General features: G+C 37.2%; 1 protein-coding gene across 2 annotated transcripts; it reads left to right on the top strand.

Annotated features, from left to right (window-relative positions):
• Positions 1-4,676: 4,676 nt before the first annotated feature.
• Positions 4,677-39,666, top strand: LOC144960837 (uncharacterized). 2 transcript variants are annotated; one of them, XM_078894210.1, is made up of 12 exons: positions 4,677-4,751; positions 20,214-20,463; positions 22,029-22,530; positions 22,825-22,956; positions 24,244-24,345; positions 25,786-26,674; positions 29,099-29,210; positions 30,386-30,472; positions 31,623-31,765; positions 34,029-34,155; positions 35,550-35,645; positions 36,156-39,666. In XM_078894210.1, the coding sequence occupies exons 2-12, from the start codon at positions 20,230-20,232 to the stop codon at positions 36,216-36,218; spliced, it is 2,487 nt and encodes an 828-aa protein (XP_078750336.1). In that variant the 5' UTR covers positions 4,677-4,751; positions 20,214-20,229; the 3' UTR covers positions 36,219-39,666. The 2 variants fall into 2 exon arrangements, with proteins under 2 accessions (XP_078750336.1, XP_078750335.1); XM_078894209.1 differs by lacking the exon at positions 4,677-4,751 and adding an exon at positions 10,951-11,052.
• Positions 39,667-65,402: the final 25,736 nt, after the last annotated feature.

The raw sequence follows: 65,402 nt of genomic DNA, 5'->3' as shown, positions 1-65,402 counted from the left end.
TTTAAGCGCTTAGAGTCTGGTGTCTCGGAGTTATAGCGCTATATAAGTTTTCAGCATTATTATTATTATTATTATAATAATAATAATATAATCTTTATTGTCCAAATAAAAGGCAATTCATGTGAGGTAAACAATGCTCAAACAGTTTGGTTCATGGTATGAACATCAACACATTTACAAATACAGACACAGACATACACAAACATACACGCAAGCACATTGTTTCTACACGTGTATACAAAAGAAAGTTTTACGCCGCTTGCAACACATTTAGGTCATATCAGCGCCAGTAAAAAGGAAGAAAATAGGATAGTAAAAAGTTCTAGAATTACAATAATTAAAGCAGACAAGAACAAGCAAGACAAAGGGGTATTGGTTCAAATAGGAAATAGATGTAGATTCCAATAGGACACTATCAAAGTAATTAGTTTAAGATTACTTGTATCATCCAGACACAAGCATGGTCCCAACTAAGAGGTAAATGATGAACAACATGTAAACAAAACAATACAGTTTATAACAGAGAGATGATTTACAAGACAAAAAATATCATCTCCCAAAACTAACTATACATTTGACTGTTTCCCTCTCAGCCAAGGTATCCGGTCAGGACCAGGACAAAACAAGGTTATGTCATTCCAAGACAAAGACAGAAAGCAAGTTGGAAACCAGATATAGGGGGATAGAAGGCACAGTAAGTACCTCCCTGCCCATCATGGGAGGTCAGGAACCCCACCCAGTGCGACTATGTGGTCTAGTGGTATGACACTCGCGTTCGGAAGGTCCTGGGTTCAAGCCTTGCTCGGCGTATAGTTGAGTCCTTGGAAAAGACTCTTTACTCACACTCTCTCACCGTACTCACGTGTAAAATGATTACCAGGCCGTTAACAGCATGTCTCTGTCGGAAAAAAAATGTATTTATCGCCTAACAGGCGTCATGTCTCGTTCTGTATGTTACGCTGTTGCTGTTGGTTAGGAATCCTTTGTTAAGCGCTTTGAGCACATTTAGTGGATTTTGCGCTATATACAAATGCTCAACAACAAGCTCAACTTTTGTAAAGACCTTTGTCTAGCGGATATTGCGTTACAGATAGTATGCGCTTGGCTAAGAAGCTCATAACATTGCCATCCGGAAGTATAACGGACCAACACACGAAACTGTGTGTATCCATGAACGTTTATAGTCGGGTTAATACAGTTCTGTGAGCATTACTCATAAACGCGGATGGCAAAAAACATCAACAAAGACCTGAGTGACGTCATCTTCGAACTATCTATACAATTTTTATTTTTTTATAGAGATGGATAAATTCCGAATGACCTGCTGCATGCAGGAACTAAATACACGAAGCACTTTTTAAAGCCCATTAAGCATGGTAAAAGTGTGGAACTGTTTTCATTGATTGTCATATTATTATTTATTGTTTAACTCACTCAACCCTAACACCGACTATATGTGACCTTCCGTCTCAAAACGGTATTATGTAGGGGATGATTCAGACCCCAAAAAGTGAATTTAGAGTTAGAATGATGAGAAATTGGAGCTTAGAAGTTTTTGCAATGCAAGAAATAGTCTTTATACTCCACCATAACGTACAGAAATTAAACCCAAGTTGGATATTTGTGGCTATGAATTCAATTTCCCTTACTGAGTGAATCCCGACATGATACCGCTTTGATACGGTGGGTCACATATCCGTAGTTTACCCGGGTTACTTTTATAACCCATGCCTATTGGATTCAATAGTCTGATGTCACGCCGCCCGGCAACGGCGGCCATCTTGGTTCTAAACAAAGAAAATCATTACTTTATATTCTTCATGCTGGCTAGAATTTTTCATATGCTTTGTGATCAGAATGTGTAAAAGTCAAAACATGATCATATTTACGTTTTTTTTTCCTCTGGATACGCTTTTATGCTCACCGGAGAAATATTTCATACGGGCGTCCGCCATTGTTCCGATAGTTTAGAGCCAGTGTTACTAAGTTACCATGCGTCATTAGGGGGGAAGTGACGTTACGACTGTTGAAGAGTATTAATTACATTTTTATGAGACAAATTATAGGCGTATCTAGTATATGTATTTAGTTTTTACATGTTAATAGTAGTTGAATAAAACTATCTATTTACATGTTCATTTTTAATACGTTTTTTTCCAATTTTGAAAAGTAGCAAAAGACATCTTGGGTTGATGGAGTTAATACCCAATTTTTTATTTGGTAATTGTGGTGTTGTTGTTGTTGTTGTTGTTGTTGTTGTTGATGATGATGTTGATGATGATGATGATGATGATGATGATGATGATGATGATGATGATGATGATGATGATAACGACGCTGCTGCCTTTGCTGATGTTGTTGATGATGATGATATTGATGATGATGATGATGATGATGATGATGATGATGATGATGATGATGTTGATGATGCTGATGCTGATGATGCTGATGCTGATGATGATGATGATGATGATGATGATGATGATGATGATGATGATGATGATGATGATGATGATGACGATGATGATGATGATGACGACGACAACAGTCCAGCCGCTGATGGAGATCGTTACGGACGTGAAAAACTTTCCAAAAGAGACCTCATCTGTACGTTTGAGTAAAATACTCACAACATCCGCCAACCAATTATTATAACATACCAACACACTAAACTATGTGTAACCTTGAACGTTTATTGTCTGAACTATTGATGCTTTGCGTTTATTTATTTATTTATTTTTTTTAACCCAGCAATATCTATAGATAGTTTGAAGCTGACGTCACTCAGGCCTTTGTTATTGTTTTTTTCCATCCGCGTTTATGAGTACTTCTCACTAAACTGTATTGACCAGACTATAAACGATCCTGGTTACACACACTTTTGTGTGTTGGTCCGTTATACTTCCGGATGGCAATGTTATGAGTTTCTTTGCCAAGCGCATACTATCTATACTTGAATATCGATCGATTTAAATGACCCTCATCTTGGCAACATTTCTCAAACCTGAGAAGTCACAGATTTGAGAGGTTTTGAAAAGATGAGGGACATTTAAATCGATCGATATTTGAAGGACAAGTTTTCTGGCCAAATGTTAGAATATGTGTCTCTCCAGAGAACGGTAGTATAGATAGAATGAAGTTGACGTCACTCACTTCTTTGTTATTGGTTTTTGCCATCCATGTTTGTGACTAATACTCAATAAAATGAATTAACCAGACTATATACGTTCAAGGTTGCACACAGTTATGTGTGTTGGTCCGTTATACTTCCGGATGGCAATGTTGTGAGTTTCTTTGCCAAGCGCATACTATCTCTAGATAGTATGCGCTTGGCTAAGAAACTCATAACATTGCCATCCGGAAGTATGACTTTCCTAAACACAATAATGTGTGTAACCATGAACGTTTATAGTCTGGTTAATGCAGATTAGTGAGAACTACTCATAAACGCGGATGACAAAAAACGATAACAAAGACCAGAGTGACGTCATCTTCATTCTATCTATAGATAGTATGCAGATGGCGTCACTCAGGCCTTTGTTATTGTTTTTGCCATCCGCGTTTGTGAGTTGTTCTCACTGAACTGTATTAACCTGACTATAAACGTTCATGGTTACACAGAGTTTGTGTGTTGGTCCTTTATACTTCCGGATAGCAATGTTGTGAACTCCTTGGCCAAGCGCATTCTATCTATAGATCTCGCTGTAAACAACTCATAACATCTGCCACCCGGATATAACGTGCCAACACACAAAACTATGAGTTACCTTTAACGTTTAGAGTGATTAATAGATACAGTAGAACGATGTTGACGTCACGCAAGTCTTTGTTTTTGTTTTTATGCCATCCTTGTTTATGAGTAATTCTCACTAAACGTTTAATGTTACACACATAAAGCTTTGTGTGTTGGTTCGTTATATTATTTCCGGATGGCAATGTTGTTAGTTTCTTAGCCAAGCGCATAGCTTGTATACAATTTAGTGAGAACTTCTTATAAAAATGGCTGGTTAAAAACAATAACAAAGAGCCGAGTGACGTCAACACCGTTCCTTCCGAAAACCGATGACCCGTAGCGAAGATAGGCAGTATCACTCTTCTCTTATTCATTGCGTGTGATTATCGAAAGCGACATTGATCAATCGATAACTCCGCCTACCGGCCGTCAGACTCGAAAAAATAGGCCCCGTGTAAAAAACAAAAGACAACAATTCACAGGATTTCCCCACAATTTACTAAATTTCAGTATTTATTTTCTGTCCACAGAGTGAATATCTACCATCTAAATAATACAGCCGTTACCGTTAGGCATAGTTGCGCCGTAGGAAAATTATAACTACGCATTTCACCACACTCGCAGCTTGTGGAATGCGATTGAGGGGGATGAAGCGACATGTCGTCGTGCGTTTCTGAGGGAGGAAAAGAGAGGTTACATGTTGACCTTGAGGTACTGTTTAAACTATAATGGAAGCGGATATTAAATGTGTTGACTGGTGAAGGATGTCATTTAATGAAGGAAAAGATCTCATCAGAAAAATAAGAGAAACAAATGAGATTGAATAACATATTATTGACAATTTGAACTTATTTATATAAGTCTCAGCAGTGTCACTGTGACACCAGCCGTCAAAGTTCCTAAGCAGAACCCCAATTATTTACTTTTTATTGGGAGCAACAGACATGCGCACATTTATAATCCGGGTCTTCTACCATACGCGCGAAATGGAGTCGGAGTAAACACACGAAATCATCAGGTGAGTTGTTACAATGTTTACATTCGTAATTTTACCGTGACCAACCACCAATTTTAAGTGCTCTGATGTGCTTTTCCTCACTAAATTGATTCTGGTTAAATTTCTTCTTGTATTTCAATGGGTAACCGATTATTGTGTCGAAGTATGCAAGCCCGTTAGTTTTTGGCTCTCTGCCATCGTTTTCAATTTCAATGAACTGAAATGGCATCCGCTCGCCAATCGTAAAACAAGACTTTTAGAAGACTTTTTTCAACAATGCAGCCTCACACATGCGTTTATACTAATTGAACACATTGTTTCAGTGTATTCGGTAACATTTCTAATGACAACACCTTACATCTCCATTTTTATTTGTATTTCTATTGATGCAAAACATTTCGTTTCTGTGGTTTCGTTGAGATGATCACACGAGCCTGTGGTTGTTGCTGTGACGTCACCCATTGTGACCTAAATTTCCCCCTCTGCCGAGTGCTTATTTTCGGTGACTACGTAACAGAATTGAAAATCGCCACTTTTCCAAGAAATCAATTTTGACTTTGAATTTAAGCATTACTTTGCTTAAGTTGAATTGCCTATCACTACTTTGTAGTATTTAGATAGCAATATCATCGCAATTTGCTGAAAAATCGGACGCTGGCGCCTGACCATAGAGAATAATCTCGCGACTTGGGGTTTCCACTTCTCCGCTTCCCACCCTCTTCCTGCTGACATGACAGTGTAGACGTGGATACGCCCACTTTTAGTTGTGTTTGACCTTCGCTCGTGTCGCGGTGAACCCAAAATATAAACATGGCACGTCCGCTCTTTTGCACCCCCCCCCCCCCCCCCCCTTTTCTATTTCCAGAGCGGCATTACATCATACTTAACTTTAACTTCGATGCCACGGCTTCGATTACTTCTGTTTAGTTTAGTATTTTATTAGTAAATTCAAATTCCTCAGCCTCAAACTCTTCTTGATTCTTAACTCTTACTCTTACCTTCAGTCTTCAGCAATCCTTCCCCCATATAATATTATATTTTATTTCGAGTTTTCAATCCCATACCTTGAAAGTAGTGGTTCGTGATCGTGTTCTTGTTTTTGTCATTACTAATCTTCCTTATTCTTCCTTGTTATACTTTAATTACTTTAATATTTATTCGAATGTAAGGAAATTTTGATCGCCTCTTCTTAGATTAGATAGAATCAATCATCCATATATTCATATCTATCCATGTTACTTGTTGCCTGAAATCTAAAGCATAGCATCAAGTGTAAACATTGAATTGAAAAGGGGGAGGGGGGTAGCTTATTTTTCGGATCTTTCCATTCCCATGAGAGTATTCATTCCAAACTGAATTTAAAAGGTCTCAAGCTTGTGAGATGCCAGAATTCAAATTTTCTGGTGGCTGGCTTAAATGTATTACTTATTTTAGTGTGATATTTAGCTGTTTACTGTAGAAACCAATGAGCAAAAATGAATATAACAGCTTTGAAAAAGAACAAAATTCCAAACGATATTATCTCATTCCTCTGTAGTGTTTCATTCATCCTGTTTTGTTTGATAAAGGGAAAACCTGAAATGTCCATTGTATCTGATTTCGTATGTTAAATTGAAGCTTACATTCAATTTCACATTGTTATTTATTTCTTCGAGCTTTGAGCAGCAACATTGACATAGTCTGGTATTAGTGAGGTATTGATGGTTGTTAAACCAGTTAACTGCTGTACTCTGAAAAATTGCGTATTTAAAAAGTTTGGCCAGAAAGCTCATCCTCTTCAAAAATTGACTGATTAAAATGACCGCCATCTTGGCAAATACACTAATCTCAAATTTCGTGAAACTTCCTTGTTAATAAGAAATGAAGAGAGAATTAATTATTTTATTTTATTTTATTTTTTATTATTTTTTTTTTTCATGTCGGCTAATCCATCAGTATCTAGATTTATAGTGTGTAAAAGAAATGGGCATTGTTTTCTGTTTGTGAGAAAATACAGCAGTTGTCACAAGAGTTTCCTGATCCCTAGTCTTTACGATTTGTGCCGATTTTATTATTTCCAGGTCTCTGACCTCTTCTTGTTTACAAACTGCATGAAATCCTTATCTATCTAAAACTATAATTACCAAAGCTTATGTCAATAGAGCACAGGGTGTTTTTTTTTTTTTTTTTTTTTTTTTTAGTCCTCTAGAGCAATTTGGTCCAGGGAGCGGAGCAGGAGATTAGCCCAGTTTCTTTTATTTGAAACGGTCAATATCAATTGCTCGCATAGGACGCTAATTGCAATTGCACAGCACTTTACACCAGAACTACAAACTCGAGCTACCCAATCACAGCTGGATGGACATGGGGGGGGGGGGGGGGTAAAAATAAATCGATGACATCTGTGATCAATCTCAGCCCCTTTATGTGAGGGACAAGTTCTCTACAAACTGTGCTCTCGGGAACTCCCTTCTAGGATCTTGTGTGGCCGAAATGATAGGAATTAATATATATTTATATTTATATTCAATAAATGCAACCAGTAGTCTTCTCAACGCTACATTTTATTATGTGAGGATGGACTTTTTATACTGATTATCAACTTTTAATCTTTACTTGAACTTTGGCTTGTCAAATTCAGATCATCCATATGTTTACAGAACCCTGTATTTTCCACATTTTGTGAAGAAGACGAGGGAGGGAGTGATGCCAAAAATGTTCAGACTGTTTGACTGTCAAACGTTAAAAGTAAAAGCAATACTGTTTTACATCTCAAGACCTGTCTGGTATTTCGAAAAAATTAATTTTGAATTACAAAAATATTGCTGCCAGTTTCGGAATTTAATGATCATCTCTAATTTATTATATAACTTATTATTGAACATAAAAATTGGAAGCCATGCCAAACTAGATGTTTTAAGGATTTTATTTTAACCATTTGCTCTCTTTTTTAAAATTTTTGTTCTCAATCTCTTCTTTTCTCTTCAAAACTTGTCTTCATGGGTATTGGAATAATAGTGTTGAAAAATAGAAGAAAAAAATAGATCAAATTTTATCCCAGACCCCTAAAAAACGTCTCTTCTCATTCTATTTTGGACTTAGTATATATAGCTTTTTATATTCTCTTTGATTTGTTTTCTTCTTTTTTCTTTCTTTTAATTTAAAGTTCCAGTTCTGTGTTTCTTCATTTCTATCATCAACTTTGTATTTATATCTCCTTGTTTTTTATTTATTTAATGTTATATAATTAGGTCTTGATGTAGTTATGAGCCTGTGTTGATTTCCTGCACCATGCCGAAACTGTTCAATGTCATATGCATTATTTCACACCGTTTAAAGTTTAACTTCATATTTGGGTAATCTTTCTTTTTTAAAAATTTTGTTTGTTGATGTCTTATCTTTCTAGATCGGATTCAGATCTTATAGTCTTATATATCTTATATCATTCGTTTTTGGAATCTCTTAAGCTATCAAGTTGACTGGTGTCGAATCAAGCTGTTGGTTTGGTTTGGATTTGGCGCATTATTGTCCACTAAATGTGTTGAAACTATTTCACAAGGGTTCCCAAGTCAACAGCGGATGGGAAAGAATATATAATAGTAATAATAATAAAAGATCTTTATTGTCCATAAATATGGCAATTTGTCATTTAGTTACACTTGTTATAACGTTATATGATAACTATAACATTGAACAGATATTTAATTCCTACTTATTTCTCTCTCTCTCTCTCTCTCTCTCTCTCTCTCTCTCTCTCTCTCTCTCTCTCTCTCTCTCTCTCTCTCTCTCTAATTCGTAATTGTTTTATCTTTGCAATGTGTATGCAGTATTTGTGTCTGGGTGGGGGTGTGTGCATCCAAGTATGCAAGCCTTGTCTTATCAGCTATCTATGCTATCTATAATATAGATGTTGGATGCCAGCATTGTCTGTAGTTGTAGCCTTCATTCTTGTTCTACGATAAGTATGAGGTTTTATCCAGTCTTGACCGGTTCCATCAATCCCTGTCATATCGTAATTGCCCAGTGCAGTGATCTCTATCTAAGTGTTTGCTTTTTGTTGTTGTTGTTTGAATGAATGAATGAATTTATATAGCTCCTAGATCCACAATGTGCTCAGAGGCGCTTTACACTGCAAATAAAACACAACAAATTGATAATTTAAGCATAAAATCTATCATTTTGGAATAGTTGTTGCCTCTAAGGCTATAACTACTAGGGCATAGGCCATCAAAATCCTTTCTGCACCAAATCTCCTGGTCCATCCAGCTGCTCAGCTCTCACGTTGGTTCCTAGATTTAGCCTCAATTCGGAAGAGAAAACAAACAAACAAACTAGAGCTTTTGTTGTTGTGCAATATCCTCTAAAGGTGCTCAATGCGCTTTAGAAAGGGTCCCTGACTAACAGCAATACATAACATGCCGGAAACAGATGCCTGTTAAGTAATATTATTATTTTATTTTTTTCTGACAGAGAAAACGAGTCATGGGGTTCCCAACCTCTCATAGTGGGTAGGGAGGTACTTGCTGCGTCTTCTATCCCCCTGTATCTGTTTTTCAATTACTTTCTGTCTTTGTCTTGTTTTTTTTTCCTGGCCCTGGCCGGATACCCTGGCCGAGAGGGAATCAGTCAAATGTATGTATAGTTAGTTTTGGAAGATGATATTTTTTTCATTGTAAATCATTTCTCTGTTATGCACTGTGCTATGTTTTGTTCACATATATTATAATGTGGTTTGTAAAACGTTCGAGTATTTTCCTCTTAATGGGGACATGTGCTTGTGTCTGGATGAGACTTTTAGGTGATCTCAAACTGAGTAACTTTGATAGTGTGCTCTTGGAATCTACATCTGGTTCCTATTTGAACCAATTCTCCTTTGTCTTACCTTTTCTTGTGTGCTTTAATTATAATTCTAGAACTGTTTACCATCCCATTTTCTTCCTTTTTAATTTTAATGGCGCTGATAATAATAATAATAATAATAATAATAATAATAATAATAATAATAATGAAATGTATTTATAATTGGCCCACTCCTCTATACAATAAAGCTCTTGGCGCATAACTATAACTTCAATCCATTCAAATCTCTCTCTCTCTCTCTCTCTCTCTCTCTCTCTCTCTCTCTCTCTCTCTCTCTCTCTCTCTCTCTCTCTCTCTCTATCTATCTATCTATCTCTCTATCTATCTCTCTCTCTCTCTCTCTCTCTCTCTCTCTCTCTCTCTCTCTCTCTCTCTCTCTCTCTCTCTCTAGATATGACCTTAATGTGTTGCAAGCGCAGTAAAACCAATTTAAAAACAAACAAACAACAAACAGAGACAACAGGAGTTCAGGAGACAATCAGCGATCAGTGTGTTCGTTCGTTCCGTTCGTAGAAAGAAATAGACAGGCTTATCAATGTTGTTGTTATGTAAGGCTATTATGTTTGTAAACAAGATGATCATCTGGACGTCTAGCAGTTGGTCAGTCAGTCGCAGACGCAGACGTCGTAGTACCAGTAGGTAGCAGACGACTATGCTTTGGCACACGGTGGTGGTGATTCTTATCACATTCACATTCATTCATACAATATAGGGAATGAGATTAGCGGAAGAGTAGCGTCCCTTGATTGGACGTCACCTAGGACTTCATAATAATAGATGTCACTGTATAGATATCACTGGACGTCACCCATAGTCTGTGACGTCACCGGCGGAAAAGTTATTAGAGAGAGAACGTCATGTTGGTTGTGCGCATGCGTCTCTCGTCCTCGCTGCGACGCATGCGCACAACCAACATGACGTTCTCTCTCTAATAACTTTTCCGCCGGTGACGTCACAGACTATGGGTGACGTCCAATCAAGGGACGCTACTCTTTCGCTAATCTCATTCCCTATAGAGAGCGTCTGTGATTTGATGGAATAAATTTTGGCTATTTTTATAACTGCTCACGTGAAGATGTAGAAAATTCTTTATATTTTTAGGAGATAAAAAGTCGCTGTACGTTAACTTTAAGAATTAACAATTCCCCCTCATCCAAGGATTGGATAACACTTCAAAATCCTTTAAGTTATTATATAGTCTTTTATCAACTTTCATTTTCAGTAAGTTTTAACGATTTCAGAGATGCTCGTGAGATTCTGAAATTGGAATTGGAGCCAAATTTTCGTTATTCTACGAGATTTTTCGTGGTAGAAGGCAGATCTGTTATTACAGGGTTGTATTTCATCAGCAACCATGACGAATTGATGTGTGTTGTTGTTTGACAAGTAGGATCTGTTTATTTTATTATAATAGATAAAGTGTGTAGGAAACAGTATGGACTTATTCATTCGACTTGTTTTCTTCAGCAATGGGGTTAAGTGGGTACGTATGCTGCACGTGTATGGATGTATGATAATATAACACAACGTGTTTTGCTCTCTACCAATATGTCCTTATTTTCAGGTCTGTTAAGCCAAATTGTTGTGGCCTCAAACGCTAAAAAATTTATTAAAAATTACCATTACAACAGTGTGAAATCAGGCCTATAATTGCGTACGGCTATATTATCAGACCTGCAAATGTGTGCACGTTGGTGTGAAGAATTGCATCAGTGACATTAGCGATTTAATTTGTGTTTGGATTGTAGTTGTAGGTGGTGAAACTGTATTGAATTCATTCGCGCGTATTGATTCTTTTATTATGCACATGTTTTTCTTCAGCTATGGGCTGGGATTCAGTGAGAGGAGATTACGTATGGATAACTAAATAATGATGAAATAGCACGTTATTTTTCTGTTTATGCCTGACTCCATCTTTTGTTTCATAATGCGATGTTTGTGAGTTTCGTTTTGATGGGAAGGTCGTTGATGTTTTTTTTTATTATTTTTTTAATTTTTTATCATTCTTCTTCTTCTTCTTCTTCTTCTTCTTCTTCTTCTTCTTCTTCTTCTTCTTCTTCTTCTTCTTCTTCTTCTTCTTCTTTTTATTTTTTTTTTCTTTTTATTATTATTATATTATTATTATTATTATTATTATTATTATTATTATCATCATCATTATTATTGTTATCATCATCATTATTATTGTTATTATTATCGTGAATACTTTAAACAATTTACTTCAAAAATCAGTCCTGATTGTGTACCTATGGAAGTTTGCTACATGTTAAATGTTGCCGTCGGCTATGAACCTATTGTGAAGCGCTTTGAGCACGTTTAGTGGACGTTGCTCTAGAATGAAATGCTCAAGTTTTGAAGTTAAAACTACTAGACTCGGAAACTTCTATGCATTTCTATAGATAGTATGCGCTTGGCTAGGACGCTCATAACATTGTCATCCGGAAGTATAACGGACCAACACACAAAACTGTGTGTATCCATGAACGTTTATAGTCTGGTTAATACAGTATAGTGAGAATTACTCACAATCGCGGATGGCAAAATATAACAACAAAGGCTTGAGTGACGTCATCTTCGAACTATCTATTGACACTGACGAGACTCCAAAACCAGCGAGTGCGTGTTTGTGCGTACGTGGGCGTGATCGTGTGTGGGTGTTTATGACTGTGTGTGTGTGTGGGGGTGTGTGTGTGTGTGTGAGTGTGTGTGTGTGTTGTTTCAATGCCATGGGTGAGTGTAGTAATCGAAGCCTCACGTCAGGGAAAATCAATAAACGGGTATTGATGAATCATGACGAACTCCTGGACGTGGCAGGGTAACAGTAGCAACGGCCGTGGTTGGGGGGGGGGGGGGACTCTGTTGTCAGGGGACATAGTCAAAGGGTCGCATATCGGCAATTGGGTCAGATTGAGTAAATTATGGTCATTGCCAGTGACATCTATAGAGTATATGAAGTCCTAGGTCATTGCCGTATTGTTGAGGCGAAAGCGCATGCATTTTTTCGATCACAGTTTCGTGACCCCAAGATAGTCAATGAAAAAAATGTTTTGTTACACAATTAAGATACAGCTGTAATATTCGCCACTTGATAGATTTATAGAAATAGGAGCAAACGGTTTTTCGGCTCTCTTGTTTTGTTCTTTGTGTTTTTTCTTTCGATATGCGACCTTTTGTCTTAAAACGACAGTGATGGCTAGTATTTTTGTTGTGTGGGAAGGCTGGTGAGGCGGGCCAATCCAGGTTCCCGTACGCGCTCATCATACGTACAACCGCGAATACGTACGCAGAGGCACATTCCCCGATTTGGGGGGGAGGGGAGAAGAATGGGAGAGAGACTCGCCTTTACTCTACTGTTTCCGGTTCAAGTTCGATGGTGTGAATTAAAAAGCGCGCGCGCACACACACACACACAAATACATGCGCATGCACGCACATATGTTTGTTTCTCTCTCTCTCTCTCCCCCACACCCCCACCCCCGCGAAATGAGTAATAATCGTTCCAATCAGATTGGTAGTAGAGATAGGAAAAAGAGGAAAATCCTGAAATCTGACTCCCAACTCCGGATGTGACGTATGCCATATCTAAGGACCTGCTTGGCGCCTATTTTCAACAAGACTACACACACAGTTTTCAACAAGACTACACACACACACACACACACACACACACACACACACAGACATACAATATTAGTTTGCATACGTAATTTCCTACCCATGCGCTCCTCTCCTCAAATGATCCTACAATGTATTTTCAAATCCTCCAGCCTTTCTGATTTGATCGGGAATTTCTGAATATGGTTGCCCCGTGCCATGGCGTAACTGTGGTTTCGTCGTGCCCTATACCTCAACTTCCGGTTACAGATATATTTTCCCGATAAGAGCTTCACATTAAAAAAAAATATATATATATTTTAAAACAGGAATGCTAATAAACAATGATACATGACAATAATAATAATAATAATACTAATAATAATAATAATGATAATGGTATTCATGCTAATAATAATAATAATAATAATGATTAATTTTAAAAATGAGAGCTTTTATATCGAGCAATATCCACTAAACGTACTCAAAGCGCTTTATAAAGGGTCCTCGACCAACAGTAGCATGTAGACCGATACATGACGCCTGTTTGGCGATAATACATTTTATTTTCAGACAGAGACAACAACGCTGTTAAACGGCCAGGTACTTATTTTACACCTGAGTACGGTGAGAGACTGTTAGTAAAGAGCCTTTACAAGAACTCAACTATGCGTCAAGCGAGGCTCGAACCCTGGACCTTCCGATCCGAAAACGAGTGTCATTCATACCACAAGACCACATAACCGCACAATAATTGAGAAATACGGTAATATAATTTAATTACCGTGATTTTTTTATTTTTATTTAAAAAAATATAATCATGTCACTTGGTATATGGTGCCTCATTTTCAAGTTTTCATTCGACCAAGATCTGGTAATAGTAATAACAACACGATGACATCATCTTATAAAAATAGCTTACTAAAGTGGAAGAAACAAAAAAAGAATCTACTCTATTTTCAACAGGACTACACACACACACACACACTTTTCAACAAGACTACACACACACGCACAGACCCACAAAATTAGTGTAACCTGTAATTGTAAATTATTCTTTCTTTCTTTCTTTTTTTTTTTTTTTTCTTCAGTTGAGTTTTTTATTAGTAGTATTAGCAGTGTGGTAGGCTCAAGTTTGACTAATTTAAAATTACCTATTTGGCATTTTGAAGTTGGCAGGTCTGTCTTTTTATTTGTCTTATTATTATACTGCCATGACGCAATTTAGTTGTCTTGATTTAATGTAAAGAAGGCTTGAATCGAATGTGGTGTGTATGGCGGCGTTCGGTTTATGTCTTTGCAATGGGGAGAAGGGAGAGGGGGGGGGGGGGGGGGGAAGGAATTCAATTTTTTTTCCCTCACTGGTCTTTGGCGGAGAGATACGAGGTGGATGGGGTGGGTACTGGATGAAACTGGAGCAGTATTATAGTTATAGTGGGCTGTATTTTTCGTTAACATAATAATTATATTATCATTCCATAACGACCTCTTCGCCGCGCCCGTATTGTGGTTTTGGGCTGTGTTGTTATAATATTGTAAATGAATAGATAAATAAAAATATACGTTTTAAAATGTTGACACATGACAAGAGCATTTTTGTACGGATTTGTCATGATCAATTCGTTCGCTTACAATAGAAGGAACGAAATTGACGTCATTCAGCTCTTTGTTATTGTTTTTAGCCAGCCATTTTTTTTTTGGTGATAAACACAGTTTTGTGTGTGTTGGTACGTTAAATTCGGCTGGTGGATGTTGCGAGTATTTTCACTAACAGCATAGCGTCGGTATCTTTCCCCCCCCCACTTTCAGCTGGCCATATAGAACAGGAAATCCATTCCACGCAGTACCAGTCGTCCTGTTAGGCGTCCTTTTTCAGCAATAATACTTATAGATTTGATATTTCGTCAGCCCCTTTATTCTGTGATCTCGGTCCCGTGCTCTCTTTTCACCCCCCCCCCCCTCCTCCTCCTCTCCTTCTTCTTCTTTTTCTTCGTCTTCTTCTTCTTCTTCTTCTTCTTCTTCTTCTTCTTCTTCTTCTTCTTCTTCTTCTTCTTCTTCTTCTTCTTCTTCTTCTTCTTCTTCTTCTTCTTTCATTCTAGAAAGTTTTACTATCCCATTTTCTCCCTTTTTACTGGCGCTGATTTGACCTTAATGTGTTGTAAACGCCGTAAAAGCCCCTAACAACAACAAAACCTTCTTCTTCTTCTTCTTCTTCTTTTTCTTCTTCTTCTTCTTCTTCTTCTTCTTCTTCTTCTTCTTCTTCTTCTTCTTCTTCTTCTTCTTCTTCTTCTTCTTCTTCTTCTTTCTCTTCCTCTTCCTCTTCTTCTTCTTCTTCTCATCCATTCTTTACACACTGTTTTCTCCCCTTTTCATTCACAAGTCGTCCCTGTCAGTTTTCCCATCACGTACACAGCGTGTCACCAACCAACCACAGGAGTCACACAACGAATCATTCACATCGAACTCCTTTCTCTCTCTCTCTCTCTCTCTCTCTCTCTCTCTCTCTCTCTCTCTCTCTATGTGTGTGTGTTCTACCTTTCTTCCGTCTCTCTCTCTCTCTCTCTCTCTCTCTCTCTCTCTATCTATCTATCTATCTGTCTATCTCCTCTCTCTCTCTCTCTTTCTCTCTCTCTCTCTCTCTATCTCTCTCTCCACATTCTTATTAAAATGGATTTCTCTCTCTCCTCTCTTCCTCTCGTAATCCAACACAAGACTGGATAAAATACGGCGACTCTTAATCACGGGGGAAGTGGGCACAATTAACGGACTTCCGCCTAACACGGGATAGCACTAACACTTCTGAAAGAAGAAAAAAAGAAGAAAGAAAGAAAGAAAAGCAGAAGTGAAGGAAGAGGGGGGGGGGGGAGCCATGGCGGTTATTGATGCTGTTCGCTACGTCACAAGACACGTCGATGACCACAAAAAGAAAACAAATCATGAGTTGTATTCTATGGTTCGATTCATAATCTGCTTCCTTGCACCAGAGAGTTTATAAGCTAACGCTTAGCTATAGATAGTTCGAAGATGACGTCACACAGGTCTTTGTTATTGTTTTTTGCCAATCGCGTTTATGAGTAATGCTCACTGAACTGTATTATCCTGACTATAAACGTTCATGGATACACACAGTTTTGTGTGTTGGTCCGTCATACTTCCGGATGGCAATGTAATGACCTTCTTAGCCAAGCACAGCGCAGCGGGTGGTTGGATGGGAGCATCACCCTTGAATCGTATACCTATGATGTTCGCATGGGTGTACGATCCGATAGTGATGTCGTTTCTTCTTCTCTTTACTAGCCTATCCTGCTTCTTTGGTGTTTGTGATTGTATTTTTGACAGGGATATTTTTTTTTCTGTAAATCTTCTACCTGTTTGTTCTTGGTTATTTATAATTTAGCTTATGATATCTTTAGGTTATGATTTTGATTTACATTTGTACTATTTTTTGTTAGATTGCTTGTTTTTCTTTGTTTCAGCGGTCTCTCATATAACCTCAATTGTGTTGGAAGAGACATAAAGCAACAAACAAAAAAAAAAAAAAAAAAAAAAAGCCAAGCGCATACTATCTATACAATCTCTCTGCTTGCACTACATTTGAATGTCCCAGGATTATGCTTTTTTGGCTTACAAATTGATGGTTCCCTCTGTGGCGTCTTGCTGCTTTGCCTGTCAAGCTACTATTGACCATTGACACGCATGTCATTTTAGCTATATTCTTTTATAGATAGTATGCACTTGGCTAAGAAGCTCACAACATTGCCATCCGGAAGTATAACGGACCAACACACAAAACTATATGTAACCTTGAAGGTTTATAGTCGGGTTAATACAGTTTAATGAGAATTACCAATAAACGTGGATGGCAAACAGTAAGCAATAACAAAGACCCGAGTGACATCAACTTCATACTATCTATCGTTTAAGCGTAGCCATCGTTAACAGTTAACTTATAGCCTGACACTGACCAAAACATGAATGACGTCAAAATGTCAGTCTTTGGCCACAAAAGAAAACAAATTGTGAGTTGTATTCAATAGTTCAACCAATGAAATAACTTGTTTCCATGAGCTCTACTAACGACAACTCACTAGACGCTACACGAACCTACAAAATGACGTCAAACTGCCAGTCCTAGAGGGTTCTAGTATCAGGCGACATGTTAACGATGGCTACGATTTGACCCAGGCTGTCCTTAGGGTAGAATGCGAGCCTCAAACGATTTCAGTACCAACAATGAGGGCTGATTACTCTTGGACCTTTCTATCTCTATCGATTATCGGCAATGGCCCATTTCTCTCTCTCTCTCTCTCTCTCTCTCTCTCTCTCTCTCTCTCTCTCTCTCTCTCTCCCTCTCTCTTTTTTTCTTTCTTTCTCTTTCTTTCTCTTTCTTTCTTTCTCTCTCTTTCTTTCTCTCTCTCTCTTTCTCTCTCTCTCTCTTTCTCTCTCTCTCTTTCTTTCTCTCTCTCTCTCTCTCTCTCCCTCTCTCTTTCTCTCTCTCTTTCTTTCTCTTTCTCTCTTTCTTTCTCTTTCTTTCTCTCTTTCTTTCTCTCTCTCTCTCTCTCTCTCTCTCTCTCTCTCTCTCTCTCTCTCTCTCTCTCCCCCCCCCCCCTTTTTTTTTTACAGCGACCACTTTTACTAACTGCCAATCTCTCAATCTTAATTTATGGCGACAACTCTATTTAGATTTGCTTCCTGTCTCGTTTCATCGGGGTTTCCCGCTCCATTTGTGTTACTTGTGTACTATGTGTGTTTGTGTGTGTGTGGGTATGTGTGTTTGTGTTTGTGTGTGTGTGTGTGAGAGAGAGAGAGAGAGAGAGAGAGAGAGAGAGAGAGAGAGAGAGAGAGAGAGAGAGAGAGAGAGAGAGAGAGAGAGAGAGAGAGAGTTTGTGTCGATGTGTTTGTCTTTTTAAAAATAAATTCCGCGAAGCACTATAATCCAGTTCAAACATGTATGACTCACCGGCCACCGACGATGACCTTTCGCCGGGGGAAAGTACACGTGAAATGTGTGGCTATTTTTAGAACTTACTGTCGTTTGCAAACAGCAGGCGGTTCAAGGTTTTGATGTGAAGAGAGAGAGAGAGAGGTAGATAGGAGACTTTTTATGCCGAGGGTCGGGTAGAAGTAAAGGAAGATCAAAGCAATCTAGAGACTCAAGGGGGCAAAGGGGAGGGTGGTTATGTTGTTATTCATTCGCGTGATGTAATATAATCAGCCGTCTGGTATGAAGGAAGAAAATAGGGTTAATATTGTTAGTTTTCTTCGTTTCAGTGTATTTTGTTTTGGTTTGTTATTCTTTTGGGGTTTGTTTTTTTTTTTTTTTTTTTTTTTTTTTTGGGTTGGGGGGGGGGGGGGGGTGTTCCAATTTATTTTTGCTTTATATATTGATATTTCTGAGATTTAATAATATTATGATATACAGTCTGTATTGTGTGTACAATACGGCATAATGTGTACATACGTCTGCAGGTCTGACATCCAAACTCTCTTTTATGGGCCCAGTTTAACATTGTTGTTTGTGGACAATATCTTGCGTCTTTTTTTTTTAGATTTCCATAACAACAATGAGCCTATAAGAAATTGGGTTATCAGACCTGCAAAAAAGTGCCCGTCGACGTCGGGCATAATTATATACGCCGAATCTTTGGGAAAATATTTTCTTCATTTTTCACTGGCTCTGAAATGGCCTAAATTTGTCACAAGCGCTGCAATACCGTTAAAAACAAAAACGAGCATTGGCAACTGTAGGTGCATTACTAATTTTGGTGGCAAAAATTAATAAATAAAATAAATCTTATTTTGGGTACATCTTAAAGTGACAAATTAGGCAGCAGGCACTGGTGTGTAGCTAAGATAAAGATCTGGACAAGGGTGTATGAAACAAAGCTGGGAGAAAAATACAGGGTGTTGGGGGGGGGGGGGTGGAGGACCCATCCCCAAAAATCAGCATGCCTTGATTAAAGCAGACCTGCCAACCAGTATGATTAATCATATTTTAGTACGATTTTTGGACCCCGAATATGCGGATACGATTTTCGTGGATGCTAATTTTAAATGGCCATTAAGTTTTAGTTTCTCGATAAATCGATAATTTTGTAATCGGTAGAGATTGCTTGAATGATGAAGATCAGAGTTTATTTTGATTTGGGATTGATGTTAGCTTTTTTATAAATTTTTGTATGGCGCGCACTTTTTTTCCACATGTGCGGACAAAATACACTTTTTTTTCTAGAAATACACTTTTTAGTGTCATGGAATACACTTTTCATCCTGGGAAGGTTGGCAAGTCTGTTAAAGTGCATGTTGTGGATATTGGGCTGTATCACTCACTCACTCAGTCACTATCCAGCATCGTCCTCATTGATGTTGGCTGCCGGCACTCCGTGATGACAAAAGTCTGCCCATTCTCTTCGTCTGTTGACGGTATCGACAGTATCATAATATAACTCTCTTCCATTCATCGCTGTCCATTCTAGGATGTTATTTTATATAACAATTGCACTGTATAGATTTTTTTAAAATGTTGAATTTCGATAATTCATTCATTTCCTTCTCCATTTCAGTGTCTCCTCTACCACAATAATTCATTCATTTCCTTCTCCATTTCAGTGTCTCCTCTACCACAATAATTCATTCATTTCCTTCTCCATTTCAGTGTCTCCTCTACCACATAATATTCATTTCCTTCTCATTTCAGTGTTTCTACCATTATCATTCTCTCATTTCAGTGTCTCCTCTACCACAATAATTCATTCATTTCCTTCTCCATTTCAGTGTCTCCTCTACCACAATAATTCATTCATTTCCTTCTCCATTTCAGTGTCTCCTCTACCACAATAATTCATTCATTTCCTTCTCCATTTCAGTGTCTCCTCTACCACAATAATTCATTCATTTCCTTCTCCATTTCAGTGTCTCCTCTACCACAATAATTCATTCATTTCCTTCTCCATTTCAGTGTCTCCTCTACCACAATAATTCATTCATTTCCTTCTCCATTTCAGTGTCTCCTCTACCACAATAATTCATTCATTTCCTTCTCCATTTCAGTGTCTCCTCTACCACAATGCAGCTCCGCGTTAAGGCGGATGATGTTCCCCCGTCACAACCACGCCTATCGTCTTCAGCAGCAACAGCCTCCGCTGCCTCTACCACCACCACCACCAGCAGCAGCACCACGGTCAGCTCGCAGCAACAAGAGGAAAGAGGGCAATCGTTGGTAGCAACTACAACCGTTTTTCTAAACACCAGGAAGAAGAGGGCGATGCTGAAATGCCACCAGCCCAAAGAGAGCAAAATGGTGGGTCACTTTTATGTATTTGGGAGGGTTTTTTTGGGGATTTTTGGGGGGTAGGGGGGGGGGGTTGATAGACCAAGTTGTAGATAACTGAGAACGTGACCAGGGATGATGCATTACACTGTTGATGGTTTTCTTGGATCTGTGGTAGAAATCCGCGATTTCAGAGTCAGAGGAGGTATTTCGTCCTTTAAAAAAATTACATTTCATTTCCCTCCAATCAAATTCATTTATAGAGCTTTGCTTGCGATGTGGAAACTTTTCTGTTGCACAGTCCTTGTGATGGCCTCGAATTCAGTTTGGAGATGCGAGACCAGTTGATTCCATGAATACACCATTAGTGTTCAGGATTTGAAACAGCTCTTACTCATTATACTCATAAGATTTTGGTCAAACTACTTCCCTCTCGTGAGGCTATGTGGTCTGGTGGTATGACACTTGCTTTCGGATTGGAAGGTCCTGAGTTCAAGCCTTGCTCGGTGCACAGTTGAGTACTTGGAAAAGGTTCTTTATTCACATCCTCCCACAGTACTCAGGTTTAAAATGAGTACCAGCGTGGTCTCTGTCTGGAAAAAAAAATGGTAATATCGCCTGACAGGCATCATGTCTCGTCTACATGTTACGTGTTGCTGTGGTCAGGGACCCTTTGTAAAATGCTTTGAGCACATTTAATGGATATTGCGCTATATAAAAAAGAAGCTCAAAGCTCCATGTCATTTTCTTCCTACACGTTTACCTCTACTTGGTGTCCATTAATTCCCCGGTCCTCAGAAATTATTGGATAACATGTTATTAAGCATTAACAACCAGATAATGAAGCATGCCTGAAGCCCAAGAAGATACAGTGCTTAAAGTTAGGCGTGTAGTTTATTTTGCAAAAACTCGGTAAGAGTCATTTACTGTGCTTGAGTATGAAATGTGCTTAATGATAGCATGCATGGTCTGTACTTCGAGCTTCAAGCAGCTTCATATATGCATTATAAACAGGGATGCCACCTTTTCCAGCTCCGGATAAATCCGTATTTTTGGCAAATGACCTTATTGTCCGGTATCTCTTGTTGTCATGGTTCGAGGCAAGTGGGAACTTTAAAAATAATTTTTAATCTTTTATGAATTGAGTTTACTTACTTACTTACTTACTTACTTATCTGAACAAGCGACCACCTAGCTCTAGCCCTTCGGTCTTGCGCCATGACGTAGAAGTTTGACGTCTTTTGTAGTTGTTCCAGGTGACCATAAAGTTAAAGTGTGTTACTGATGCTTGGATTTGGTGGGAGGAATGTGCATCTCAGGTCTTCAAGAGGTTGACATTCAAGAAAGTGGTATGAATTGAGTTTAAATTCTGTCCACTTTTTTTTTTTTGTGTGTATTATTTACTCTCAAATGCAATAACAAGTACCTACTGTGCTAAACTATGAGTGAATTCCACTGAGGTGCTTTGACGCTGTACTCAATGTAATAAATGGCACATTTGCCCAATTTTTCAGGCTTTTTAAAATTTGCCAAGTAGCATCCCTGATTATAAATACAATGATGACTCTTCAATTTTTTCTCTCCTTGTTCTTTAGAATAAACAGCCAGTATCTGTCAACATCAGCAGTACACCGCAGAAGAAGCTAAGACGAGACAACCAGCGGCACCACCACCATCACCATAACCGTCATAACCCCACCAGCCATCAACAAAACTCAACTAGTGCCAAGTCGCAAAACAATAATAATAATAACAACAACAAAAACAAAGCTGTCGTCACAACAACTACATCAACTGCGTCCAAGCGCGAGGGCGGAAACAACAGCAACACCGTCGTCGGTGGTGGTGTCGGTGTTGTCATCGTATCGAGTGTGCCCGCTACTGCCACTGCAATGACAACGGTGGTGGCATCCTCTTTGAATTCTGTCACAAAACCAGTCGCACCGTTGTCCTCTGGAAAAGGGAGTGGCGTGGCAGCCGTATCTGTAGCAGCTGGAGGAGGAGGAGTAGGAGAAGGAGGGGGAGGTAGTGTGATGAATGTCGATCTGATTTCATCTACCACTCCTGCAGCAGTGTCTATGTCCACCCGCAGGAAAGGTGAGCCCAAACCCAGTCACAGGAAATGGATCATTTTTCTTTTCTTTCCTTTTTTTTTCTTTTTTTTTTCTATGTAGATTTTATGTCTTGGTCATTGTCTGATAGAAATTTTGTCTTTTTAAAACAAATTTATTAACTTTAGATTTGCTGTCTTTGTCACGGTCTGAAAAAAAATATGTTTATTTATTTCTTTTCTTTTATAATTTATTTTTCTTTATTCATTAACTCATTTCTTTCTTTTTTCCTTTCTTTCTTTCTTTTTTTTATGTATTCATTGATTTTTGCTTTGGCCAGGTCGTCGTGGCAAACAACCCAAGAATGAGGAAAGCAACAATACCAACATCAGCACAGGAAGTCCTGCTCGTACAACTGTCCTCGGCACGCTTTTCTCTCCCATTTACCAACCCTTCCATGCACACCATGAAGGTTTGTCCCTTTGGTTATTTCTGTCCTTCTACTATCAAGTCTCTCCTAACACAAAGAAATGATGTGGATAATTGATGATAAATACACATATACAGTGATGTCAAAACATCCCACTTACCTTTTCTTGTGTGCGGAAATTCCTGTATCGGCATTGAAATTCCTCCGAGTGTTGTCTTAAATTCCTGTGAACCACATTTAAAGTTGGCGTCTCTGTGTCTCGCACAGTAGTACTCTGGGTGGGGTTCCTGACCTCCCATAGTGGGCAGGGGGTTACTTACTGTGTCTTCTATCCCCCTATATCTGTTTTCCAACATGTATTCTGTCTTTGTTGTGGAATGAGATTACTTGCCCTATATCTGTTTTCCAACATGTATTCTGTCTTTGTCGTGGAATGAGATTACTTGCCCTATATTTGTTTTCCAACATGTATTCTGTCTTTGTCGTGGAATGAGATTACTTGCCCTATATCTGTTTTCCAACATGTATTCTGTCTTTGTCGTGGAATGAGATTACTTGGTTATGTCCTGTCTCTGGCCAGATACCTTGGCTGAGAGGGAAACAGTCAAATGTGTAGTTAGAGAGTTTTGGGAGATGATGTTTTTTGCCTTGTAAATCATCTCTCTGTTATGCACTGTAGTATATTTTTTTAAATTTTACACAAATATGATTTGTAAACATTTAAGTGTATTCCTCTTAGTGGGGACCTGTGCTTGTGTCTGGATGAGACTTTAACTCTCTCCTTACCAGGCATTTTCAGGATTTTCCCCAAAACTTAACACACAACTACAACAAAAATATAATATTTTTTATCATTCGAATACAATAGCGGTAAGTTCTTACGATAAATAATTTCTTTAGCAAAACATGCTCTACAACACACTGTTCATTTTAAACTTTATGATGTACAAGAGAAATTTGAATAAGAAAAATGTTGGTTGTATCGTAAACGAATGTGACGATTTTCCTGTAGTTGGTAAGGAGAGGGTTAAGGTGATGTCAAACTAAGTACATTGATAGTGTGCTCTTGGAGTGTACATGTTTTTCCTGATTTGGACCGTTCCCTTTGTCTTATTTTTTTTCCTCAAGTTCTTTTATTTATTCATCTGGAATGTTTTTACTACTATCCAATTTTCATATTTTTTTACTGGTTATTTTCAATTATTTTCAATAATGGTAATAATAATAATAAATAATAATAATAATAATAATAATAATAAATAATAATAATAATAATATAATAATAATAATAATAATAATAATAATAATAATAATGATTCTCAATAACAGAACCAGAATCGGGTCCGAATGTGAATGACCTTGAGGCCATTGCTCGTGTGCTGGACCTGGACGACGTCATGATGGAAACTGTGATAGAAAGCTCCATTTCCTGTAAGTAATAGCTAATTTCATTGTTAATATGTGTCAGTGCGTTACATAATCAATCAGTCAGAAGGTGAAAATTTTGCATTTGCATTTTTAACATTTTTTATTATTATTAATTTTATTTTGCATTTTCTGAAAGAAAATGTTCACCAGAGCATTTTAATCTTTGTTTGAAGTAAATCGGGTGATTTTTCATAAAGTTATGATCAGATGTATGGGAAAGGTATCCAGCAACTTTTCTCAAGTTTCCTACTTTTTCAACTAAACTAGCTGTAAAAAATGTTTAGAAGTGAGATTAAGTTTTTATATTGCATGAGGATGTACAAAAAGTGTTGATCTAATCATCTATGACAAGGAACTCATTTTGGATCAAATTTGACCTTCTTACTAAATTTGGCAATATCTCAGTTCAAAACTTGAGCAAATTTGTTCTATTTTCCATTTTTTCATGAACGAGAGAGAGAGAGAGAGATAGAGAGAGAGAGAGAGAGAGAGAGAGAGAGAGAGAGAGAGAGAGAGAGAGAGAGAGAGGGAGGGAGGGAGGGAGGGAGGGAGGGAAAGAGGGAGAGAGGGAGAGAGGGAGAGAGAGAGAGTGTGTGTGTGTGTGTGTGTGTGTGTGTGTGTGTGTGTGTGTGTGTGTAAAAGTTTATGTCTGAATTGACTTGAAAATGTTGCAACTGCCTGTGAACTTATAATTCTAGAATGGCTAATTTTCTGTTGAGAAAACTTTTTAGAGAATTCTCCCACTTTTACCCATTCTTTTAACTCTCCTTACCAGCCATTTTCAGAATTTATCATGAAACTTCAAACCCACCCAACACAAAAAAAATACTTTTTTTCTTCTCAAACAGAAAAGGAACAAGCGCATTCCATACATGACAATGTCCAGTGTCTAATTTTTATCTCTATCACAAAGTAGTTTCTATATAATTTGTGATGTACAAAGGATATCAGAATGAGAAAACTGCTGGTTGCATCGTAACGAATGTGACGATTTTCCTATGGGTGGTAAGGAGAAGGTTAAGCAAGGCAAATGTCATGTTGTAGAATCGTTAAATATCTGAATTTTAATAGGATTCAATAGTCGTAACGTCACTTCCTTCCTAATGACGCATGGTAACTTAGTAACACTGGCTCTAAACTATCGGAACAATGGCGGACGCCCGTATGAAATATTTCTCCGGCTAGCATAAAAACGTATCCAGAGGAAAAAAAAACACATAAATTTGATCATGTTTTGACTTTTACACATTCTGATCAAAAGGCATATGAAAAGGGAATGAAAAGTTCTAGTCAGCATGAAGAATAAAAAGTAATGATTTTCATTGTTTAGAACCAAGATGGCCGCTGTTGCCTGGCGGCGTGACATCAGACTACTGAATCCTATTGAGGACCGGTTGCCAAATTAAATGACATTTTTTTTCCTCTCCTTTTTTTTTTTTTAAGGTAAAGAAAATGAAGACCCATCAGTGGATGTTTTGGCCGAGGCTGAATGTAAAGATTTGCTGTTGATCAATGAACGCAACAACAACACTCACAGCTCTGTCGGTTGTAAACACAACACAGACATCAATCTAGACTCTTCTAGAAACAATAACAACATCGCAAGACTTCAACAACAAACGACTACTGTCTCCTCCTCCATCGGCTCTTGCAACTCTGGTGGTGGCACGAGCGATGGTGATGGTGTTGTCGGGAGAAATAGTAATGATAATAACAACAATGGCGGGGATCTTATCAGTAGTGGCAGTGGTGGTGGTGGTAGTAGTAGCAGTAGTACGACCAACACGACCAGTGACGAAGAAAACGAAGACGATGCCATCGCCTCGTCTCATTGTATTATGATGGACTTTGAAACGGCAACAACGACCGTGATGACCACCCCTATTAACTCCAATAATAATAATAATAATAATAATAATAATAATAATAACAATATTAATAATTCAAACTGTTCTTCTCTGGCAACTACAACAAATTGTCATCATTACTACCATCACCATCATCAACACCATCATCATCATTTACACAACAACAACTATATCGATGGAAGTTCTTCGTCATCATCATCATCATCATTGTCGTCAAGTTGTTCATGTATTTGTGTCGATAATAGTAATAATAATAATAACAATAATAACAATGTTGCGGATAGTTGTAACAGTTGTGATAGTATTTCTGGCATGGATGCTGGGGACCTTGCAAGCGTGGTAGTCTGTAATGGAATATCGTCGACTACTACTCAGGATTCGGGAACAATATCACCGTCGTCATACTATGTGGAAGAGGAATCTTCTGATGATGGATATGAATGGGATACAGAATTGCAAGACCCGTAAGGCGTTATTTTGATATAAAATGAATTATCACCCCTTACTTCATATTTTACTTCCCTCCCTTCCTGTCTTCACCGCCTCTTCCATATCTCTCTCTCTCTCTCTCTCTCTCTCTCTCTCTCTCTCTCTCTCTCTCTCTCTCTCTCTCTCTCTCTCTCTCTCCAAATCAGATGCTCAATGTCTAAATTTAGAGTCCTTTCTAGTTTAACCGTAAGAATGCTACGATTGATTTCAAACTTTAAGTTCCTGAACACACGGATGTAAGGGGCATAACTCAATTTATTATTTTGAGATTAAAATTTATAGGAAAAAAAAACAATAGGAATCTGATACACAATTGAGTCCATGTATGTTAAGAGGATTTACAAGTTTTCAAATAATAAACAATATGACACATGATAAAATGACAACACTCATAATCATAATATGTCTAAAGTGCTCACTTGCAAATTGATCAAATGCTCATTGGTGCTTAGAATTACAGATAGCTCAGACTTTTATACGAATTCAGCGTCTGGTGAGAGAAATTGCACGGGACTTCAAGACTGACCTGCGCTTCCAGAGCTCCCTCTGACATACCCACTCACACACTCACATACTCATACATTGTACACTTTACTCACTCAACCCTAAAACCGATTATATCCGGGTTTTTTTTTTACCCCATGCCTATTTATTACATTTTTCTTAGACAAATTATGGGCGTAGTATCAAAGCTATTGTTTTTAATTTTTACATGTTAATGGTAGTTGAATAAAAATATCTATTTACATGCTAATTTTTAATACATTTTTTTTTCCAATTTTGAAAAGTAGCAAAAATCTCTAGGATTGAGTGAGTTAATAATAATTAATTAATTTTCACTGTTCAATTCTAGATATACATTACACACTTGTTTTGAAAAAACACACAAAAACTCTTGTCTTCAAATTTTTCTTGAAAGACGAAAGGGAGGCAGATCTTTTTGTTTTTGAACAGAGTTTTAGTTTTCGGGAAAGGGACATGGAGAGTTATAAGAGTGTGAGGATCTAAGAGATTTTAAGGATTCTTGTGAACTTAAACGCAGGACATGAGATAATCTGGGGCCAAAACTTCATTGAGGTATTTATATATTTATATGTGGTGCATGAGATCTTGAACTCTCAACTCTCTTCTCCATAGGCAATCAATGCAATTTCCTTAACAGAGGGGTCACATGGTCACTGGATTTTTTTTTTTTTTTTCCAGCTTTGTTTTTGAATTAGTTGCAGTCTGTGATGCAGAACTTCTTGTGTCCTGTGGAGAGGACAATTGCGGTCGTCTAAATCTAAACGACTCGTGACGACATGACAATTTACCATCAATTTTGAGGATTAAAAAATCTAACACATCATTGAATGTGTGGCTGATATTTCTGATTTGGTAATGCATAGAAGAGACTGACATACTCGGATATGTGGTCATTCATAGTCAGAAACTGATCGAAATGAAACCCTAGATTTCTAACAACAGTCAACAGGTTTGCGAGAAATGATAAACAGATATTTTTATTAAATAACAATTCTGTTCCTTTCTTTCTAAACAATGTTATATATTGTTCCGGTGTTGTCATTAATTTGTAATTTATTACATCCACGATTTTATAGCTTTTTTTTTTTTTAATAGTTAGATTGTCTCTAAAGTTGAAATTGAAATTGAGACTGTTGGTACTAGTGTGAAGAGCTGCATTTCATCAGCATATAGATGGTAGTCCAGACCAAAGTCAGTCATGATATCCCCAAGGGATGCGCTGGGCAAGGCAAACAGAAATGATCCCAGAACAGATCCTTGTAACTCTCCCTCTGTATTTCAGAATTGATGGTTGTTATCAAAACTTGTTTTCTATCTTTCAAGTATTCCTGAAACCACTCCAAAGCACAGTCAGTGACACCAAGCACATCCGCTCCATCTTCTGAAGAAGTATTTGGTGGTCAATGCTATCACATTATAATCAAAGGCAGTGCTGAGATCCAAAATAAAAGCTTGACATTGTTGTTATGAGTGAGGCATTGAATTATGTCGTTCTTCACAGGCGAAAGAGCTGACTCCATGCTGTAGCACAAAATATGACTTACTTATTACTTACTTATCCGAACCAGCAACCACCTGAGCTCTAGCTATGCTATTCGGTCTTGTGTCATGATGTAGAAGTTAGACGTCTTTTGTAGTTGTTCCAGGTGAATATAAAGTTTGTAGCACAAAATATGAAACTTAATGGTCTAACTTTTTCTCGTATGATTTCAAATTGTAAATCTAGAATTTTTTGACTATCCTATTTCCTTTCTTTTTCCTTGGTGCTGAAGTGACCTAATTGTGTCGCAAGCGCCTTAAAACCCTTAAAAAACAAAACTTTATTTATAAATTTCTATAAATTATAATATATGTAATATATCTTCTCTCTTCAGTTATTCCATCATTCGAAATTTGCCTCCCCTGACGGATGAGCTGAGGGCACGTGTACCAGCCCTCCCACTCAAAACTCGCAGCTCTCCCGAGTTTTCTCTTGTACTTGATTTGGTAAGTAATTAAGAAGGCCACTGATTTTTTTAAAAAGTCCTTTGTAAGTACCTTGATCTTTGTTATAATGTGTATTATATTTAATTTGGTTATATGTGACCCTCCGTCTAAAAACGGTATTATGTTGGGATGATTCAGACCCCAAAAAGTGAATTTAGAGATAGATTGATGAGAAATTGAACCTTAGAAGTTTTGCAATGCAAGAAATAGTCTTTATACTCCACCAGAATGTACAGAAATTAAACCCAAGTTGGATATTTGTGGCTATGAATTCAATTTCCCTTACCGAGTGGATCCCGACATAATACCGCTTCGATATGGTGGGTCACATTTTATATATAATGATAACCATTGCTGATGGTTTCCCCTCAGATCTGTGGAAATCCGTGGGTCTGGAGGCGAGAGGAGAAATTTCTTCCCTTAAAAAACAAAAAAAACATTTCCCCCAATTGGATTCAATAGTCTGATGTCACGCCACTCAGCAACGGTGGCCGTCGTGGTTCTAAACAAAGAAAATCAGTACTTTTTATTCTTCATGCTGGTTAGAAGTTTTCGTTTGTCTTGTGATCAGAATGTGTAAAAGTGAAAAAATAATCAGATTTATAATGGTTTTTTTTTCCTCTGGATACGGATACGCTTTTATGCTCGTTGGAGAAATTTTTGATAAGGGCATCCGCCATTGTTCCGATAGTTTAGAGCCAGTTACTAAGTTAGCATGCGTCATTACGAGGGAAGTGACGCTACGACTGTTGAAGCATATTAAGGTACTGGCAGTGAGAAACTTGATGTGTGATGGAACAAGTAGTTGCAGTTTCCCACTCTCCACAGTATCAACGAGTGATAGATTATCATCAGGCCTGTAAATCTTCCGACATTTGTCTGATTTCTGACAGTACTATTTTGCTTGATAAATTCTGTTAACTCACTCAACCTTGACACCGATTATATCCGTAGTTTACCTGGGTTTTTTTTTTTACCCCATGCCTATTTATTCCATTTTACTGAGACAAATTATAGGCGTAGTATCAAATCTAATGTTTTTTTGTTTTTGCATGTTAATAATAGTTGATTAAAACTCTTTGTACATACATGCTCATTTTTAATACATTTTTTCCAATTTTGAATTATTATTATTGTTATTAATATTATTATTTTTTATTATCATTTGTCCCCAGGATGAAACTCTAGTCCACTGCAGTCTAACCCAGCTGGAAGACGCTGCCTTCTCCTTCCCTGTCCTCTTCCAGGAGGTTTCATACATGGTCAGTATATCAAATATAAAGGAATTTGTTAGAGATAAATCTGTAAAAGTGTGTATGATACAGTGTCAGACAAAGCTTGAAAGAAAAATACAAGGAAAAAAACCCCACAAAATGGTTTGGCACTGCACTGCTTCAAACACACTTTTTCAGATCTTTATCTTTAACCAGTGCCTGTCCCTCATGTGAAAATTGTGGATTTGCGTTCTTTTTTTTCTTTTTTTTTTTTCGATTTTCTGAAAGAATATGCTCCCCAGAACATATTAATCTTTATTTGAAGTAAATTGGGTGATTTTTCATGAAGTTATGTTTAGATGTATGGGAAAGGTATCCAGCAACTTTTCTCAAATTTCATTCTTTTTCAACTTGACTAGCTGTAAAAATATATTTAGAAGTGAAATTAAGCTTTGATATTTCCCGAAGATGTACAAAAAGGGTTGATCTAATAATATATGACAAGAACTCATTCTTGATTTAAAAAATTTACCTTCTAACATAAATTTGGCAATATCTCAGTTCAAACCTTTTCACCATCCGACTGATTATGTCATTCACTGTATCATATGCTTCTAGAGAATAATAAAACCTCCCATAGTGGGCAGGGAGGTACTTGCTGTGTCTTCTATCCCCTATATCTGTTTTCCAACTTGCTTTCTGTCTTTGTCTTGGAATGAGATTACTTGGTTTTGTCCTGGCCCTGGCCTGAGTCCTAGCTGGGAGGGAAACAGTCAAATGCATAGTTATTGTTTTGGGAGATGCTATTTTTTTTCCTTGTAAATCATCTCTCTGTTATGTATTATTATATTTATTTTTAATGTATAATTTAAGCATTTGAGTGTACTCCTCTTTGTTGGATTTTGTGCTTGTGTCTGGAAGAGACTTATAGGTGATCTCAAACTAAGTACATTGATGGTTTGCTCTTGGAATCTGCATCTGATCCCTATTTGTTCCCAGTTCCCCTTTGTCTTCCTTTCTCTTTGGTGCTTTAATTGTAATTCTAGAACTTTTTACTATCCCATTTTCTTCCTTTTTACTGGCGCTGATATAACCTAAATGTGTTGCAAGCGCGGTAAAACCCTTAAAAACAAAACAAACAAAACAGAATAATAAAACAAAATGTAAATAATTTAACCCTTGTCTATCTCACCTCCAGGTGTTTGTGAGGACCCGGCCTTTCTTCAGGGAATTCCTCGAGGCAGTGTCGCAACACTTTGAGGTCATACTGTTTACGGCATCCAAGAAAGTCTACGCCGACAAGCTGATGAATCTCCTAGACCCTGACAAAAGACTCATCAAGTAAGTCAAGTCCAATTTTAGCTCTCCCAACCCGTGATCCTTTGGGGTCTTGTTAAGTGCCATTGTTGTCTGGGTAGCCCTTGTAAATAGAGTAATCTATGCGTATGAAGAAGTGCCAGATGAAAACAATAAAAAATATCTAGTTGGGACTAAGGTTTGAAGCGACTTTTTTTGGGTCTTGGATTGCTCATATGTGACCCTCCGTCTCAAAACGGTATTATGTCGGGATGATTCAGACCCCAAAAAGTGAATTTAGAGACAGAATGATGAGAAATTGGACCTTAGAAAATTTTGCAAAGCAAGAAATAGTCTTTATACTCCACCATAAAGTACAGAAATTAAACCCAAGTTGGATATTTGTGGCTATGAATTCAATTTCCCTTACCGAGTGGATCCCGACATAATACCACTTTGATACGGTGGGTCACATATGGTAGAGCAGTGATGCCAAAACTCCGGTCTGGAGCAAAAAATTCCGGGTACCGGGCAACTTCCGTCAAATTCCGGTGAGGTCAATTTGTTCCTTCAATGCTTACCAAAAGTAAATGATTTTCTCACTGGTGATTATTTGACGGGTCCCTTTATAAGGCTTTGAATAGAATCAATGAAGAGTGCTGCTGTCTGAAGGAAAAAGACTGTATGTTTACTTGGGATAAGAGGCTACATAAGGTCTTTTTCATTAACTCACTCAACCCTAACACAGACTATATCCGGCGGGTGGTTGGATGGGAGCATCACCCTTGAATCATATACCTATGATGTTCGCATGGGTGTACGATCCGATAGTGATGTCGTTTCTTCTTCTCTTTACTAGCCTATCCTGCTTCTTTGGTTTGTGATTGTCTTTTTGACAGGGGATATTTTTTTTTCTGTAAATCATCTGCCTGTTTGTTCTTGGTTATTTATAATTTAGCTTATGATATCTTTAGATTATGATTTTGATTTACATTTGTACTATTTTTGTTAGATTGCTTGTTTTTTTTGTTTCAGCGGTCTCTCATATAACCTCAATTGTGTTGGAAGAGACCTAAAGCAACAAAAAAAAAAACAAAAAAAAAAAACAGACTATATCCGTAGTTTACCCAGGGGTTACTTTTACCCCGTGCCTATTTACTGCAATTTTATGAGACAAATTATAGGCGTAGTATCAAAGCTTTTGTTTTTAGTTTTTACATTTTAATGGTAGTTGAATAAAACTATCTATGTACATGCTCATTTTTAGGACATTTTTTCCAATTTTGAAAAGTAGCAAAAATTTCTAGGCTTGAGTGAGTTAAGACGGCAGAGTGGTTCAATTCATCATTTCTATTTGTTTTTTAAAAAACATGCATTTTTTGGTAGGCGTTGAAGTTTTAAATCTTGAAATTTGGATAATCATTGAAAAGATATAATACCACCTTTTTGTTAGTTATCCGTGGCATGTCTGTAATTTAGTGTAAATCATCATCTCTGTTGAGCACTTGAATTTTTTTTTTTTTCCTTTTACATATGTATGATTTGTAAACAATAATTGAGTGTGTTCCTCTTTGCGGGGACCTGTGCTTTTGTCTAGTTGAGACATTTAGGTGATCTCAAACTGAAGTACACTGATAGTGTGCTCTTGGAATCTACACCTATTTCCCTATTTGAACTAATTCCCTTTTCTTGGGTGCTTTAATTGTAATTCTAGAACTATTTACTATCCTATTTTCTTCCTTTTTACTGGCGCTGATATAACCTAAATGTGTCGCAAGCGCCGTCAAACCCTTAAAAAAAATAAAAAAATAATAATAATTCTATAACCTTTACAGTTGCCCGTAGATTTTTGGGTTGGTATGATTTTATCTGATGGGCAGACCTGGTGGATATTTTACTTACACATATACCATCAATATTGGTCGTGCGGCTATGTGGTCTTGTGGTATGACACTTGCTTTTTGATCGGAAGGTCCCGGAAGGTCCTGGGTTCGAGCCTCGCTCGGCGCATAGTTGAGTCCTTGGAGAAGGCTCTTTACTCACATTCGCTCACCGTACTCAGGTGTAAAATGAGAACCTGGCCGTTAACAGCGTTATCTCTGTCTGAAAAAATTATAACATCGCCTAATAGGCGTCATGTCCCGTCCTAAATGTTAAATGTTGCTGTTGGCCAGGGACTCCTTGTAAAGCGCTTTGAGCACATTTAGTGGATATTGCGCTATATAAAAGCTCAATTTTAATTTATTTATTTTTTATTTTTTTTAAATTTGTAATAAATAAAAACATTTTTTTGCCTTCTTGTCTCCAGGCACAGACTTTTCCGAGATCACTGCGTCTGCGTCAATGGTTACTACATCAAGGACCTGTCCATCCTGGGTAGAGATCTCTCCAAGACTGTTATAGTGGACAATTCCCCACAGGCTTTTGGGTACCAGGTGGGTTATAGTTTTAACACACTCTCAACCCTAGCACCGACTATATCCGTAGTTTGCCCAGGTTACTTTTACCCCATGCCTATTTATTTATTACATTTCTCTGAGACAAATTATAGGCGTAGTAGTATCAAAGCTAATGTTTTTACTTTTTGCATGTTAATGATAGTCGAATAAAACTATCCATGTATTTGCTCATTTTTAATACATTTTTTTTTCCAATTAATTTTGAAAAGTAGCAAAACTCTTTAGGATTGAGTGAGTTAAAGCAACTTGACTTTTTTTCTAAGGAGCTCAGAGGATTTGATTTTACTCAAAAATAGTAGTAAAAGTAAAAGTAGTCCTTCAGAGGCATATAAGGATCATGGAGCCGGAGATTATTCCGGTTTCTGTGGCGTGAAATGGACAATAGCAATTGCTGGCTACCCTTTTGATAGGGCATGACTCGCTTACGGATCGGAAGGTCCTGAGTTTGAGCCTCACTCCTCGCACAGTTGGGAGTCCTTGAAATGGCTGTTTACTCACATTTTCTCACCATATTCTCCATCGGAAAAAAAATAATCTTGTAATATTGCCTTAACAGGCATCATGTCTCTTTCTACATGTGAAAAGCACTTTGAGTACGTTTTGTGGATATTGCTCTTTTTAAAAGCTCAAAGTTTTTTTGTTTTTTTTTGTATTTTTGTTTTTAATTTACATTTTTTTTCTGAGTCAAATTATCTACATATTATTAAAGCGACTGTGTTTTATTTTTACGTGATGTAAAGATGCCAAAACTCCGGTTTCACCAAAGAAAATTCCGGTCTGGAGCAAAAAAAAAAAGAAAAAATTGGGCAACATCCTTCATTCAATTTTTGGTGATATTTTTGAATCCAGACTTGAAAAGGAAATTAATTTTTTTAAAAATTTTCTGTCATTAACTGATTGAAAATCAAGTTTGCTCATTGCTACATTATTCTAATGTTCTCACAATGTTCGTGGATCGCAATTCAGACTTGTCGAGCATCAATAAAGATGTGAGGAATAAATTCAATTGGTCATGGCTAGAAGTTAAAGATAATAATGGTGATTATTTTTCTGACTATGTCAGAAAAATTCCAGAGGCCGGTATATGACTTTGATGAAGTCATCTTTACCTATATGAATGACATGCTTATTTAGCATTCCTTCTACATCAAATTATGGCAGTCATACTTCCAGTAAGAAATAACACCCACTATTTTAATGTATTGTATTTATCACTCTCCTCTCCAATGATGCCCTTATTTTTAAAAAAAATAATTGAATCTTCAGATTGTCGAAGAGTTTCAGTCAATTTTTATAGAGTTCATTTACAGGTCTAAAACTTAATATGTGTCATTAACCTTTCTTTTCTTTTGTTTTTTTTTCTCCCACAGCTTGACAATGGCATCCCCATTGAGTCGTGGTTTGTGGACAGAGAGGACAAAGAGCTACTCAAGATACTTCCCTTCCTGGAAGAACTCAGAGCTAAGGTAAGGGGAATGTTGTTGTTATTATTCATATTATCATTATTGTTATTATTATTATTATTATTATTATTATTATTATTATTATATTATTATTATTATTATTATTATTATTAATAATTTTATTATTATTATTATTATTATTATTATTATTATTATTATTATTATTACTAATTTTATTATTATTATTATTATTATTATTATTATTATTATTATTATTATTATTATTATTATTATTATTATTGTCATCATCATCATTGTTATTATTATTATTATTATTATTATTACTATTATTATTATTATTATTATATTTTTATTATTATTATTATTATTATTATTATTATTATTATTATTATTATTATTATATATATTTATTATTATTATTATTATTATTATTATATTATTATTATTATATATTATTATTATTGTTATTATTATTATTATTATTATTATTATTATTATTATTATTATTATTATTTATTATTGATATTATTATTATTATTATTATTTTCACAGAAACAAGACGTCCGACCTCAAATCCGAGACCGATTCAGACTTCACACCCTGCTGCCCCCTTAAAGTTAAAGATTGATTGTGACTTTTACTCTGGCCTTGCCCTGGCATCATCATCGCCAATGAAATGCATGGCTCGGGTAGCGTGGTCAAGGGAGTTAAGTCTTCCCTAGTATTTATAAGAGATTTCTTCGGTTTCCAGATGAGCAAGGGAATAATTTTTTTTACAATGGAAGTGATCTTTGTAAATTTAATGTTGACAATTTAACATTTTCAATATATTATTTTTAAAAAATATTCTATGCGTTGTTACAAATGCACGTTAGGACCAATGCTTGTTAGATATTTATTTATAAACTTTTAAAATTTTTGGTTGTAATTTTTAATGTTAAAGTAATGAATAGAAATGTTAACTCTTTCTTTTCTTTTACTTTTTTTTTTTTAATTTTTAAATTAATTTATTTATTAATTTTTTTATTTTTTTATGTTGTCCCCCAACCTTAAACATTTTTATTTTTTTCCTTTCCACATATTTTAATCATTTTTTTTTTTTCTCTTTCTTCCCCAATGACAATGTGCAAAGATATGATTGCATTGCGTAGACTAATCCTTATCATAACATTTCTCACGTAGTTGCTGTTAGCACTTGGTCAAACCTAGGTAGGGTCTTTGCTTCATACCCCGAAGGTACCGAGTTTGATTACCACCAGCCGATGCACTGTGTGGCCTTGAGCAAGTCACCTCACCCTAGCTCAATTTGCAGCGCTGCACTGCGGCTGACGCTGCCTGGGTGTTATTTCCGGTCTTCCCTTGGAATAGACCCCAGGGAGAAATTTCCCCTATGGGATGATTAATTAAAGGGAATTTTCTTTTTATTTAAACCAATTTTTAACATGCATAGCGGCCAACTGTCCTTTTAAAATCAATCGGAAACTTTCTAAGTAAGGAAATACCCTAGCAATTACCAGGATTATGGTTTTTTGACTAGTAAAAACAAGGAATAGACAAATTGATAGTACCACTCAAACATGGGTGCAAGAGTGCCGGCCGGTTGGATTACCGAAAAAAACGTCGCCGGCTTTTTGCGATTTGGATTTGATTGATTTTTTTTGTTTTTTTTTGTTTAGGTCCCAACAATCGGGTCGGGTACGTCCATATGATTAAGCGAAACTTTTGAATCACAATGCTTCTGTGACCCGGAAGTGATAGTTATATTATTAAATTTGAACCGGAAGTTGATTAGAGAAGAAATGAAAGTTGACCCAGACAAAAAACACAGCGTGTTTTAACTTTGCAGGCTTTTTCAGATTATATGTCTGGTCATAATTAGACTTACAGGCTTTTTGAGGTCCAGTTGCTTGCACCCGTGCTCAAAGTCTGAGACTATAGTATAGATAGTGTGCTCACAACATTGCCATCCAGAAATATAATGGACCAGTACGCAAAGCTATGTGTAACATTGAATGTTTATATTCTTTTTAATGCAGTTTGGTGAGAATTACTCATAAACATGGATGGCAAAAAAACAAAGACATGAATGACGTCCATGGGTGCCAGTTTTCCAGTTTATGCCGGAATTCCGGTTTTGCGATATCTCGAAGTCAAATACCTCCGGTTTCAGTGTTTTGAGTATAATAGCGGTGTCCATCACTAAATTTTTCAAAAAATGTTGAGGGAGTACCTCTGGTACTCTCTGTCTCTCTCTCTCTGTTCTGTGGCTCCCCTAGAGAGAGACAACTGCACTGTGAGTATTTCACTATGTATTATAAGTTGGTTTTAAAATCAAATTAATTTCCTCATTGTGTCAATATGTTTGCTGTGTAATTATTTAATAATGGTATATAAACGGTGATGAAATAATAGTAAAGTTTAGGCCGCATTTTCAGGTTTGGAAAAGTGTCGAGATTTCAGTTTCAGGTTTCAGCACTTCTTCCTGCTGGTACCCATGGTGACATCAACGTCGTTCTATCTATAGGTTATGATAGTCCAAACACACTACCATTTTGAGTCATGACGGCCAGTGCACGTTACGATGTCTGTCCCCGTCGTTCTATCTATAGGTTATGATAGTCCAAACACACTACCATTTTGTGTCATGACGGCCAGTGCACGTTACGATGTCCCCGTCATTCTATCTATAGGTTATGATAGTCCAAACACACTACCATTTTGTGTCATGACGGCCAGTGCACGTTACGATGTCCCCGTCGTTCTATCTATAGGTTATGATAGTCCAAACACACTACCATTTTGTGTCATGACGGCCAGTGCACGTTATGATGTCCCCGTCGTTCTATCTATAGGTTATGATAGTCCAAACACACTACCATTTCGAGTCATGAAGGCCAGTGCACGTTACAATGTCTGTCTGGTGTATTAAAAAATTTTTTCACTTACTTTTTTCTACATCTGCTTTAGGATGATTTAATTCCAGTTTGAAGTAGGCGATTGGTTGGTCACATGTTTTAAATTATGACCACGTTATTTTAGATACTTATAATTTTTGTTATTGTCAAAGAAAAATTGTTACCTATTCATTGTCTCAAAAGCTCAACGCTTGTTCGGAATAAAATGTGATGATATTGTTTTAGTCGATGTACAGTGGAATCCACATAGAGTCAACACTTTTAAAGTCATCTTTCTGGGTAAAGTCCATAGCTCGTGTTGGTCCCAAATTGTCTGTTCTTTATTTAAACGAATTCCATTGATAATGGAGGTTATTCCACCCCTCTCATTGGAAAACCCTGTCATTTCTTAGTAAATATGATGTAATCGTTGAATAACGCTTTGCAGAATATTTGCGCGTATTTTATTGGTTGAAATAAGGTGTAAAAGACAGCTGATTGGTAATTATAAATAATCTTTTGAATAATCATGAATCCAAAACCAATGCTTTTAGTTTTGGGTCAAACTGTCATTCCAGCAGATGGAGAAACATACATATTATTGCGAATCGAAGTATAACTACCATACAATTGGTCACAAAATGTCTAATAATCTTACTGGGAGGGGTGGAATAAACGTATTCTTTCAATTCTTTGTATTTAATAAACTCATATTTTTATCGTTAAATAACTCATACTGGCAAGCACAATAAGAATAATCATTTAATAAATACAAAAGAGATGAAAGAATCATATGTGGGCGTCCCTGAGAAAATCAGTCGCAAGGTGAAAAGCTTTGAACAGAGATATTGACAATTTTAGTCAAGAGGCCAACTTTTATGGAAAATGAGTTCTCATCAAAAATCATTAAACCAAACATTTTTCTTCCTATCAATGAAATATTTTAATTGAATTCTACTCCTAAGTATTTTATTTTAATTTTTTTATGAAGGTAATTATTATACTTAATTTCAACTCTTGTCAACTTTGGATGCGATTTTCTCAAAATTAGGGTTCACACCCTAGCCCATGCATATGACCATAACTTCATGAAAAACCACCCGATTTGCTTCAAATAAAGATTAAAATGCTCAGGAGACATTGGGCTTTCAAAAAAAAAAAAAAAAAAATGCGAAAAACGCAAAAACAAAAATTTTTCACCTTGCGACTGATAATGTCAGGGACGCACACAATATATATAATGTCCACCTTGCTTGTACTAATAGTTACCCAATCTTTCTGGTCTGTTAGTGTTGACTTTATCGGAATTCCACTGTCAATTTTTACAACTCTCTACATCAACCTCTTGTTTTGTCAGCATTAGAGTTTATTTTACCGAGAAAAGTCACAATGTAGAAATTCATTTTTTTTTTTTTGTCTTTTTTTTTTTTTTTTAATCTGTATCTCCCATGTTGGGCAGTAGGTCACTTCTTGTGTTCTGTTTTCCGAGTTTACTTTCTGTCTTTGACTTGGGAACGATTTGGAGATTTCGTGGTTTTGTCCTGGTCTAGGCCGGAGTCTTTGGCTAGGAGGGAAACAGTATTGTATCAGATTTGGGAGATGGTATTTTTTTTCCCATGTAAATTCATCTCTCCGTTATTATGTATAGTTATGTTTTTTTTAAAATTTGAATATATTAATGGTGGAAAACATTTGAGTGTATTCCTCTTCGTAGGATCCTGTGTTTATGTCTGGATGAGACTTCAGTGATCTTAACTCACTCAATCCTAGAAATTTTTGCTACTTTTTGAAATTGGAAAAAAAAAGTGTATTGAAAAATGAGCATATACATAGAAAGTTTTATTCAACTATCATTAACATGTAAAAACTAAAAACATTAGCTTTGATACTATGCCTATAATTTGTCTCAGAAAAATGTAATAAATAGGCATGGGGTAAAAGTAACCTACGGTAAACTACAGATGTAGTCGGTGTTAGGGTTGAGTGAGTTAAACTAAGTACATCGATGGTGTGCTCTTGGAATCTACATCCGTTCCCTATTTGAGCCATTTCTCCCTTTTGTCTTACTTTTTTTTCTTTAGTGCTTTTATTGTAATTTTTAAAAAAATTTTGGACTCTCCCAGTTTCTACCTTTTTACTGGCACTGATATGACTTACATGTGATGCAAGTGCCGTAAAACCCTTAAAAACAAAAACATACAAACAACACAATCTCGGCCCACCTTTGAATGTCTAATTTCCTATTCATTGATTTTCTATCTTTTTCTTGAGAGGCCAAAATTAGCCCATTTGTCGTACCTTATAATATATTATGTTTATCAAACCAAGCAGAATGCGTTTTAGATGACATTTTTAAAACAAACCTATTTTTCACAAGTTCATTTATTTATTTTTATTTTTATTTTTCTTCAAATTTTTATCCTCATTGTTATTTTTATGAAACCAATTTGATTAATGTCATGAATGTTATTATTATTATTATTATTATTATTATTATTATTATTATTATTATTATTATTATTATTATTATTATTTATTATTATTATTATTATTATCATTATTATTATTATTATTATTATTATTATTATTATTATTATTATTATTATTATTATCATTATTATTACTATTATCATTATTATCATTATTATTATTATTATTATTATATTATTATTATTATTATTATTATTATTATTATTATTATTATTATTATTATTATTACATTATTATTATTATTATTATTATTATTATTATTATTATTATTATTATTATTATTATTATCATTATTATTATTATTATCATTATTATATTATTATTATTATTATTATTATTATTATTATTATTATTGTTATTATTATTAATGTCATTATTATTGTCATAATTGTCAAAAATTATTTTAATTTCTCTTGCTGTAAATCTCACATTGTGATAATTATAACCGTTAAAATTTTAACCAATCTATTTCATTCAATCGTTCATGTTCATATAATATTTCAATTTTTATCATTCTGTTTATAGAATTTTATAAATATTCTCTTGTATTGTTTTTGTTTGCTTTTTGATTTTTCTTCTTTTTTTTTTCTCTGTTTGTAAATATGATTTTAATCAATCAGTTGAGAGTTTATTTTCACAAGTTCAGACATTACTGTTAAGTTAAAAAATTTTTATTTGTTATCATACGCTTTGATATCTGTATTGAATAAACTAAACTGGTGGTAAACGAAAATTGCAGAAGTAATGTTGAAGTTATACTAAGCTACTAAAAGCTGTGTTGTCTGTAAAAAGTAATAAACAAAAATGAATAATCTAACAGCTTCATAAAAGATTCAAATACCAAACACAGAAATTTTCTGGCTCAAAAACCTTCTTCAGCCAACTACAACAACAAAAAAAAAAAAAAAAGAACAAACCAATAAATACATGACTTAAAAAAAAAACAAAACAGATAAACGACTAAATAAATATTTTTTACGTCCTCTTCGTTCCAAGATTTTTCTTAAACAGGGAGGGCGTACAAAATAATTAGTAGTCTTATCTTTTTTTATTATTATTTAGTAATTTTGTTATTGTTTTTTTGTTTTTTTGTTTTTTTTGTTGTTGTTGGCTTAACTCACTCAATCCTAGAGATTTTTGCTACTTTTCAAAATTGGAAAAAATGTGTTAAAAATGAGCATGTACATAGATAGTTTTATTCAACTATCATTTAACATGCAAAAAATAAAAACATTATCTTTGATACTGCGCCTATAATTTGTCTCAGAAAAAAATGTAATAAATAGGCATGGGGTAAAAGTAACCCGGGTAAACTACGGATATAGTCGGTGTTAGGGTTGAGTGAGTTAAGAAAGGTTTTGAGCCCGAAACGTTCCGTGTTTGGTATTTTGTTCTTTTTTTTTTTTTTAAGCTGTTATATTCATTTTTGGTTTATTACTTTTAAAAAGAAATGTGCGGGTGGTTGGATGGGAGCATCACCCTTGAATCGTATACCTATGATGTTCGCATGGGTGTACGATCCGATAGTGGCGGGTGGTTGGATGGGAGCATCACCCTTGAATCATATACCTATGATGTTCGCATGGGTGTACGATCCGATAGTGGCGGGTGGTTGGATGGGAGCATCACCCTTGAATCGTATACCTATGATGTTCGCATGGGTGTACGATCCGATAGTGGCGGGTGGTTGGATGGGAGCATCACCCTTGAATCATATACCTATGATGTTCGCATGGGTGTACGATCCGATAGTGGCGGGTGGTTGGATGGGAGCATCACCCTTGAATCGTATACCTATGATGTTCGCATGGGTGTACGATCCGATAGTGATGTCGTTTCTTCTTCTCTTTACTAGCCTATCCTGCTTCTTTGGTGTTTGTGATTGTATTTTTGACAGGGATATTTTTTTTTCTGTAAATCTTCTGCCTGTTTGTTCTTGGTTATTTATAATTTAGCTTATGATATCTTTAGGTTATGATTTTGATTTACATTTGTACTATTTTTGTTAGATTGCTTGTTTTTTTGTTTCAGCGGTCTCTCATATAACCTCAATTGTGTTGGAAGAGACCTAAAGCAACAAACAAAAAAAAAAAAAAAAAAGAAATGTTGCTGAGAAATCGATAATTGGATTCACGATCTCAAATTGGTATTATAAGGTCAGTATCCTCCCATAGTGGGCAGGGAGGTACACACTGTGTCTTCTATCCCCCTATGTCTAGGTGGGGTTCCTGACCTCCCATAGTGGGCAGGGAGGTACACACTGTGTCTTCTATCCCCCTATGTCTAGGTGGGGTTCCTGACCTCCCATAGTGGGCAGGGAGGTACACACTGTGTCTTCTATCCCCCTATGTCTAGGTGGGGTTCCTGACCTCCCATAGTGGGCAGGGAGGTACACACTGTGTCTTCTATCCCCCTATGTCTAGGTGGGGTTCCTGACCTCCCATAGTGGGCAGGGAGGTACACACTGTGTCTTCTATCCCCTATGTCTAGGTGGGGTTCCTGACCTCCCATAGTGGGCAGGGAGGTACACACTGTGTCTTCTATCCCCCTATGTCTAGGTGGGGTTCCTGACCTCCCATAGTGGGCAGGGAGGTACACACTGTGTCTTCTATCCCCCTATGTCTAGGTGGGGTTCCTGACCTCCCATAGTGGGCAGGGAGGTACAGTGTCTTCTATCCCCCTATGTCTAGGTGGGGTTCCTGACCTCCCATAGTGGGCAGGGAGGTACACACTGTGTCTTCTATCCCCCTATGTCTAGGTGGGGTTCCTGACCTCCCATAGTGGGCAGGGAGGTACACACTGTGTCTTCTATCCCCCTATGTCTAGGTGGGGTTCCTGACCTCCCATAGTTGGCAGGGAGGTACACACTGTGTCTTCTATCCCCTATGTCTAGGTGGGGTTCCTGACCTCCCATAGTGGGCAGGGAGGTACACACTGTGTCTTCTATCCCCCTATGTCTAGGTGGGGTTCCTGACCTCCCATAGTGGGCAGGGAGGTACACACTGTGTCTTCTATCCCCCTATGTCTAGGTGGGGTTCCTGACCTCCCATAGTGGGCAGGGAGGTACACACTGTGTCTTCTATCCCCCTATGTCTAGGTGGGGTTCCTGACCTCCCATAGTGGGCAGGGAGGTACACACTGTGTCTTCTATCCCCCTATGTCTAGGTGGGGTTCCTGACCTCCCATAGTGGGCAGGGAGGTACACACTGTGTCTTCTATCCCCTATGTCTAGGTGGGGTTCCTGACCTCCCATAGTGGGCAGGGAGGTACACACTGTGTCTTCTATCCCCCTATGTCTAGGTGGGGTTCCTGACCTCCCATAGTTGGCAGGGAGGTACACACTGTGTCTTCTATCCCCCTATGTCTAGGTGGGGTTCCTGACCTCCCATAGTGGGCAGGGAGGTACACACTGTGTCTTCTATCCCCCTATGTCTAGGTGGGGTTCCTGACCTCCCATAGTGGGCAGGGAGGTACACACTGTGTCTTCTATCCCCTATGTCTAGGTGGGGTTCCTGACCTCCCATAGTGGGCAGGGAGGTACACACTGTGTCTTCTATCCCCCTATGTCTAGGTGGGGTTCCTGACCTCCCATAGTGGGCAGGGAGGTACACACTGTGTCTTTTATCCCCTATGTCTAGGTGGGGTTCCTGACCTCCCATAGTGGGCAGGGAGGTACACACTGTGTCTTCTATCCCCCTATGTCTAGGTGGGGTTCCTGACCTCCCATAGTGGGCAGGGAGGTACATACTGTGTCTTCTATCCCCCTATGTCTAGGTGGGGTTCCTGACCTCCCATAGTGGGCAGGGAGGTACACACTGTGTCTTTTATCCCCCTATGTCTAGGTGGGGTTCCTGACCTCCCATAGTGGGCAGGGAGGTACACACTGTGTCTTCTATCCCCCTATGTCTAGGTGGGGTTCCTGACCTCCCATAGTGGGCAGGGAGGTACACACTGTGTCTTCTATCCCCCTATGTCTAGGTGGGGTTCCTGACCTCCCATAGTGGGCAGGGAGGTACATACTGTATCTTCTATCCCCCTATGTCTAGGTGGAGTTCCTGACCTCCCATAGTGGGCAGGGAGGTACATACTGTGTCTTCTATCCCCCTATGTCTAGGTGGGGTTCCTGACCTCCCATAGCGGGCAGGGAGGTACATACTGTGTCTTCTATACCCTTATATCTGTTTTCCAACATGCTTTCTGTCTTTGTCTTGGAATGAGACTTGTTTTGTCCTGACCCTGACCGGAGCCCTTGGCTGGGAGGGAAACAGTCGAATGTATAGTAATAGTTATTATTTGTAAATATTTGAGTGTATTCCTCTTAGAGGGATCCTTGCTGGTGTCCAGATGAGACTTTAAGGTGATCTCAAACCAAGTTCCTCCCATAGCGGTACATACTGTGTCTTCTATCCCCTCATATCTTATCCAACAAGCTTTCTGTCTTTGTCTTGGAATGAGATTACGGTACTTGTTTTTTTCCTGGCCCTCGTCGGAGTCCTGGCTGAGAGGGAAACAGTCAAATGCATAGTTATTGTTTTGGGAGATGTTATTTTTTTCCTTGTAAATCATCTCCCTGTTATGTATTATTACATTTGTTATTTTCAATGTATAATGTAAGCATTTGAGTGTATTCCTCTTTGTTGGATTTTGTGCTTGTGTCCGGATGAGGTGATCTCAAAATAAGTACATTGATGGTATGCTCTTGGAATCTACACCTGATCCCTATTTGTTCCCAGTTCCCCTATGTCTTACTTTCTCTTGGCTGCTTTGATTGCAATTCTAGAACCTTTACTATCCCATTTTCTTTCTTTTAACTGGCGCTGATATAACCTAAATGTGTTGCAAGCGCCGAAAAACCCTTAAAAACAAGCAAAAAACAAACCAAGTTCATTGACGGAATGATATTTGGGTCTACCTCTGTTCCCTATTTGAACCAATTCCCCTTTGTCTTACTTTTTCTTGGGTGATTTGATTTTAAATCTAGAATTTTTTGACTATTTCATTTTCTCCTTTTTACTGGCACTGATATGACCTAAATGTGTCTCCAGGGTCGTAAAACCCTTAAAAGCAAAAACAAAACAAAACAAAAAACTACCCTCTACTGGATTGATTAGTCTATAAATTCAGCTAATGTCAATTTTGACATTTTGGATGTTTGCACATGTTGACAATACATGATTGTTTGGGTAAAAATATTAGAAAATGAGCGTAGATATTAGGAAATAATGTGACCCACCGTATCGAAGCGGTATTAATTCGGGATCCACTCGGTACGGGAAATTGAATTCATAGCCACAAATATCCAACTTGGGTTTGATTTCTGTACGTTACGGTGGAGTATAAAGACTATTTCTTGCATTGCAAAAACTTCTAAGCTCCGGTTTCTCATCAATCTGTCTCTAAATTCACTTTTTGGGGTCTGAATCATCCCGACATTATACCGTTTTGAGACGGAGGGTCACAAATATGATAAATCTTTGCATTGGTTGAGGTTAGTTGGCATCTCTGGACATCTGACGTTTTGAAATTCAGCTACCTGTGGGTGTGGTTCCTGACCTCCCATAGTGGTCAGGGAGGAACTTACTCTGTCTTCTATCCCCCTTTATCCGTTTTCCAACGTGCTTTCTGTCTTTAAACTTGAGCTTTTATATAGCGCAATATCCACTAAACGTGCTCAAAGCGCTTAACAGGGGGTCCCTGGCCAACAGCAACACATAACATGTAGAACGAGACATGACGCCTGTTAAGGCGATATTACAATTTTTTTTTCGGACAGAGACAACACTGTTAATGGCCAGATACTCATTTTACACATGAGTACGGTGAGAGGATGTGAGTAAAGAGTCTTTTCCGAGGACTTAACTATGCGCCGAGCAAGGCTCGAACCCAGGACCTTCCGATCCGAAAGCGAGTGTCATCATACCACAAGACCACATAGCCGTCTTTGTTCTTGGAATGAGATAACTCGGTTTTGTCTGCTCCTGGCTGGGAGGGCAAACAGTCAAATGCATAGTTCTTGTTTTGGGAGATGAATTTTTTTTCCTTGTTACCCTCCTTCCGCACTAGGACAAAACTGTCCCGGGACAAATTTGTCCTGTCCCACTGGAGAAAACTTCTATTCAAAAGGGGTTCCGCACTAGGACAGGACTGTCCCGGGACACACCTGCGCTAATGTATTATTTTAAAAAAATTTTTTACAAGATTCAAAAGTTTATTTGTAGTCAATTGTCAATATAACTCATACAAGAATATAATATTTTCATCAACAAATCAAGTAAATAAAATCAATAATAAAGCAAGGCAAATAATGATAGTAATAATGATAATAATAGTAATAATGATGATAATAATAATAATAATAATAATAAAAATAATAATAATAAAAATAATAATAATAATAATAATGATAATTATAATGGTGATAATAATAATGTATAATCTTCTAATCAATAGATTAGTTATTTAATAGTTTGAATTATAGATTAATAATTTAAAAAATAAGTCCTTGGTACAACTCTAATAATTCACATTTTATGAATCAACATAAGATACGACATGACGATAATGATTTTTTACACTGTACAATGGGATTTGTTTACATAAGATTTATATAACCATGAAATATTCTTATAGCAAGAGTAATATTATTGCTACTGCTACTACTACAACAACTACTACTACTAACTACTACTACTACTACTACTACTACTACTACTACTACTACTACTACTAGTAATGGATGAAATAGAGGTTGCATATTTCTGTGCTTTACTACGTGGAAAAAAAGACAAATTGAAAGAGAAAACAATATTGGGTGCATCCTTTAATGACCCAAAGATTGCTCAAGGGTCAATTCCGTAGACTCTATGGTGATCTCCGATCTTATCTTAAAATGACTTTCTTGGAATCACCTCATTTTACCCAGGTGCAAATGAGTACCAGTTCGCTGATGAAAGTAATCTTTGACGGACTAGCATCATTCAAGAGGATAATAGAAAGTCAGCATGGCTCGGTGGTACGGTCTTTGCTTCGTACCCAAAAGGCATCAGTTCGATCACCCGCTGATGCGCTGTGTTGCCTTGAGTAAGTCACCTCGCCTAGCTCAATTTGCGGCGCTGCACTGCGGCTAACGCCTGGTTATACCTCGCCCTAGCTCAATTTGCGGCTCTGCATTGCGGCTGACGCCTGGGTTATTCCAGTCTTCCCTTGGAATAGACCCTCGAGAAAAATTTCCCCTAGGGGATGAAAAAGGGAATTTTATTTTTTTAAATTTTAAACTGTTATCTGTCTGCTCAACGCTACAGAAACATGGATAAGTTCCGGATTTATAAGCTAAGGAGGCAAGATGGCCCATGGTTAGTGCGTTGTACTCTGGACTCAGAGGTTCTGTGTTCGATTCCGACCGAAGCCAATTTGTACTTTCTAGAGCAAGAAAATTTACTCCAATCACTCACTCCATTCAGGTGTAAAAGGGTAAATGTCAAGTTGGGATAGTAATCTGCGATAGACTAGCGTCCTGTTCAAAGGTTTTCAAACAAATACGTTAATTATCCGCTTCATGCTATTGAAACCGGAATAACTCCTGCACCATTGGCTACAAGGCTTTAAAGGAGTTCATTTGTCTTACAATGAGTCCAAGTGGCTCAGAAGGACTTACTTTAAAATATTTTCATTGAAAATTCCCGAAATAAATAACGATAAAGACAATTGATCCCACAAGGTAACGAACAGATGTGCGACCGGTTTTAGACACGTTACTGCTGTGTCACAAAGTGTGACACTTCTTAAATTATATTTATAAACATACGTTTTTAAATTGCCGAAAATGTTTATGTTGCTATGCCTTCTTTACGTGGTTTCATCACATAGAATTATTTTTTGAATTGTTCTTGCTTTTTTATATTCAGAATTGAAATAAATAAATAAATTATAACTGTGAAATTGAATGTAAGCTTCAGTTTAATATACGAAAACAGATAAAAATGGACGTTTCGGGTTTCCCCTTCATCAACAACACATGATGAATTAAAAACTACAGACGAATGAGATAATGTGGTAGTGGCGTTGTTAAGATGCATAAAGAAAAACATTGATGGGCAGGAAATTGTATGCTACTTTGTGAGGAAGCGCGAATTAAAACAGAGCAATAGGAATTTATAAAAGGTGCGTACTTAATTAATTTAAAAGAGGGGAGGCGGGGAGGAACTGTGTAATGCAGCATAGAAGACAGTGAACTAATATAAAGTGTGGACTATTGTTGGAAAATAAATACAATGGAATTGGAAATAAATACAAAATGTAAGGGATGTAGGTATTAATATATTAGTCGCATTAGCAGCAGCAGAAGCAACAGTAGAAATAGTAGTAGTAGTAGTAGGGATGCAGAAAATAAAGACAGGCATTTCAATTTTGACACGGCGCCGCCAAGTCTGGGACTTTTTTGTCCTAGTGCGGAAGGCTGCTATATTTTTCTACTACCACAAACGATATGAACACGGGACTGGGACAGTCCTGTCCCGTTGATTTTGTAGCATTTTCACAACGGCTTGGGACACAACGGGACTGTTTTGTCCCGTCCCAATAGGTGCGGAAGATTTCTCTAAATTCTATATGTTAAAGATTTGGGACAGGACTGTCCCAGGACAGTCCTGTCCTAGTGCGGAAGAGGGTTCAGGGTTAGGATTTTTTTTTAATTAAAAAGAGAAAAAAAAATATAAAAAGAGAAAGGAAGAAAAAAAAATTATAAAATTTTAAAAAATAAAAAAGAATCATCATAGTCAATCATTTTAAAATAACTGAAAACCCTCACGGTTAGAATTTTGTAAAAAAAAAAATAAAAAGAGAGAAAAAAATATAAAAAGAGAAAGGAAGAAAAAAAAATATAAAATTAAAAAAAAATAAAACAGAATAAGGAAAGAGAAAGAGGGGGCAGGCCGGGATGATCCAACAGGGATCTGGGGTGGGGTCATGGCCCTTATAAGGGCCGTATAGATAATTGTATAAGGTGGCCCTTATAAGGGCCGGTGTATATAATTGTATAAAGTGGCCCTTATAAGGGCCGGTGTATATAATTGTATAAAGTGGCCCTTATAAGGGCCGGTGTATATAATTGAAAAAGGTGGCCCTTATAAGGGCCGGTGTATATATGATCATTGTAAAAAATTGTAATCAACAATATAAGGTGCAAAATCCAGCATGATTTCTTGCTCTTCGGTTATATCAATCGGACATCGGCAACAACAGAGGCAGCAAAAAAGATCACCGATAATTCTCCCACATAGTGAACGTTTTGGCAGTTTATAGTCGTATTCGTAGACGTTCAGGGATACGTCTCCTATACTACTACTGTCAGATGGGTCGACTGGAGTTCCTACGTCTTCGGGCCTATGTTCTTGAAAGCAAGACTCTGAACGTTTTGGCAGTTTATAGTCGTATTCGTAGACGTTCAGGGATACGTCTCCTATACTACTACTGTCAGAGGGGTCGACTGGACTTCCTACGTCTTCGGGCCTATGTTCTTGAAAGCAAGACTCTGAACGTTTTGGCAGTTTATAGTCGTATTCGTAGACGTTCAGGGATACGTCTCCTATACTACTACTGTCAGAGGGGTCGACTGGACTTCCTACGTCTTCGGGCCTATATTCTTTGAAGCAAGGTTCTGGACAGGGTTGCAGGGAGTTCAGGCTTGTCATCGATTCTTTTAGTGACAAACACCGGCAGACTGGCCGTGTCAAAATTATAGTCAGTTATCATTTCATTTTTCATTGAGATTTTTTGCTCTCTTACCTGAAAGTTCAAAGGTCCAGGATCGCTGCTTGATTTGAAAAATCGCTTTAGCTTCGAAAAAGCTTTCTTTATTTTGCCCATCAGTTTTATATTCCTCGTTGCTTGTTGATACGATTTAATTTCAGGGCAACTCAGTGACTCCTTAATCGCATCGCTTACCTCAAAGGTCAAAGGTCCAGGATCGCTGCTTGACTTTGAAAAAGCTTTCTTAATTTTGCCCTTCGGTTTTATATTCTCCGCTGTTTGTTGATGTGATAGGTCAAAGCAACTCAGTGACCCCCTTATCGCGTCCAATGGATTAATCGGTGCTGGAAGTTGCAAAGATATACATGAACGATAAACATTTTTCTTCTTCGGTAAATTACCGGAATGCCGAAGCATCGGCTTCATAGGGTTGAGATCATCGATTGCATCGAAGGTCGCCATAGTAGAATCAATGGAAGAGTCGTTGGGCCGGCAGGTATCATCACTCTCCCGGCCAAAGAATTCCCTTCTTTTTGGTGAGTTTTGTTTCATAACGCGGACGTGACAAATTAATTCTGAAAAAAGCAATGCTAAACTTTGCGCGTCATTTTTGGAAAAAAAAAATTGTTTTTCTATGTTTGAACATGACGCAACTATGGACGTCTCTTGATGCTTTGCGTTTAAGTAAAATAATCACAACGGTTATACCTATAACGTACTAACACACTAAACTGTTTGTAAGATTGAATGTTTATAATCTGATTGATATAATTTAGCTAGAAGTAATCACGAAAAAGGCTGTCTGAAAATAACAACAAAGACTTGAGTAATGTCATTTTAGTTCCTTCTATACAGCTACATTCTAGCTGGTCTGAGACAAAAATGTTGCATTATTTATTGTTTATTCATTTATCTATCGGAATACCTCTCGGAATCAATTGGTCTAAGAATTCACCCTGCAAAGTCAAAGGTCTTGAGGATAGGAACGCGTCAAAGGGAGCAGATCAAAGTAAAAGATCAGGAACTCGAAGAAATAGACACTTTCTGCTATCTCGGAAGTATAATTGACAAGGATGGAGGCACGGAATCAGAGGTGAAAGCACGAACAGGAAAGGCACAGGCTGCATTCACATCTTTGAACAGAGTTTGGAGAACTAAAGATATCTCCCTTCGACTAAAGCTAAGACTTTTCAACTCAAATGTGAAGTCTGTCCTACTGTATGGATGTGAAACTTGGAACGCATCACAGCCATGTATAAGGAGGGTCCAGATTTTCGTAAACAGGTGCATGCGTAAGCTACTCAGAATAAAATGGATGGATAGAATAAAAAATGAGGAAGTATGGAAAAGAACACAGCAGAAACCAGTGGGAGAGGAAATAGGAAGAAGACGATGGAGGTGGATTGGACACACGCTTAGAAAGAATGACTCCACTATAACAAAGAAAGTATTGGACTGGAACCCTCAGGGCAGAAGATCAAGGGGAAGGCCACGAGGAACATGGAGAAGAATTAAAGAAGCTGATATACAGAGAAGTGGTAAGACCTGGAATGAGATTAAAAAGATAGCCCAGGATAGGGAAGGATGGAAACTGTTTGTCTGTGGCCTATACCCTGACCCAGGGTGAAAAAGGCAATGATGATGATGATGATGATTTATCTATCTATCTATCTATCTATCTATCTATCCATCTATCTATCTATCTATTCATCTATCTATTTGTCATACGCGTCTTACGGGGAAAATATGACCGCCTTTTTAAAATGTTTGATTTGTTTTGTTTTTTTCTTTTTCCTTTTCCTTTTTCTTTCTTTTTACTAGCCGGAGACCAGGAATTGATAAAGACAAACCCAAACTGGTCACTTGTATTGCTACTAGCTATAATTTTGTTTGTTTTTAAGGGTTTTACGGAGCTAGCAACGATTAAGGTTATATCAGCGACAATAAAAAGGAAGAAAATGGGATAGCAAGTCGATGCGCATAGTGTCAGGAACGCTAGCAACAACTCCTAGAGAATGGGGCCCGATAATGGCAGCGATCCAGCCCCCCGATGTCCGGAGGGAGACGATTACGGGAAACTGTCTGAGTAAGATCAAAGAGAGAGAGAGGGAGGGAATGGGGATACCCCTCTGAAGCGCATAATGGACGGCGCCCCAGTTTCGAGAACGAAATAACCCTCCTTCCGCACTAGGACAAAACTGTCCCGGGACAAATTTGTCCTGTCCCAATGGAGAAAACTTCTATTCAAAAGGGGTTCCGCACTAGGACAGGACTGTCCCAGGACACACCTGCGCGAATGCATTATTTTTTTTTTTTTTTACAAGACTCAAAAGTTTTTTTGTAGGCAATTGCAACTGTAATAATTCACATTTTATGAATCAACATAAGATACGACATGACGACAATGATTTTTTACACTGTACAATGGGATTTGTTTACATAAGATTTATATAATCATGAAATATTCTTATAGCAAAAGTAATATTATTGCTACTGCTACTACTACCACTACCAATACCACGACTACGACGACGACTACTACTACTACTACTACTACTACTACTACTACTACTACTACTACTACTACTACCACTACCACTACCACGACTACTACTACTACTACTACTACTACTACTACTACTACTACCACTACCACTACCACGACGACGACTACTACTACTACTACTACTACTACTACTACTACTACTACTACCATTACCACGACTACTACTACTACTACTACTACTACTACTACTACTACTACTACTACTACTACTACTACTAGTAATGGATGAAATAGAGGTTGCATATTTCTGTGCTTTACCACGTGGAAAAAAAAGACAAATTGAAAGAGAAAACAATATTGGGTGCATCCTTTAATGACCCAAAGATTGCTCAAGGGTCAATTCCGTAGACTCTATGGTGATCTCCGATCTTATCTTAAAATGACTTTCTTGGAATCACCTCATTTTACCCAGGTGCAAATGAGTACCAGTTCGCTGATGAAAGTAATCTTTGACGGACTAGCATCATTCAAGAGGATAATAGAAAGTCAGCATGCTTCGTACCCGAAAGGCATCAGTTGATTAAGTCACCTCGCCTAGCTCAATTTGCGGCGCTGCACTGCGGCTGACGCCTGGTTATACCTTGTCCTAGCTAAATTTGCGGCGCTGCATTGCGGCTAACGCCCGGGTTATTCCAGTCTTACCTTGGAATAGACCCTCGAGAAAAATTTCCCCTATGGGATGAAAAAATGAATTTTATTATTTTAAATTTTAAACTGTTATCTGTCTGCTCAACGCCACAGAAACATGGATAAATTCCGGATTTATAAGCTTAGGAGGCAAGATGGCCTATGGTTAGCGCGTTGTACTCTGGACTCAGAGGTTCTGTGTTCGATTCCGACCGAAGCCAACTTGTACTTTCTAGAGCAAGAAAATTTACTCCAATCACTCACTCCATTCAGGTGTAAAAGGGTACCTGTCAAGCTGGGATAGTAATCTGCGATAGACTACAGACTAGCGTCCCGTTCAAAGGTTTTCAAACAAATACGCTAATTGTCCGCTTCACGCTATTGAAACCGGAATAACTCCTGCACCATTGGCTACAAGGCTCTAAAGGACTTAATTTGTTTTACAATGAGTCCAAGTGGCTCAGAAGGACTAACTTATAAATATTTTCATTGAGAATTCCCGAAATAAATAACGATAAAGATAATTGATCCCACAAGTTACCGAATAGATGTGCGACCGGTTTTAGACACGTTACTGCTGTGTCACAAAGTGTGACACTTCTTAAATTATATTTATAAACATACGTTTTTAAATTGCCGAAAATATTTATGTTGCTATGCCTTCTTTACGTGGTTTCATCACATAGAATTATTTTTTGAATTGTTCTTGCTTTTTTATATTCAGAATTGAAATAAATAAATAAATTATAACTGTGAAATTGAATGTAAGCTTCAGTTTAATATACGAAAACAGATAAAAATGGACGTTTCGGGTTTCCCCTTCATCAACAACACATGATGAATTAAAAACTACAGACGAATGAGATAATGTGGTAGTGGCGTTGTTAAGATGCATAAAGAAAAACATTGATGGGCAGGAAATTGTATGCTACTTTGTGAGGAAGCGCGAATTAAAACAGAGCAATAGAAATTTATAAAAGGTGCGTACTTAATTATGTCAAAAGAGGGGAGGCGGGAAGGAACTGTGTAATGCAGTATAGAAAGTGAACCAAAATAAAGTGTGGACTATTGTTGGAAAATAAATACAATGGAATTGGAAATAAATACAAAATATAAGGGATGTAGGTATTAATATATTAGTGGCATTAGCCACAGCAGAAGCAACAATAGAAATAGTAGTAGTAGTAGTAGTAGTAGTAGTAGTAGTAGTAGTAGTAGTAGTAGCAGTAGTAGTAGTAGTAGTAGTAGTAGTAGTAGTAGTAGTAGTAGTAGTAGTAGTAGTAGGAGGAGGAGGAGGAGGAGGAGTAGTAGTAGTAGGGATGCAGAAAATAAAGACAGGCATTTCAATTTTGACACGGCGCCGCCAAGTCTGGGACTTTTTTGTCCTAGTGCGGAAGTCTGCTATATTTTTCTACTATCACAAACGATATGAACACGGGACTGAGACAGTCCTGTCCCGTTGATTTTGTAGCATTTCACAACGGCTTGGGACACAACGGGACTGTTTTGTCCCGTCCCAATAGGTGCGGAAGATCTCTCTAAATTCTATATGTTACAGATTTGGGACAGGACTGTCCCGGGACAGTCCTGTCCTAGTGCGGAAGAGGGTTAAACCATCTCTCTGTTATGTATTATTATAATTCTTATTTTGAATGTAGGAATGTAAGCATTTGAGTGTGTTCCTCTTTGTTGGATTTTGTGCTTGTGTCCGGATGAGACTTATCAGTGATCTCAAACTAAGTACATTGATGATTGTGTGCTCTTGGAATCTACATCTGATCCCTATTTGTTCCCAGTTCCCCTATGTCTTACTTTTTCTTGGGTATTTAACTGTACTTCTAGAACTTTTTACTATCCCATTTTCTTCCTTTTTACTGGCGCTGATATAACCTAAATGTGTTGCAAGCACCGAAAATTCCTTAAAAATATAAAAACACAAAAAGTCAGCTAATATTTTGTGGCTATAAATTCCATTTCCAGCAATGAATTCACACCAGTATGATATCGTTTTGAAATGGCAGGTAACAATTTGTCTTGTCATGGATTTCCTGGTTTTTGTCCCGGTCGTGGCTGGGGTTCTTAGCCAAAGGTGGAAACTTAGCGTTTGAAAAAGAAGTGAAAAAAAAAATATTACGATTTTTTTTCAAAAGATTTTGTTTCTTTGATGTTCATGTACATTGACTGTATGTATATATATGCAAAAAAAAAAAAGTTATTAAAAACTGATATGGTATGTGTATATATATATATATATATATATATATATAAATATATATATATATATATTATATATATATATATATATATATATATATATATATAATATATATATATAATATTAAATGTGAATTTGTATTTTTGTTTGATCTGTTCGTTCTTTGTATGCACAATATTTATGTGAGTGTATATATTTATGCAGGACACTTTACTAAAAGGAATATATATATATATATATATAATATATATATATATATATATATATATATATATATATATATATATATATATATATATATATATATATATATATATATATATATATATATATATATATATATATATATATATATATATATACAAATAGTTCTTGGCTGGGGGGAAAATAGTCGAATGTATAGTTATAGTTTTGGGAGATGTCGCGACTGATGCCTGGGATATTCCAGTCTTCCCTTGGAATAGACTATAGGGACAAATTTCCTCTTTGGGATGAATAATGGGAATTTTATTTTATTATTATTATTTTTTTAAAATAATTTTTATAAACAACCCTTATATCTGTTTTCCAACTTGCTTTCTGTCTTTGTCTTGGAATGAGATTACGTGGTTTTGTCATGTTCTGGCCGGAGTCCTAGCTGAGAGGGGAAACAGTCAAATGTATGGTTAGTTTTGGGAGATGATATTTTTTTCCTTGTAAATCATCTCTCTGTTATGCACTGTATTATGTTTTGTTTACGTATTAAATATATATTATTTTAAACATTTGAGTGTATTCCTCTTATTGCGAACCTGTGCTTGTGTCTGCATGAGACTTTTAAGTGATCTCAAACTAAGTACTTCGATAGTGTGCTCTTGGAATCTACATCTGTTTCCTATTTGAACCAATTCCCCTTTGTCTTACCTTTTCTTGGGTACTTTAATTGTAATTCTAGAACATTTTAATTTTACTACATCCCATTTTCTTCCTTTTTTACTGGCGCTGATATGACCTTAATTAACGTGTTGCAAACAATCCCGACATTTGTACTGTTTCGAGAAGGTGGGTCACATTATATTGTCATTAAAAACCCCTGACTATTGGTTGAATTGATTTTTTTTTTAAATTTGTTTTTTTAAAATATTATTTTGGTTTAATTTTTCCAATCGTTTGTGTACCGAAATTCTGTTCTTTTTATTTCTTTGTATTCAAACCTTTTTAGAAAGTTAATGGATTTTAATGTGTGTGTTTGTGGGTTTTTTTTTTGTTTTTTGTTTTGTTTTTGTTTTGTTTTTTCTTTCCTTTTTTTTGTTTTTTGTTTTTGTTTGTTTGTTTTGTTTTTGTTATGAAAGCCACGATGTTTTATTTGAATAAAAGGCATATTTGATTGTTTGATACTGACTCACTGGTCTTCGTATTCTTTAACTCACTCAACCCTAACACCGTCTATATCCGTTGTTTATCCGAGTTACCTTTTACCCCATGCTTCTTTATTAATTGTTTTGGAGACAAATTATAGGCGTTGTATCAAAGCTAATGTTTTTTAGTTTTTAACATGTTAATGGTAGTTGAGTAAAACTATCCAAGCAAGTGCTTATGTTTTCTACATTATTTTCCAACTTTGAAAAGTAGCAAAAATCTCTAGGATTGAATGAGTTAAATTTATAAATTATTTATATCTGGGTCGGTGGGTGGGGTTCCCGACCTCCCAGTGTACAGGGAGGTACTTGTTGTGTCTTCTATCCCCTTATATCTGTTTTTCCAAATTTGCTTTCTGTCTTTGTTTTGGAATGAGATTACTTGGTTTTGCCCTGGTCCTGGCCGTAGTGCTTGGCTGGGAGGGAAACAGTCAAATGCATAGTTATTGTTTTGGGAGATGATATTATTTTCCTTGTAAATCATCTCTCTGTTATGTATTATTATGTATTATGTTATTTTGAATGTATAATGTAAGAATTTGAGTGTGTTCCTCTTAATGGGATCTTGTGCTGGTGTATGGGTGAGACATTTAGGTAATCTCAAACTAAGTACACTGATAGTGTTCTCTTGGAATCTACATCTGTTCCCTATTTGAACCTCTCCCCTTTGTCTTACTATTTCCCTCAAGTCCTTTTTTTAAAAATCTAAAATCTTTTCACTATCCAATTTTATTCCTTTTTACTGGCGCTGATATGACCTAAATGTGTTGCAAGCGCCGTAAAACCTTTGAAAACAAAAAACAAACAAACATATCTGGGTGGGGTTCCTGACCTCCTATAATGGACAGGGATGTTGCTTATTGTGTCTTTTATAGGGAATGAGATTAGCGGAAGAGTAGCGTACCTTGATTGGACGTCACCTTACAGAGAGAACGTCAATTTGGTTTTGGAGTGTCTCAAGCCGCTTTTACCGGAAGCGTGGACGAGAGACGCATGCACACAACCAACATGACGTTCTCTCTCTAATAACTTTTCCGCCGGTGACGTCACAGACTATGGGTGACGTCCAATCAAGGGACGCTATTCTTCTGTTAATCTCATTTCCTATTCCCTTAGCCTATAGATCTGTTTTCAACTGCTTTTTGTCTTTGTCTTAGAACGCTTGTTTTTTTCCGGAGTCATTTACTGAGAGGGAAACAGACAAATGGAGGGTGTGAGAATTAAAAAAAAAATTGAGCTTTTATATAGAGCAATATCCACTAAATTTGCTCAAACAAAGCGCTTTACAAGGGGTTCCTGGCCAACAACAAAACTTAACAATTGTGTCAGTGCTTGACATGATCAGTCGAAAGGTGAAACATTTTGGATTTGCATTTTTTTTTTCATTTTTTTAATTTTTTTTTTTTTTTGTATTTTATGAAAGAATGTGCTCCGCAGGGAATTTAAATCTTCATTTGAAGTAAATCGGGTGATTTTTCAAGAAGTTGTGGTCAGATGTATGGGAAAGGTATCCAGCAAGTTTTCTCAAATTTCATACTTTTTCAGCTGTAAGATGGAATAGAAAAGTTGGTAACATCTGGGATGATCGAAGGAAAAAGAGCTAGAGGAAGACAAAGAATGACTTATCTAAATAACCTAAGAATGGCCAAATGTGATTTAAAAAGCAACACAGATTTCATGCGCACCGCAGAGGATCGTGATTCGTGGAGACAGCTGACGTGTTCAAGAGCACAAGCCACGATGGATGATGATGAGCTGTAAAAAAATTCCTTCTAACTGTGGTGAAGAGAAGTTCCTGTCATGAGATGACTGAAGAGTTCCATTTTCAAATTGTACACTTTTTTCTCTCCAAATCTTTCTCTTTTTGACAAGAACTCTTACACCAGGGTTGCCAGTTTTCCGTATATTCACGGAATTCAGTATGTTATAAACCCTCGGTATATTTTCCAATCACTTATTGCTGAACGGCAAAAAGTAAGAACACAATATCGTTTTTACTGGAGTATTGAACATCTTGCTCTCACAGGAAAGATAGAAGGTAAAAAGAGTGAAGGTCGACCAAGAAAACAAATGTGACCCCTCGTCTCCAAACGGTATTAAGTCGGGATGATTAAGATCCTGAAAATGGAATTTATAGCCAGAAATATGCTTAAGTTGAGTTTATATGCTTTATAGAGGAGGAGTACCATATTTTACTGTGCTAAAATACCAACGATTCATATTTTCGACCATTTTGACTACAATTTGACTTTTTAGAATCTGGTCCATCCCGACATAATACCGTTTTGAGACGAGGGGTCACATATTTGAATAGTTTGAACAGCTGGGTGACAAAGAAAGAGAAGAGTAATATTAGTTTTCTGAGGTTATCTGATCAGAGAGATGAATGGCGTACCATGATCACCGATGTGTGGCACAGACTTGGTACTTGAAGAAGAAGAAGAACTGGAGTTCAGCGCTCAGAAATGAATGAATGAATTTATATAGCGCCTAGATCCACAATGTGCTCAGAGGCGCTTTACACTGCAAATAAAACACAACAATAAATTGATAATTTAAGCATAAAATCTATCATATTGGAATAGCATTAATCAATGTGTAATTTAATTACCACGCACTGTGCTACAAGATGAAAATTTAGGATATCTATAACATGTAGGCCTAATAGAAATGTTAAACATCAAATGATTTTCTAAAGAGATGTGTTTTAGGTTTCTTTTTAAAGTTTTCAAATGTCGGACATTTTTTGAGTGATGAAGGCAGTTGGTTCCATAAGACGGGTGCCGACTGGCTAAAAGATCTCTCACTAAAAGACGATCTACAGCAAGGAACCTGGAAGAGATCATGACCACTGGAAAGGGGTCAGTCTATGTGTTTGCGTAAAAGTTCAGTAACTTTTTGTCTCCTGAATTGGCAACTCTGTTACACTTTATATTGTATTAGGTTTGGCAGCTCTGGTTATACGTCAATTAAATAGGTGTTTCACCGTTGCCATCGTCAACTTATAGATAGAATGCGCTTGGCCAAGGAGTTCACAACATTGCCACCCGGAAGTATAACGGACCAACACACAAACTCGGTGTAACCATGAACTTTTATAGTCTGGTTAATACAGTTTAGTGAGAACAACTCACAAACGCGGATGGCAAAAACAATAACAAAGGCCTGAGTGACGTCATCTGCATACTATCTATAGATAGTTCGAAGATGACGTCACTTAGGTCTTTGTTATTGTTTTTTGCCATCCGCGTTTATGTGTAATGCTCACTAAACTGTATTAACCTGACGATAAACGTTCACAGTTTTGTGTGTTGGTCCGTTATACTTCCGGATGGCAATGTTATGAGCTTCTTAGCCAAGCGCATACTATCTATAGCCTGACACTGACCAAAAAAAATGACGTCAAAATGCCAGTCTTTGGCCACAAAAGAAAACAAATCGTGAGTTGTATTCAATAGTTCAACCAATGAAATAACTTGTTTCCATGAGCACTACTAACGACAACTCACTAGGCGGTGCAAAAACCAAATAATGACGTCAAAATGCCAGTCTTTTTGGGTTTCAGTGTCAGGCTATAGATAGTATGCGCTTGGATAAGAAGCTCATAACATTGCCATCCGGAAGTATAACGGACCAACACACAAAACTGTGTGTATCCATGAACGTTTATAGTCGGGTTAAAACAGTTCAGTGAACATTACTCATAAACGCGGATGGCAACAAACAATAACAAGGACGTGAGTGACGTCATCTTCGAACTATCTATAACTTAACGATGGCTACGGTTTCACATCCAGATCCAGATTTGTATTCCTACCTGTGTAGCGTTGACGTTCTATAAACGGTAACCAAGGTAAGTGTAATTTTGTAAAATTATTTTGTGGTTATCCCCCTTGCATTATTAACCATTCCGACATATCTATTACCGTGCTGAGACGGTGGGCTACCTATGTGCGGCTGTGTGGTCTTGCGGTATGACACGCTTTCAAATCGGAAGGTCCTGGGTTCGAGCCTCGCTCGGTGCATAGTTGAGTCCTTGAAAAAAGGCTCTTTACTCACATTCTCTCATGTGTAAAATGAGTTACACCTGGCAGGTAAACAGCGTTGTCTCTGTTAAGAAAAAATGTAATATCGCCTAACAGGCGTCATGTCTCGTTCTACGTGTAACCTGTTGCTGTTGGTCAGAGCGTAGCCTTCGTTAACTTATAGCTTGACAATGACCAAAAAATTACTTCAAAAGACAAGTCCTTTGCCGCAAAATAATATAACAAATCGTGAGTGTTTCAGGCTTTATGTTAACGATGACAATTACTCGCAAGACCTAAAAATGACGTTAAATTGTGTCCTAGTGGGTTATATCTTCGTAAAATTATGGCATGACACTGACCAAAAAATAACGTCAAAATGCCAGTCTTTTGCCAAATGGTGAGTTGTATTCAATAGTTCAACCAATGGAATAACTCGTTTCCATGAGCTCTTCTAACGACAACTCACTTGACGGTGCAAAAACCAAACAATGACGTCAAACTGCCAGTCCTTTTGGATTTCAGTGTCACGGTTATAGAGTCGCCATCGTAAACAAAATGACGTCAAACGACCAGTCCAAGAGGGTTCTAGTGTCAGGCTATATTATAGCCTGACACGAGAACCCTCTAGGACTGGCAGTTGACGTCATTTTTTAAAGGTTTGTGTAGCGTCTAGTGAGTTGTCGTTAGTAGAGCTCATGGAAACAAGTTATTCCATTGGTTGAACTATTGAATACAACTCACGATTTGTTTTCTTTTATGGCAAAAGACTGGCATTTTGATATCATTTTTTTTATCAGTGTCAGGCTATTGATAGAACGAAGTACTTCTCACTAAACTGTTTTATCCAGACAATAAACGTTCATGGTTACACTGAGTTTTGTGATAAATGATATGCGCTTGGCTAAGAAGCTCACAACATTGCCACCCGGAAGTATAACGGAACAACACACAAAACTGTGTGTAAACATGATCGTTTATAGTCTGATTAATACAGTCTAGTGAGAATTACTCATAAACGGGGATGGCAAAAAAAAAAAAAAACAATATCAAAGACCTGAGTGACGTCAACTTCGATCTATTAATAGGGATTAACTGGGTGGGGTTCCTGACCTCCCATAGTGGGCAGGGGGGTACATACTGTAATAATAATAATAATAATAATAATAATAATAATAATAATAATATAATAATAATAATAATAATAATAATAATAATAATAATAATACTTTATTGCATCCCAAAAAGGAAATTTTTTGTACAGACGTGTTATAATTTACATAATAAGATAAAAATACAATGGAAATAGGATGCATAATATATGAAAAAGGAGTAGCTCCATTACCAGAGCTGCGCTTTATAATATGAATAATTTCAACACTGTAAAATAGTCAAAACTGTCACTATAAATTAAAAATTGAAAAGATTGCAAAACAAATCAATTAATAATTTAATATTTACATTTTTTGAAACTAAAAATGCGAAATAATTGTATAAATGATTATTGCTTGTTGTTATAAAGCCTAATACTGGACGGCAGAAATGATTTTCGGTGTCTCTCTGTTTTCATTGAAATAGAGAAAGGGCGACCACTTCTTTCTGACATAATAACTGATGGTCTTAGTGGATGATACTGTGTCTTCTATCTCCCTATATATGTTTTCCAACATGCTCTCTGTCTTTGTCTTGGAATGAGATTACTTGGTTTTGTCCTGTCCCTGGCCGGAGTCCTAGCTGGGAGGGAAACAGTCAAATGCATAGTTATTGTTTTGGGAGATGATATTTTTTTCCTTGTAAATCGCCTCTCTGTTATGTATTATTATATTTGTTATTTTGAATGTAAGATGTAACCATTTGAGTGTATTCCTCTCTGTTGGATTTTGTTCTTGTGCCCAGATGAGACTTATAGGTGATCTCAAACTAAGTACATTGGTGGTATGCACTTGGAATCTACATCTGATCCCTATTTGTTCTCAGTTCCCCTTTGTCTTACTTTCTCTTGGATGCTTTAATTGTAATTCTAGAACTTTTTACTATCCCATTTTCTTCCTTTTTACTGGAGCTGATATAACCTAAATGTGTTGCAAGTGCCGTGAAACCCTTAAAAACAAAACAAAGAAACAACAATAGGGATTAACGGTGTTCAATCAGACGTCTATAGATAGTATGCAGATGAGGTCACTCAGGCCTTTGTTATTGTTTTTGCCATCCGCGTTTGTGAGTTGTTCTCACTAAACTGTATTAACCAGACTATAAAAGTTCATTGTTACACAGAGTTTGTGTGTTAGTCCGTTATACTTCCGGATGGCAATGTTGTGAACTCCTTGGCCAAGCGCATTCTATCTATATATCACACACACACACACACACACACACACATGTCGCTTTAAAGATTTATTGATGAGTGTGGTTATGTGTTATGAATACTAATATAATAAAATCACCCTTTGTCACCATTCAGCCCATAGATTTATTTATAATATTTTACTTAGCTTGTTAGTGATAGATTGTAGCCATCGTTAAGTTACAGCCCGATACTGAAATCCAAAAGGACTGGCAGTTTGACGTCATTGTTCGTTTTTTTTTTTTTGCACGGCCTAGTGAGTTGTCGTTAGTAGAGCTCATGGAAGCAAGTTATTTCATTGGTTGAACTATTGAATAAAACTCACGATTTGTTTTCTTTTGTGGCAAAAGACTGGCATTTTGACGTCATTTTTTGGTCAGTATCAGCGTGGCCTTCGTAAAGTTATGGCCTAATACTGACCAAAAAATGACGTCAAAATGCCAGTCTTTTGCCACAAAAGAAAACAAATCGTGAGTTGTATTCAATAGTTCAACCAATGAAATAACTTGTTTCCATGAGCTCTACTAACGACAACTCACTAGGCGGTGCAAAAACCAAATAATGACGTCAAACTGCCAGTCCTTTTGGATTTCAGTATCAGGCTATAACATAACGATGGCTACGGTGTCAGGCCATAACTTTACGAAGGCCATGGTGTCAGGCCATAACTTTACGAAGGCCACGGTGTCAGGCCATAACTTTACGAAGGCCACGGTGTCAGGCCATAACTTTACGAAGGCCACGGTGTCAGGCCATAACTTTACGAAGGCCACGGTATCAGGCCATAACTTTACGAAGGCCACGGTGTCAGGCCATAACTTTACGAAGGCCACGGTGTCAGGCCATAACTTTACGAAGGCCACGGTGTCAGGCCATAACTTTACGAAGGCCACGGTGTCAGGCCATAACTTTACGAAGGCCACGGTGTCAGGCCATAACTTTACGAAGGCCACGGTGTCAGGCCATAACTTTAGAAGGCCACGGTGTCAGGCCATAACTTTACGAAGGCCACGGTGTCAGGCCATAACTTTACGAAGGCCACGGTGTCAGGCCATAACTATACGAAGGCCACGGTGTCAGGCCATAACTATACGAAGGCCACGGTGTCAGGCCATAACTTTACGAAGGCCACGGTGTCAGGCCATAACCTTACGAAGGCCACGGTGTCAGGCCATAACTTTACGAAGGCCACGGTGTCAGGCCATAACTTTACGAAGGCCACGGTGTCAGGCCATAACTTTACGAAGGCCACGGTGTCAGGCCATAACTTTACGAAGGCCACGGTGTCAGGCCATAACCTTACGAAGGCCACGGTGTCAGGCCATAACTTTACGAAGGCCACGGTGTCAGGCCATAACTTTACGAAGGCCACGGTGTCAGGCCATAACTTTACGAAGGCCACGGTGTCAGGCCATAACTTTACGAAGGCCACGGTGTCAGGCCATAACTTTACGAAGGCCACGGTGTCAGGCCATAACTTTACGAAGGCCACGG

This window comes from Berghia stephanieae, chromosome 15 (genome assembly GCF_034508935.2).
Source record: "Berghia stephanieae isolate SIO BIC M18660-M18661 chromosome 15, UCSD_Bste_1.3, whole genome shotgun sequence".
Taxonomy (NCBI): domain Eukaryota; kingdom Metazoa; phylum Mollusca; class Gastropoda; order Nudibranchia; family Aeolidiidae; genus Berghia; species Berghia stephanieae.
The sequence above is the reverse complement of the archived record's forward strand: the minus strand, read 5'-3'. Positions and strand labels throughout refer to the sequence as shown.

Excerpts from the sequence above, each read along its gene's own strand:
- LOC144960837 (XM_078894209.1), top strand. Across the intron at positions 22,957-24,243 it reads CTTCCATGCACACCATGAAG|AACCAGAATCGGGTCCGAAT; the intron begins GTTTGTCCCTTT and ends TCTCAATAACAG. Across the intron at positions 31,766-34,028 it reads CCTGACAAAAGACTCATCAA|GCACAGACTTTTCCGAGATC; the intron begins GTAAGTCAAGTC and ends TCTTGTCTCCAG.